Here is a 72089-nt window from a genome sequence, read left to right as displayed (position 1 = left end):
CGACAAAAAAAATCCATCGCAAAGTGCCGACGGATTAGCGAGAGAAAGATATTTGTCGCTAAAATATCGGTTATTTACGATTTTAACGATGAAAAGTATTCTGTCGATAATCCATGGCAAAGTAGCAGCAGATTAGCAATGAATTTTATTATGTCGCCATATTCGTTGCAACTTAGCGACAAATCAATGGCATAACTATTTCGTCGCTAAGTCATTGCCCATTAGCGACGAAATTTGGCCGTCGTGAATCTGTCGCTAATTTTCCCGTAAATCCCTATTTTTTTCTCCTTTCTTTCTCTTTTCTGTTTCGTCTACGCCACATTTTCCCGGCCCGTTGCCCACTGAGCTCGCCTCCCGTCGCCCCCCGGCCCTCCTCCCATTGGCCCCCGATCGGCCGCCTGTCCGCTCTCTCTCTCCGCTATATTTCCCGACCGCCACCGGCATCCCCTGTTCGACGACCCCTCAGGTGGAGACCCCCTCCCCTCTATGTTTTTCTTCTTCCTCTTCGCTCATCTGCCCTGTCGTTCGGGCTTTCCGGCAGGCAGGGGCCTTTGCCTCCTCCCGTCAGGCAGGGGCCTCGGCCCCTGCCGCTCGTGTCTTTCCAGCAAGCAGGGAGAGGCCCTGCCTCTTCCCGTCTGGTGGGGGCTTCGACCCCTGCTGTTTGGGTTTTTCGATAGGCAAGGGGTGGAGCCCCCCTACCTCTGTGTGTTTCTAACATGCAAGGGGGCTCTGCCCCCTGCCTCTTTGTTTTTCTACAGGCGGGAGCCTTTGCCTCCTCCCGTCAGGCAGGGGCCGAGGCCCCTGTCGCTCGGGTCTTTCTAGCAGACAGGGTGAGGCCCTGCGTCTTCCTGTCTGGCGGGGGCTTCGGCCTTGCCGTTCGGGCTTTCCGACAGGTAGGACAAGGCCTTGCCTCCTACCGTTTGGCAGGGGCCTCGGTCCCTGCCGCTTGGGTTTTTCGACAAACAAGGGGCAAAGCCCCCCTGCCTTTATGATTTTCTGACAGGCAGGGGGGGCTCTGTCCCCTGCTTCTTTGTTTTTTGGCAGGCGGGGGGCCTTTTTCCCCCTCAGCCTTTGTGTTTTCATACAAGCTGGCAGCGGCCAAGCCCCTGTTGATTGGGCTTTTGTGGGTCGGCAGGTCCCGAGCCCCTGCTGCCTCCCGTTGTTCTTGTTGGCAAGTCGGCAAGGCCTGAGCCCCTGCCCCTGTCTGTTTTTTTTTTTTTTTCAGAAGGTCAGCAGGGGACTCAGTGGGTGGGTGCATGCTAGGGTTTTGTCAGGGTTAGGGTTTAGGCTTTGTTCGTAAGGCGTTTTTTAATAGGTATTATTATTGTTTCGATTTTTGTTTTGTTTTTTTCTAATCTGTTTTGATTTTCTACTGCGATTTTTAGCATTCAACTAAGTTTCTGGTGTGATTTTCAGCAGGTTTTACTGTTTTTCAGTACATATAAGGAGTTCTGAGCATTGTGCTTGTAAAGGATTTTCGGTGAAAAGCAATTCAAATCGGGTAAATACCCGTGGTGAGTAAGTGATGCAAGTGCATCACATGTTATTCAATTTATTGGATGCAATACTTTTTTGTTCACACACTCACTTAGTTGTGGATATCTAGGACTGCTTTGATGGAGTTTGAAGATCATGCTGAGAATGATTTTAATGTATGAGAATAAAAGTATTCTTATTTTTGGAGTACGGATTTCATGTTAGGCATGATAGTAGTTAGCGAGATATTAGAGTGTGTTTGTTGCATGTACATGTTTGACATTTTTTTGATATGAATGATTTGGATGTATTGTAATATTTGATGTGATTATATCCATGCTTGCATGTAGTTACTTTCAATTTGATTATGACTTTCATGTGAAATTGTATAATGAAAGCATGCTTCAAATGAATATATCGTGTTATGAATAGTTTGCACATGAAAATACTAAGTTATCAATGCATGTATCATAGTTCTTGTGATTGTATGACATTATATATATATATATATATATATATATATTTATATTATATATATATATATATATATATGTGTGTGTGTATGTGTGTGTGTGTGTGATATATATCAAATATATAGCATGCATCATATATTGCATAATAAATTTAATATTTTCTTTATCATAACATTCTGATGATTTTCTTTTAACTGGTTAGGATACTATTCGTAACATCATACGACAAAATGACTGCAAACCGTGAATGTATGTACCGTAGGATAGTTGACAATGAGGTATCGCATGAATATATGGATGGTGTTGAAAGTTTTATTGAATTTGCAATGGCAAGTGTCAGTACAGTGGATCTCACAGGTCGGATTAGGTGTCTCTGCAAGATTTGTAAGAATAATCGATTTGTAGAACCACATGACGTTAGACATCACCTATACATAAAGGGTTTTATGAGTGATTAGCAGAATTGGACGTTTCATGGTGAAGAATTTAGAAATAATTTTGATGCACGGGTGGATGTGGTGCACGATAATTCATATATGGATTTGATATTTGATGCCGCAAGAACAAAACTGGGTTCTGCTATGGGTCCTAGTGATGTAACAACTGTGGTAGATAAAGAATCATCAAACGATGCAGCTAGTAGATTTTATGATTTACTTATAGATGCTGATGAGCCACTTTAGAATGGTTGCGAGAGTCGCACTATCTTGTCTACAGTTCTTCAACTACTGAATTTGAAGTCCGAGTATAATTTGAGTCAATCATGTTTTGACCGTTTGTGCATAATTGTGAAGAGTATGTTTCCCAAAGATGAGAAATTGTCACAAAATTTCTATCGTGCGAAGGTTATGGTCAACGCTCTAGGTATGGAGTATCAAAAGATAGATGCTTGTCCAAATCACTGCATGTTGTATTTTGAGGATCAGAAAAACAACATATCATGCCCATCATATGGGCATCCTTGGTTCAAGCCAAAGACAAGAGGCAATGGTAGCACGAGATCAAAAGAAGTTTCATACAAGTCACTCTGCTACTTTTCTATCACCCTTAGATTGCAACGATTGTATATGTCTTCAAGGATAGTTAAATACATGAGATGACATGCAAATAAAGTTTGACATGATGAAGACAAGATCACGCATCCTGTTGACGTGGTAGCTTAGAAGCACTTTGATCGTACTCATCAGAACTTTGCAATGAAAGTGAGAAATGTTAGACTCGGTGTATGTATAGATGAATTTAATCTATTTGGGGGTAGATCAACTTCATACTCATGTTGGTTAGTATTTGTAACTCCATACAACCTTCCACCAAGCTTATGTATGAAGCGTCAAAATCTTGTTTTGTCTCTATTGATCCCTGGTTCGACCTCACCTGGCCAAAATCTTGATGTATATTTAAGGCCATTGATTGATGAACTAAAAGTATTGTGGGATGACGGCATTATCACGTACGATGCCCACAAAAAACAAAATTTTAATATGAAGGTCGTTGTTCTATAGACAATCAGTGACTTCTCTGCATATGGTATATTATCTGGTTGGAGCACACATGGAAGGTTGGCATGTCCGTACTGCATGGAGGATATAAAAACTTTTAGATTGACACATGAAAGGAAGCCGTGTTGGTTTGACTGTCATCATCGATTTCTACCTAGCAACCATCTGTTCCGACGACAAAAAAATATGTTTTGAGTAGACACAACTGAAATAGAAGGTTCACCCACAAGATTGTCTGGCATAGAGATTTTAAGAAGATTGCGATACTTTCCAGATATATTAACAAATGCCCGTAGTTCGACGCCCTTCAGTGGATTTGGGAAGGATCACAATTGGACAAAGAAATCTATATATTGAGAACTACCATATTGGTCGACCTTATTGATACGACATAATTTGGATGTGATGCATGTGAAGAAAAATGTATTTGATAATGTGTTCAATACAATAATGAATGTTAAAGAAAAAATGAAGGATAATTCAAAGACCCATATGGATTTAAAAGTAATATGTAAAAGACCAGAATTAGAACTCAAAGAGTATAATGGAAAAGTACTGAAACCAAAGGCAAGGTACGTGCTTGAATCTGATCAAATAAAGCAGGTATGCAATGGTTGAGACAATTGAGATTTTCAGATGGATATATCTCTAACATTGCTCGGGCTGTGAAGATTGACGATGGACAGTTATATGGATTCAAGAGCCATGATTGTCATATCTTTATGCAACGATTGATACCCCTAGCATTCCATGATATGTTAGACAAACCTATATGGGGGGTATTATTTGAGTTGAGTAAATTTTTTAGAACATTATGCACATCGAAAGTCATAGTATCTGAGGTAAAGAATCTCAAGGATTCTGTCATCACTACTATTTGTCAGCTAGAGAAGATATTTCCATCAGCATTTTTCGATGTTATAGAACATTTGATCATACATTTGCCATATGAACTAAGGGTTGGTGGTCCTGTGCAATATCGGTGGATGTACCCATTTGAAAGGTATATGTTTTCTTATATTTGTCTCTTCAATGACAGATATTTCAAATTTGAGATGTATATTTTTGACAGATGCATGTTTGACCTCAAAAAAAAAGGTTCGGAATAAAGCAAGAGTAGAAGACTCTATTTGTGAGGCGTACACTTTAGAAGAGATTTCAAATTTCTCATCTATGTACTTTGAACCTCACATTCCAACATGTTACACATGCCCGCCTTGTAACGATGATGAAGAACAATTTACTGTAGCTGACAAACTGTCGATATTTCAACCACTTTGGCATGCATTTGGTAGTTGTCGATCAAGACTCTTGGCAGATCGAGAATAAGACGTAGCATAAATCTATATTCTTTTAAATTGCACAGCGATCGATCCATACATCGAGTAAGTATATATAGGCACAACACAAATCTAAATTCTTTTATGTTCTATACGTGCATACATGGTTCAGTAATATAAGTATTTGTTCAGTGCAGACTATTTGATTTAGAGTTGCGAAGAGAAATTTCACATCTCACTGATGCAGAAGTACAAAAAGAACGTGAAACTAAGTTTGTGGAGTGGTTGAAAGAGTTGGTAAGGATGATGACATAAATTGTCTACATGTAAATAACACTAAATTACTTAATTGGTCGTGATCACAATCATTGTTTATGTTTGTAGGTCCGCCTTGGTGATGTTAAAGATCAAAGAATATGTGATTTACAAAATGGTCCAACCAAAGTTGTGCAATATTACAACGGGTACATCGTAAATGGTTATCGATTCCATACAAAAGACTACGATATAAACAAATCAATGATGAATAGTGGCGTGTGTGTCAAGGGTAGCAACTACGGTGAAAATGAACATGATTACTATGGTGTTATAGAGGAAATAATGGAGTTGACTTAGGCATAAATAATAGGGTAACTTTATGCAAGTGTCATTGGTTTGATCCAACTGCAACAAGAGTCGACAAAGCCTCAGGCATTGTGGAGGTGAATCATAAATCAAGGTTTGAAACATATGAACCATTCATATTAGCCTCGCAAGCTCAACAAGTTTACTATACTTCATATCCGAGTACAAAGAAGTCAGATAGAAATGAATGATGGACAAATTGTAAGGTGAAGTCCAAACTATACCCTGAGTATGATCAGTTACAGGAAGACAAGTTAACTGAACAGAGTGATTACTATCAATCAGATGATATCTAAGACTTCTCTTATGGTTATGATGTCGCACATGATATGCATGTCATATCTTCATTGGTTTATGAAACATTCATGGAAGAATGTGATCCAAATGATATACCAAGTGGAAAGGCAAACAATGAAGAAGAAGAAGATGAAGAAGAGGAGGAAGAAGAAGAATATAATAGTCAAACAAGTGATGAGGAAGAATTCTCGAGCTAGTGAGCAAAATCTTGTAATACAAACCTCTATTGAATGTATTGTAACATGTTTGAATGATTTGAATGTATTGCAATACTTGATGTGAATAATTTAAATTATTTAAATGTATTGAAATGTATTGCAATGATTTAAAGGTATTCCAATATTTGAATATATTGCAGGACATTTTTTTTCTTTGATTATGTATCTTCGATACGTATAGAGTTATGATTTGAATGTATTATAATGTGTTTGAATGATTTGAATGTATTGCAATACTTGATGTGAATGATTTGAATTATTTGAATGTATTGAAATGTATTGCAATGATTTGAATGATTTGAAGGTATTCCAATGTTTGAATGTATTGCATGATATTTTTTATTCTTTGATTATGTATCTTTGATACGTATAGAGTTATGATTTGAATGTATTGTAACATGTTTGAATGATTTGAATGTATTGCAATACTTGATGTGAATGATTTGAATTATTTGAATGTATTGGAATGTATTACAATGATTTGAATGATTTGAATGATTTGAAGGTATTCCAATGTTTGAATGTATTGCATGATATTTTTTATTCTTTGATTATGTATCTTCGATACGTATAGAGTTATGATTTGAATGTATTGTAACATGTTTGAATGATTTGAATGTATTGCAATACTTGATGTGAATGATTTGAATTATTTTAATATATCGCATGACCTTTTTTTTTGTTAGAATATGGTTCGTGGAGGTTACAGTGGTCGTTCACCTAGTGGTAGTCAGTCTCAACCTTCATCTTCACGGACTGCTTTGATAGGTATATCATTTAACTAATTATATACTTGATTAGTTTAAATGCGCATTCTGAGAATTTCTAACGCATTTTTTTGCAGATGATGTTTCACCTGTACATGACACACCTACACCAGTTGTTCATACAAGTCATGAGCCAACGCAGGATGCAGGCTCTTCTTAGTCTGATACAAGAAGACTCATTCAAATAGTGTATATCGATAATCAACCGTAAGTATTTCATTTTCACTTATTACATATCTTATAACTATTGTATATTGATAGTTGATGTGTACCAATTCATGTGCAGCGCGAGGTTCAAGCCACAAGAAGTAATACGAGATATTAAGAATTCACTACTTCAACATCTACCAGGACCGGTCATTCAATGGAAAGAGTACCCGAAGGAGGTGTTGGACAGATTGTGGTCCTCATTCATGGTATACAATCATTTCTCATAGTTAATATGTTTCATATTTAATTTTTTATTATAGTCATGTCTACTAACTTTCTGAAAATATTTGTAGGCTTCGAATCGCTTCGCGACATGATAGAGGAACATGATGCAAGGAAGGTATGGCAGAAGGTGGTTGTCAATCGATTTGCAGACATGCTACACAATATGAAGACTGCAGCAAGAAAAGCATCTGGCAAGATAAATGATCCACTGCAGTGGAAGGGCCATGAACCTCCTACTATCAGGTCAGATGTTTGGAATGCAATGTGTGACAAGTGGGCGGGGCATGAATTTTAAAACCGCTCAGCGAAGGCTGCACAAAACCGAGCGAAAATGCACGATGCACATCTACACTTAAATGGATCTAGGACTTTTGGGAGCCACCTGAAGAAAATTGTAACTCATCAATATATATATATATTGTCAATTTTATAAGTATTGTTGCAAACCTGTTAAATAATTCTTTTATCATTTAACTTCGTAGGAAGCAGAAAAAGGAGGTATTATGCCATACAAGAATGTGTTTGTTGAAACACATAAACGTAAGACCTTGAGAGAGTTCGTATCAGAGAAGGCAAGAACGACAACGGTATGTATTTATTGTATTAATAATCACTGCAATATATAAGTTATCATAAACATTGTAATTCTTAATTATTAATTCATACTGTAATCATTATTTTGTAGGAGTCATATGAGCAGCAGATGATAGAGCGATATGACGATGACTCTACTCAGCATCCATCATTTGATCCTGCAGCAGGGGTGATTGCAACAGGTGAACCCAAAAAGGGTTGTGTGTTCGGGTTTGAGAGTAATATGAACACCTCACCAGTCGTTGCTTCCTCCAGTCACGGCTCACAGAGTTCTCCCGTCAGCATTAGCTCCAAGCATCCGACTGGCCCGCCTAATTCTTGGGATGGTGTACGCCAGCTCGTTAAGGACACAATGTGTGACTACTTACACGAAGCAATTTTCGACATTGTCCATAATGAGTTGAGCAATTTTTTTCAGAACAGGGAAACTTCACTTGCAGGTGCCTCTCAGGTATGAAAGTTTCATGCGATGTATTACATGTCGTTAGATTTCATGTTACTTTGATTGCCTTAACTTAGGTGCATTGCATATAATTTATTTCAGTATATTTTGTTTATCAATACTAACCTTTTTTTCTCGTGTAGGTTGTTGGCGATAATCAACATAGTGGAGCTGAAGGGGCAGATCGAGACAATAAAGAAAAGGACGCACAAAATCTTGGTGATGATTAGATTCATATGTTGAATTTGTTGTACCTTCTTTTTGTTTTAGAAATATAAATGTTCAATTGTAAATAATTAAAACTTACAAATTTTATAGTGGATCGATTAATTGTTTTAGTTTCCTTATATATATATATTGACGTGTACTTTGTTTTTTATTCACAGAAAATATAAATTGTATCACGAGAAATTTTTCTCGATATTTATGTTTTAAATAAAGTTTTTTTATTTTTTTTTCCTTGTTTGCAATGGACTAGCGATGGATATATCCATCACTATTTACTACCGATATCCAATTTAGCGACAGATTAGGGACGAATTTTAATTCGTCGCTATTTACTAGTTGGTTAATGTTTTTACGACGGATCTTAATTCGTTGCTGGATTCATTGCTATAGTATTGACGACATTAGTGACGGATATTAATCCGTCGCAAAACCAAAATCTTTGTATAGTAACAACGGCCTTGTGACAGATCTTGGCATTCGTTAATTCGTCGCAAATTAGTGACAAAACTGGTGACATATAGTTTCCATCGTGAATTAGCAACTATAATTTTGCGATGGAAGCTATCTGTCGTGACTCTGATGCTAATCCGTCGCTAAACTGTTTAGCGACGGATTAGCACTGGAGTAGCGACGGATTTAGGTCATCGCTAATCCACAAATTTCTTGTAGTGCCAGTGTTTAACTTTGTACACTCATTTACACCTTATGGGTTGTTTATGAGGAGGTAATGGGACGATAGTCCAAGTACTGTTTTCTTCCAAAGCCTAGAGCTTAGCAGACATGGCATCGCGCCAATGTGAATGCTTAAGCACTTCATTGAAATTGCTTGGTTCAATGTCAAATAAAATAGCAGACAGAAAAGCAGTATATGCAGAAGTAAATTGTGAAAGAGGTATGAAATTTGAGATGGGATAAAGTATACCTGAATTCAACTGATTGGTAGTAGACGGTGAGGCTTGGGCGGGCATGGCGGAGATCGAAGAATAAACATAGTCAGTTAAGTAAGTGGGTTTATAGTGGGTTCTAGTGGACCGACAAGTGGTATGAGGGGTGGGTTTTGGATCAAAGTGCATGTCTTGAGGTGGGTCTAGATTGTTGGGATCAGGGGTGCTAGCCAATGCATCAAAATCAGTATTAGGCGGGTTTGATAGTGTAGATTTGGTGGTTCAAGGTGGTACAACTCATCATAAAGCCTACTCGCTCTAATCAGCTTCTTCATTAGAAGGTCCTAAAAAACATAAGAATTTGAAAAAAAAGTCTGACATGATTCAAGGTTTGGGTTAGTTTTCCAATGGATAACAAATTATATTGGGAAAATGGGACATAGAGAACATGGAGGACGATTTCTAGTGATATTTGATTTTTTCTTATATGGGTAACCAAAACCTCTTGACTGTTTGGTAGTTTTATCGGTTTGGGTTTGTCAATGGTGGTAATATCAAATAATGAGTCTAAACAAGGGGTCATGTGGTCTAACAACCCCATGTCAACAATCCAAGAGTTTATGAAATAAGAGAGGTTATTTGACACATTACCTACAAAATTTGAAGCCGATTTAGCATCCACATTGATCAACGAAGCGAGTTGTTTGAGTTGGTCTCTCGTTAGTTGCAAGATGATTGACTCTCCAAGGGTGGTGGTCAGATTCACATTAGATTCCATATTAGCAGAAGAATTTTCTCAATCCGACGTCGGTTGTGGCCCATACTTTAGATAATGGGGTGGGTACCCATGTAAGGCATATCATTTTGTCTTCACGTGTCCAAGCGTACCACAATGATCACATTTGGGTTGAACACGTCCCTTTCCAACATTATGATTGTACCCAAGTTTAGTGTTGTTGGATGACATTCTCATGTTCATCTTGGTTGTTGCCTCGGTGGTGGTACCGATGGACGACATTAAGAGACGTTGAGTCTCTTCTTGGAGTACCAGTTAAACAAGAGATATTTTACCAAAATTTATGACAAGGTGCTCTTCGAGCTAAAAAAATGTAACATTTTCTCTGTTAAACAGGAGAAATGTCAATTTTTTTGGCAAAATACTCACATACGCTAGTGTGGATGATACGATGATGCCCTTGTTGTTGAAACTCTTCCAAGATGACTCATTTTATTTTTGCCTTCAAAGGCATCATACTCGTAAGATCCATTGCACCAAAGTAGTTATTGTGCTTTGTTAGGTTAGTGCTTATTGTAACTAAATAAGCTTGAACAATCGATCAAAAGTGATATTTGATTATGCATGCATCTCTAAACTACTATACAAGAATAATACTTATAAGCGTCATTGTGTTAGAGTTGGTTATCCACTCGCAAGGGATAAAAAGTTCATGAAGGTTGTAGATGCCAAGAGCGATGTTTGCATGCATATAAACAAAACATAACGATAGTCTCTGTCCACACAGGAACCGGCCTATGCTTCAGAAAACTTATCGAGGTTGTGTTCATATTTTTCTTCATGTCGAATGCACTAAATTGCCTATGTAGCACTCAATATTCTAATAATAAAGATTATATTATCGAACCCCTTCAAGACTTACACACATCCAGGCAAACGATGATGATACCACATCGAGTGACATACTTTATCTAAGAACTAAATAGTTCATGTAGTCTTCAAGTCATTTAGAGGTTATGAAGCTGAGTTATCCCTAAGACCTAGGGGTTGACCCCGCTACTGCAGTAGTAGGATGCATCAAATCAAGCCTGACGGGGTTTATCTCAACAAATAACTGTCGCCGCACTATGGTCAGGGTCACTCAGGCTTTTGAGCACATAAAAATATATAGCATAATAAACACCCAAATGACTTCGTTTGATATCAAAGTTAAGTTCTTCTGTATACCAATAAGTGAACTCATAATTATTGAAATAATACATTAATTATAGGCACACTGACAAACGATTGAATGAATGAATGAATGAATGTTAATGCTACTCATGCATCACCTTGTATAAGGTATTGATCTCGGTACATTGTTGAATCGATCGAATGAAGGATCCAAATTGTACCACATGGCTAAACTAGGTTCTAAGAGCTACTGCTTCAGTCCATGGGATACCCATACGCTAAGTCGTGAAGACTTTAGCTACAATGTTTTCAACTGCGACCCTTGAGTGACTTTTATGTCTTCAACGTATTATACTTTTAGAATTTGAATGCTTTTCTACTAGACCAGGAATGGTTCTGACCCTGTTTTATGGAAGATATAGGTATTGAACTTGCAGTGTGATATGTGGAGTAGGGCCGCATCAAGATTCAGGGTTTCTCCAGACTTTACATTTCATTTACAAATCCAATGAATTGCACTGCTTTACTAAGCAATACTATTTATAATAAATAACTTGTTTTAGTTTGCTTAAATGAAATATTTTGGTAGACACTGAGTGATTGGCCACATACCTTTGACTTGCCTGACATTTTTCTAAAATTGATGACTAACTATCGTCTATTTTCGTTGTTAAAGCCTTTTTCTAAATTTAGCTGTAACGAAAAAAAAATCATGAAATTTGAACAAAGTGTTGTTTTTGAAAATTCGGGACATTACACTATATATATATATATATAACTAAATATCAAAGTTTTTTTTTTCAATTAGCCAGTAAAGAGTATTCTAATTAGCCATTCTAAGATTAGTAGACTTGGTGCCCATTGTGTTTAGAGCCAAATAATGAAATCCATGTGCAAATTGTCATTTCTTTTCTTTATGAAATGAAGAGGCAAAATCAGGATGGCATGTTCCTGCTTCATTCAAAATTAAATAGAGAGAAAATAAACAAAACCTTGGCCCCAAGGAGGGTTGGCATAGTAGGGGTGGTGCCTTGGCAGTTAAACAGGCAGTCAAGGTTCGATTCTCATAGATGCTGCCCCTTTGTGCAAGCCAATGCTAGCATAGGTCCCAGGGGCAGGGGTCCTAGCCTCAGAGTTTTACGTTGCTGGCACGATGACCGTAGGTATGGCAAGCTGAGCCAGTGCGATCAAGTATTCGTGTTGGATGCGGTTTCTTCGGGTTATAAATTAAAAAAAAAAACTTGAAAAGATTATGCTAACAAAATGGTGCATTTTTTTAAAAATAAAATCCCCAGTTATGTGTTTTTTTCTCAATAATGAAAAGAAACTACCATTATGGTTAAGATGTCTGGTTACAAGCCAAGAGGTGCAACACTAATTATGCTACCCAACCAAGAATTTGCAATCAACAAGAGGTTTGTCCCTTGCCTCATGGATCACTAGAATATGAGAACTATCATGTGAACCACGATTTTCATAGGTTTTTGTTCTCTTCTTTTAAATCCAACTATATGGATTTGATCTACAAGCTTGCTTTTATAGAGATCAACTCTTGGATTATCCGTTTATGATGTATAAGCAAGATTTTTTTAAGACTTTAAAATCAATTGCTCATAATCTTTATAAATATTCAAGCATCTAAAAATCTTACCTATTTTTTTTATCAAAAATAGACAATCCAACAGTCGATTCCTAGTAAATTCACCATTCTGAACACGTCTGGATGGTCGAATTTGCAAAAAAAATAAATAAATTATTGGAAATACCTAGTTTGCACGGTTGTTCTCATACTCTAGTGACCCTTTTATCCCATTATTCTTATGGTAAAAGGTTGGCTATTGAGCACATGATCCCTTGGCTAAATCTGGGAACTTTAGTGATTCCTCCTTGAACTCCGAGTGCTATAGTGTTCCATTATTTGATGAAAGTTATTGATCTGCCCTTTACTCCTCTTAGGCAGATGTTGACAATTGCCTTATCTCTTACGCAGTGTTGCTATGATTAGAGTTGGTACATGATCCCCCATAATCAGATGGCCAACTACAACCTCTTTTTAAGGTTCTTCTGGTGCTCTGGCCTACCTAAAGTGGAAGTTGGTACTACAAAATTTCCAACAGTATAGATTTAAATTTAGGTTAACTACAGACATTGGCTCTTTCTCCTTTCAATCTTGTTTTTTCTCTTTTTTCTCCTTTTTTTATACAACTAATCCCTCTTTTAGTTTAAAATCCGTTGGTGAAAGTAGGGTGCTTACACCACTTGCACATACCCAGTATATTACTAGATAAAGTTAAACCACTATTATATATATATAGCAAGTATGCCAACATATTAAACTATTATTGCTTTTTTGGAGTTACCATCATTCCAATTAATTGTATAATACGTAGAGTAGATATGCCGAAGCATGTATATCATTATTAGGATTAGTCACGTATGAGAGAGGGAGTGTGGGTGTGGGGGGGGGGGGGCACGGGTTATCTGTCTGTTAAGATAACTTAAAAAAGAAAGGCCTGCTAGTCGTGCAGGAAACAGAGGACATTTATTTATTTTGCTTGATTTTTTACCGGGAGATGGAAGGCAACCATTGCCTCAAAAGGAAAAAGAAAGGCAGCCAGACTTGACCCATGAGAGAGAGAGAGAGAGAGAGAGAGAGAGAGAGAGAGAGAGAGATGAAATTAGGAGCAATAGGTTAGCCCCTAAATGTAACTTTCCCTTGATTTTTTTTGACAGAGAAAGACGGGGTTAGGCATACTCCTACCAGTTGTACAACCATACTTAGATGGTTTCGGCAGGTATTCGCTCCTCACTTGGCTACTCAGTGTAGGCACAATAACTGGTATACTAGAGGTGCATTCTTCCCGGTCCTCTCGTACTAGGGAAAGGTCATCTCAATGGTCTAATGCCCACACTGGATATGGACCGAACTGTCTCATGATGTTCTGAACTCGGCTTCCGTACCGCTTTAATAGATGAACAACCCAACCCTTGAGACATGCTACCACCACCGATGGCGAAGGGCCGACATTGAGGTGCCAAACCTTCCCATCGATGTGAACTCTTGGGGAAGATCAGCCTGTTATCCCCGTTACAACCATAACATTTGGGGTTCAAACTTGAAACATCCCAACACAAGGTGACATATAATAACTGCTCCTACCAGACAAGCGGACCCGTTGGTCTTGATTTTTTTTTTTTGATGATCAACTTTCCTTTGATTTTTAATCCATTCAGTTGAATGCAATTGTGTCCTGTGCTTGGAATGGTTTAACTTTATTTCAGGAAAAGTGACCATGCTAGTTATTAGACATGACTAGATCATGAATTGATTCAAAGCCAGAAAAAAATAATTGTTGGGGAGTAATGTTTGCTAGCCTCGTAAGGAAACCTTTAGTGTAAAAATGTAATATTTCTATATTTTCTTTTGCACATCTGATCCTCCAGATGTGAACTATATACTAAGTTTATAAATTGAGCTTTTGGATAATTTTTTTCTTGTATATATGCCAAAGTTTGTAAGGGTTGAAAAATCAATGGCTTACAAATGTACCAAATTTTCAAACCTCAAAAAAACATATTTTTACATTGAAAAACTATCATCTAAGGATCGATTCCAACCATTGTGACCATGCTGAACACATCCATGAGGTCATATTTGGTCAAAACAATATTCCTTTATCAGTTCCAATTAAAGGGTTTCTAGGAATGTCATCGGGTCAGGTTCGGGTCCAATATCTGACCAACCCGAACCCAATTAATCCAGAAGAATTCAAAACTTAATTTTCATTTTTTGTAGATCAAATGTTACGAATGTGATCTACATGGTTTTTTTAGTAAGAAACTTGTTTTGAATCATGTGATTATGACAAGTAATTAGTTTTTTAAAGAGTTCAAAAATCAATAGACTACAATGTGCCAAAATTTTATAACTCCCAATTAGAGGGTTTCTACGAATGACATCGGGTCCAGTTGGGGTCCAATATCTGACCGACCCGATTAATCCGAAAGAAATCAAAACTTAATTTTTATTTTTTGTAGATCAAATGTTAGGAATGTGATCTACATGGTTTGTTTAGTAAGAAACTTGTTTTCAATCATGTGATTATGACAAGTAATTAGGTTTTTAAAGAGTCCAAAAATCAATAGACCAAAATGTGCCAAAAGTTTATAACTCGCAATTAGAGGGTTTCTAGGAATGTCATCGGGTCTGGTTCGGGTCCAACACTTGACCAACCCGAACCTGATCAATCTGAAAGAAATCAAAACTTAATTTTCATTTTTTGTAGATCAAATGTTACGAATGTGATCTACATGGTGTGTTTAGTAAGAAACTTGTTTTGAATCATGTGATTATAACAAGTAATTAGGTTTTTAAAGAGTCCAAAAATCAATAGACCAAAATGTGCCAAAATTTTATAACTCACAATTAGAGGGTTTCTAGGAATGTCATCGGGTCCGGTTCGGGTCCAACATTTGACCAACTAGTAAGAAACTTGTTTTGAATCATGTGATTATAACAAGTAATTAGGTTTTTAAAGAGTCCAAAAATCAATAGACCAAAATGTGCCAAAATTTTATAACTCGCAATTAGAGGGTTTCTAGGAATGTCATCGGGTCCGGTTCGGGTCCAACATTAGACCAACCCGAACCTGATCAATCTGAAAGAAATCAAAACTTAATTTTCATTTTTTGTAGATCAAATGTTACGAATGTGATCTACATGGTTTGTTTAGTAAGAAACTTGTTTTGAATCATGCGATTATAACAAGTAATTAGGTTTTTAAAGAGTCCAAAAATCAATAGACCAAAATGTGCCAAAATTTTATAACTCACAATTAGAGGGTTTCTAGGAATGTCATCGGGTCCGGTTCGGGTCCAACATTTGACCAACCCGAACCTGATCAATCCGAAAGAAATCAAAACTTAATTTTCATTTTTTGTAGATCAAATGTAACGAATGTGATCTACATGGTTTGTTTAGTAAGAAACTTGTTTTGAATCACGTGATTATAACAAGTAATTAGGTTTTTAAAGAGTCCAAAAATCAATAGACCAAAATGTGCCAAAATTTTATAACTCACAATTAGAGGGTTTCTAGGAATGTCATCGGGTCCGGTTCGGGTCCAACATTTGACCAACTAGTAAGAAACTTGTTTTGAATCATGTGATTATAACAAGTAATTAGGTTTTTAAAGAGTCCAAAAATCAATAGACCAAAATGTGCCAAAATTTTATAACTCGCAATTAGAGGGTTTCTAGGAATGTCATCGGGTCCGGTTCGGGTCCAACATTAGACCAACCCGAACCTGATCAATCTGAAAGAAATCAAAACTTAATTTTCATTTTTTGTAGATCAAATGTTACGAATGTGATCTACATGGTTTGTTTAGTAAGAAACTTGTTTTGAATCATGCGATTATAACAAGTAATTAGGTTTTTAAAGAGTCCAAAAATCAATAGACCAAAATGTGCCAAAATTTTATAACTCACAATTAGAGGGTTTCTAGGAATGTCATCGGGTCCGGTTCGGGTCCAACATTTGACCAACCCGAACCTGATCAATCCGAAAGAAATCAAAACTTAATTTTCATTTTTTGTAGATCAAATGTAACGAATGTGATCTACATGGTTTGTTTAGTAAGAAACTTGTTTTGAATCACGTGATTATAACAAGTAATTAGGTTTTTAAAGAGTCCAAAAATCAATAGACCAAAATGTGCCAAAATTTTATAACTCACAATTAGAGGGTTTCTAGGAATGTCATCGGCTCCGGTTCGGGTCCAACATTTGACCAACCCGAACCTGATCAATCCGAAAGAAATCAAAACTTAATTTTCATTTTTTGTAGATCAAATGTTACGAATGTGATCTACATGGTTTGTTTAGTAAGAAACTTGTTTTGAATCATGTGATTATAACAAGTAATTAGGTTTTTAAAGAGTCCAAAAATCAATAGACCACACAATTAGAACTCATAAATAAATTATGACAAGTAATTAGGTTACCAATGTGATTTACATGGTTTGTTTAGTAAGAAACTTGTTTTGAATCATGTGATTATGACAAGTAATTAGGTTTTTAAAGAGTCGAAAAATCAATAGACCACAATGTACCAAAATTTTATAACTCAAAAAATCACATTTTAGCAAACAAACTATGTTGAATACATCTATGTGATTAGATTGAGTGTACACAACTTAATTTCACCTATGATTTGTAACAATTTAGTTTTGTACCTTTATTAATAGCTAATATTAACCTAATATTACACAAAATATCAATTATTAAGTATATTACAATATTTTATATATATACACGTGTGCTCGTCCTCGCAAGTTTCTCATGATTATAAATGTTTGACCACGAACGTAAGGAACTCTTAAGGTTATCCCCGAGGTCACCTGCTACATTGGAATATTAAAATTAAATAGGTCTATAACCCAATTAAGAATGTAGCACGATAATGCCGTTTGATAACAATTATCTACCAAAACCCCTTGTTTTTTAAATTTAAAAAATGAAAAACTAGGGCATTCATCATCTATCAAATCCCATTATTGATTTCATTGTTCTTGCATATCACTTTGACCTTGTTAAAAAGGATAGAGAGTGCAACGGTTTCAAGAGAGTAATTATATCATAAATGGATCTGTTGTCATGGGAATGACGTGCATGTAGTTTTGCACCACCATTTAATAGAGATGCTGCATCTTGGGATACATGATACATGTTGCCTACAAGGGGCAACTTGTGAATGTCACCAATTTGATGGGATGTCACAAGTTCAAAACCCATGGGTGGCATCTCTTGTGTTAAGGTCGAAGCTGGGTGTACTTTCTTGTGTCAGGAGGGACCTCAAGGGTTTTACCAGCCAAAGTGTTGTCGATGATGGGTTTTTTTCCCTTGGATTATCCAAAAAAAAAAAACTCGGGTTATATGTTTGGCAAGGTCGACAGCATGTGCCATCGACCTAGCACTTTTTTCCTACTTTTCGTAAATTAGACGTGATGTACATGGTTTGTTTAATGAGATTAGCTTTTAAATCATAAACTTCTAACATATGAATGCATGATTTCCAAGCAATTCAAAAATCGATCGACAGCCATAATGCAGTAAAATGTGATTATTTAAAAAATATATTTTTGTCTTCGAAAAAATGCAATCCATGAAGCCAATCTTTAACAAATCGACAATGCTGCACACATCTACAGTGTCAAATTAAGTTAAAACAACTTGCAGCTGATGAGAACCCTTATCTTGTTGCCATGTCAATCACTTCCAGCAAAAAATAAATTGAGCATGGTAAGTTTGCCTTTCTCCAAAGAATTTAATAAGAAATTATTTAGATATAAATTCGAAATGGTTAAGTCTGTTTGTTCACAATTTTTGATAGAGAGTGACTTGAATCGAACAGCCTTAGTTCAAAACCATGCTACATTTAACAATGGTAGCTTTTGGATGTTATTATCCTCTATGTAAATTTTAGGTTTTCTCCTCTTCCTTCCAAGATGGCTGGTCCCTTGCCCCCGCCCCAAGGGGTTAGCTTAGTTGGAGCGGGCATTGGCTGGCACACCACCATTTGGGGTTCCATTTCCGCAGGTGCTACCCCTTACATAAGCCGAAGCCCAGCATAAGCCCTCGGGGCAAGGGTTCTAGCCATGGCGTTTTACGACCCCAAGGACGGCGACGAAGTCTTCGTACTCCCGGGCTGCGGATTCTGGTGTAAAACATGAAAAAAAAATGACTGGTCCCTTTCATGTGATCTGTAGAAGCAGCTTTACCTTGAAAAAATGATACAAAAATATAATTGGTTGAATGCTTCGGCTATAAGTTTTGTCTCAAAGATGCTTCCACCTGAGGATAAGTGAGGCTGAGTTCAACTCGTAAGTTCTAACATTTTTATTAAATAGGACACAAGGACACGGGATTTTTTTTAATTAATAAAAAACTATTTTTATATTTTAATAATAAAAAATACATTTGTACTAAAATAATCTTAAAAGTATTAAAATATTAAAACAATGTCAGCACATTTTAGTGTCCGTGTCATTGTGTCTGCTTCTGTCACTAAGGACATACACCCAAAATAATGTGTCCATGTGACAACAAGGTGTCCCGTGTTACCAAGCTATGTCATAGGGACATGCTATTTTGGCTGCACGTGCCTCCGACCACACGAGTGGACATGTTCGGACACAATGACATGTACAACATTATTTTAATATTTTTAAATAATATTTTAATTTTATTTCAGAAAAGGATTTTTAATGATAAACCATTCAAAAAATAATTTGTATTTATTAAAAATAAAAAACTCGTGTCCTTGTGTCCCATTTTTGAAAAAAAAAATCAAACTGTCAAGTCGAATCCCAATCCTGCGTCCTCCTCAAGTCCACGAATCATTGTGGCGAAGCCATCAAGACACGTGGTGAATATTAGAAAATCCACTATTTTTTATATTTACAAACCGACCATTAATGGCGATTTTCAAAGTCAGGTGATCTCATTCACATGTGGAGGTGGAGAAAATCTTGCTTCTCCCACGTCATGAAAACTGAGACCATGCATCTAATGTCCGAGATGGTCCATGTTAGTTGATCCATTCTGGTTGTTGTCCCAACACTACCAACTTTTTGTTGTATGACGCATGGCCTAAACTTTGGACAAGGTCATCAAGGACAAGTTCCCCAAATAAAGTACTCTTTGACTGTAAGGGGTTTTAGACCAATATGCTGCCGTCCAGAGATCTGACCATTGTTTAAAGCTTTTTGCCAAGATTAGGGGCGTCAATGGGTCGGGTTTGCCTCAGACCCGACCCATACCAAACCCTATAGGAACAGGGTACGATGATGAAAAAAGAGATCCGATTAGTACATGGGTCAAATCCAAAGAGACCAATCAGTTTATAGAGCCAGGTATGGTTTGTGAAATTTCATACCAGACTCGTGTCTGTCTCGAGTTCTGATTAAGACCTGTGATTTTTCAATGTAAAAATATATATTATTTTACTGAGTATAGACTGGGTCTGGTTCATGTAATCCTTATAAGATCCCAGTATGAGTTTTCTTAAGATGGACCCAATCAGACCTGAGTCCAGACCCAAACTGAAAATCAAAGTCAGATTCAGGTTCAGACCTCTTGGGTCCAAACCAGGTCTGACCCTTCAAAAGCTAGCTCACCCTCCTAGTGCAAGTTTGAATGTATCCAGATATCTTGAGAAGCAGATAAAAAAACCAAAAACAGGATAATTTCAAAATATCATCTATAATTAAGATATCACAAAACTAAAAATGCTAATGTTTTTCAACTTTTATGCTTTCTTATTTTTATATTTTTAAATTGTATACATGTCGATATTTTCTCTCGATATTTCCTATCGGAAACAAATCATTTAATATGTAGCAAGATTTTCCCTCGCTGATAAAATCCGCTAAATGAGATATGTGACATTGATTTAGATGGGATGTTTTGGATTATCAAATATAAAACAAACTGCTTATCCAAACAGGCTGCGACATCAAATTCGATAGAAAAAAATGAATTTCGGTTGTGCATGGAATTCCATTAAGCAATGGATTTTCGGTTGCATGAACCCGTACCTGTTGTTTTTTATATCAGGTAATTAGGTATATATAGGGGTGTCAACGGGTCAGGTTTACACGGATCCGACCCATACCAAACCCTATATGGTCTGGGTCTGGATCCAAAGATCCGATTAATATATAGATCTAGGTATAGTTTGTGAAATTGTATACCACACTCGGGCCCGAACCGAGTTCCGATTAAGACCCGCAAATTTTCAGTGTAAAAATAATAAAAAAAATATTACTTCAACGGGTCGGGTTCATGTAGTTCTTATCGGTTCCGGGTATGATTTCTCTTATGGTGGGTCCAATTAGCTAGACCCGAGTCTGAATCTGGGTCAGGTCTGGTTTCACCTGAGTCCAAACCAAACCCGACCCGTTGACACCTCTAATTAGGTAGCAGCAAGACACAAAGGGATAGCGGTCTTCCTTGGGAATTACTAATTCCAAAACCCACGTCTCCATTAAGAATAAAATATTGTAACAAACATAGCCCATTGCCCAAAATCCAAAGTCTCATGTTTGACCCAATCCATAAGCAATTTCAATACCTCTTGTGAAAATGCATTCTCACTTTAAAACATTACAACATTACCACATGCTTTTGAAAAACTCAACAATCTGACAAAAAAAAAAAAAGTGGTTGGGTGCCTCACCACTTCTATTCGGAAGCAGATCAGGTCATGCTGAACATCAGCTTTTTTTTGCTCATGCCAACATCGTGGCCATTCGTTTTGTATTTTGAAAAGTTAAAAAATCAACAGAACAGTTATATGCTTCGTGACATTCATTCAAAATGCAAACAAACGCCCACATGATCAAAAAGCTCATGTTCAGCATGACCTGATCTGCTTCTCTTTTATTCTACCACACAAACTCCTATACAATTGGGTTTTGGACCAGCAACGTCTCAACACAAGGTGACGTGCACTAGCTGCTCCTACCAGACAAGCAGAGCCCCCGTTGGTTGCCCACGATAAAAACTTTATTCGGCCTGATATGAATTGAATATAATTGTTTTGAAATTGGCTTATTTTAGAAAATGACTTTTTAATTAAAAAAAAGGAAACCAAAAACGATTCAGCCCCGGTTCAGGTTGTATGTCGGGGTGATCATTCTGCTCAAGAATGCCGAGTCACAGGCTAAAATGAATGGATTTTCAGCGCAGCCTGAATCGGTCCCAACATCGAATTTATTTGTGGGCGATTTGATTTGAATCGGCTAATTCAGTGCGATTCATTTCTATTTTAACAAGTGGTACAAACCTGAGCTGGATCTCGTGCCATGTCTGGTTAGGTGAAGCTCGAGTGGCCCTAAATCAGGCTTTATTGAAAAGGCCTGCACCAAAATACCAAAGCCCAACACCAAAGTGGGCTGGGCCCAGACCTAGTCAATTTGAGCCTAACCAGACTGGATGCCACTTGACTAACCTTAACGAGAGAGAGAGAGAGAGTACTTTTGCAAATAAAAAGCACTGTGAACCCTACACGTGGCAACCAACTATTGAGGAGGCCAAATACAGAATGAAGCTGAGGTGGCCACACTATCATCCCCACATCCAAATCTCTTCTTTATTACGATATTCATATGAATCATGGGCGGTTGGTAGTGGCTCCCCACACTTAAAACCCTTGCTGGAGCAGCAAGTAAAATTGCAATGGCTAGCTTCATTATTTCCTTGCAAATTTCCCAGTTTTTTATACACAGTTCCACCGACACATGAAACTGCACTCCACCCAATAAATTCCATATGTTTTTAACGAATTTGTACTAATTTTACCAAATATTTCCTTTTGGCAAAAATATGGTCAAAATTTGTGTTGCCCTTAACTCTGTCCCACTGATGGTGGAGTCCTCGACCTAACCATGTTCCCCTCCTCCTCCCCCCCCCCCCCCCCCCACCCCCCCAAAAAAAAAAAAAAAACTAACTGTTATTTCAGATTACATCTTAATGAATTTTTCTTCTCTCCCCAAAAAAGAAACTGTCCCACAAAGAAGGCTGCAACTTTTTTTGGAAGGCAAGTCTGAGCTTAGGCAGACCTAGGGGTGGCAAAATCTGACCCGACCCGCCAACCCACTTCTTAGCCGGATTAGGGTTTGGCTTAAACGGGTTCGTGTCGTAAATGGGTCGGCCCGCCTAACCCGTTTATTAAACGGTCCGTGTTCGTGTTAGGGGTATGCCAACCCGTTTGACCCGTTTAATAAACTGGTTAGGTGGGCAGGTCAACCCGTTTACACAAACCCGTCAACCCGCAACCCGTTTATATATATTAACTTATCTAACCCTAACTCCTAACTTTACACTTTAGTCACCCACCTAACTCCTTCCTACCCAGCCAGAGCCGAGAGCCCGAGACCTCTCCTATCCACCTCGTTGCCATCACCGCACAGGCTCACACCACCACCCTCTTATCTCCTCCCTCTTGTTCCTCCTCTTGGTTTGGCACCCAAGCAAAGCAAGCCCAACGTTTCGCCTCCCTTATTGAAGGCACCTCATTTTTTGATCTTGAAGAAGGGGTTGGAATAAGTAATAGGTACTTATTCTCGTTTTCCTATTTGTTTTTCTCACTGTGATGAGGTTTTCTTCTTTGTTTTTCTCACTATGATGAGCTCTTTTGGTGATTAGAGAAGGACCCATATTTTGGTACGAAGGAAAAGAAGAGTTTTTGGACCAGTGAGAACTGAGAAGGGGAAAAGAAAGATAAGCTCAGGTTTTTATGCTTCAACTTCTTTATATATGGCTATTAAGGTATATGGAACTTCTTGATCTGGGCTTCTAGTTTCTGTTTTCTTTTAGTTAAGTGTTTTTATTAATTGAATATTATATCATGGTTCTCTTAGACATTCTTATTCCATATCCTTTCTTGTTAATTTTTCTTGTGTAATGTTGCATTGCCTTCCAGCTGCTTGGATGTTCAAATATTATTATGGTAACTATATAAGATGTCCTAGGTGTGCTTAGTTATTTTTCTGCTGTTTGCCATCAATTTCTTGTGCTTATGGTTGAAACCTTGTTCCAATAACTTGAGTTACAGTCTGATCTTTTTCCCTGTTCTCTTTCTTTATCTGTTACTGTCATTCTTTCGGGCTATAATCTTCTGTGTTGTGCTTCTTGTTGTCTCTATATTAGATAAATTTATTTGATCCCATTGGAGCTTATAAATGTAGTTTGAAGCTTATACTAATCTTCTTTGTCCGCTGTTTATAATTTCTAATGCTTATAATTTCTAATGTTTATAATTGTTACATAATTGTAGTTCAGAGTTTATAATTGTTGTTTGAAGCTTATAATTGTAGTTTGGAGCTTATACTAATCTTTTTGGTTAGCAGTAAATCTTTTCTAATGTTTGGTAGTACTTTACACATTTTTTGTATATTTTCTACTAGGACAACGTTGTTGATATATCTGTTGAAGGTCCAAAAGAAATTAATTATGAGGATGTTTGTGTTACTCCATCTACATTATTAGGTGGAGAGAGTTCTAGTACTAAATGGAAAAGAAAACTAACCTCTAATGTTTGGAAAGTATTTAAGCAACTTCCAATTGGAGAAGATGGGATAAAGAGAGTTGTATGTAAATTATGTAACAAACCCTACCTAGCAGGTCAATTATTCCTTGCAAAATCAGAGGAAACTATGTCTTTACAAGTTTCTAAGTTTGATCAACAAAAGTATCAAGAATTGGTAACAACGATGATTCTTAAGCATGAATTGCCTTTCCAATTTGTTGATTATGATGGATTTCGTTCATTGATTACCTATGTATGTGATGAGGCCAAATACATTAGCAGAAACACAACTAAGGCAGATGTTTTAAAGATGTATAAAAAAGAGAAACACAAACTCAAAGATTTGTTGCAATCTATTCCAGGAAGGATATGTTTAACATCTGATTTATGGACATCTATAACTACTGATGGGTATATATGTCTCACTGCACACTTTGTTGATGAAAATTTAGTATTGCAAAAGAAAATTCTAAATTTTTCTGCAATGCCAACTCCACACATTGGAATAGCTATATCTGAGAAAATTTATACATTGTTGACTGAATGGGTTATAGAGAAAAAATTTTTTTTTGATTACACTGGACAATGCTTCTGCAAATGATGTATCTGTTGAGTTGTTGATGAGTCAACTTACATTGAAGGATGTATTATTATGTGATGGTGAATTCTTCCATATTCGTTGTTGTGCTCATATCCTGAATTTGATAGTTCAAGAAGGACTGAAAGAGATGGATGATTCTGTTAAAAAAAATCTGAGAGAGCATAAAATATGTGAAAGGGTCACAAGGCAGAAAACAAAAGTTTTTGGAGTGTGTTAAGCAAGTTTCTTTGAATAATAGTAAATGATTGAGACAAGATGTCCCTACAAGATGGAATTCAACTTATTTAATGTTTGAAGGTGCTATTATATATTGTCGTGCATTTCTTCATTTACAGTTGAGTGATTCAAATTGCAAGCATTGTCCGTCGAAAGAAGAATGGGACAAAGTTGAAAAGATTTGTGACTTCTTGAAGTTGTTCTATCATGTGACATGCGTATTTTCTGGATCTACATATTCTACATCAAATTTATATTTTTAAGAAGTGTTTTTAATCCACTTAAGCATAGTCAAGGGTATGCGAAGCTCAGATAGTTTTATTAAATGCATGGCAATACAGATGAATCTCAAATTTGAGAAGTATTGAAAACATCACAGTCTGATCTTAGCTATGGCTACTATTTTGAATCCACAATACAAACTACAGTTTGTGGAGTTCTTATATAATAAAGCAGGAGCCTCTTGTGAGGCGATACAAGTTCGTGAGAAGATATTTGCTCTTTTTGATATTTATATGTAGAACAATCCTAAAGCTTCAAATGTCAAATCTTCAATTCCTCTGGATAATGTTTTAGAACGTGGTTCAAATGATAACTCACTTTTTATGGTAATTACTTCTAATACATATATTTTCATTACTATATTTGTCAATATTTTTTTTAATAAATTTTTTTTTGTGTAGGAGTTTACTTTATTTGAGAACTCTGAGAGTGCGAATAAAGCACAAAAGTCACAATTATAATTATATCTAGAGGCACCTTGAATTGATTGAAATTCTAAATTGAATGTTCTTGATTATTGGAGAACAAATAAATTTCGATATCCAGATCTTGCTCTCATGGTGTGTGATATATTGAGTATTCCTATCTTCACAGTTGCTTCAAAATTTGCTTTTAGCATTGGTGGTAGAGTACTTGATCAATATAGAAGCTCTTTGAAACCTGATACAGTAGAAGCGTTAATTTGCACTTGAGATTGGTTGTTTCATGCTAATGGTAATCCATAATCTTATGTTTTTTTTCTTATACAAAGTATCAAATAATTTATGGAGTTTGATTAGTGGGTTCTATGTTACTAACTATTTTATGATATGTTACTAACTATTTTATGGTATAACAGAAAATTTAGTATTATTGGAGGAGCTGACAGAGGATATTACTGATTTGAACCCAACTGTGACCGCGAGTGAAGTTGTAGAATCAGTTGAATGCTCAAATACCAATATTTTGTAAGGTACTTGTAAAAATCTTGATACTTATGTTTTTTTTTTGTTTCATATGTTGTATCTTAATAATTTAACTTACTCTTTTAATTTTTTATGTAGGGTCATGATCTTTGGAGGGTTGAAACAATTGATGATTTGATCTTAATGTTGATTGTTGACACAATGTATCTGATGATTAATGTTTAATTGTTATTGTGATGTAGAAGTTTAACTATTTATGTTTATCTTGATGATTGTAAGACAACTTGGTGGATATGTTTGTAGCATGATTGTAACTTGTAAGACAATTATGTTGATGTTGTCTTTATGTTTATGACTTTATGTTGATGTTGGTAGCACAATTCTATATTGAGATTTGCAGAAAAAAAATATAATATGTATTTTTTTGTGTGCTTTTAATTGTGTTATTCGGGTTAGACAGGTTATTCGGGTTACTCGGGTCGGTTATCGTGTCTATGTTATCGGGTCGACTTGTTTAATAAACGGGTGGTCGTGTCGTGTCGATCCGGCCTGTTTATTAAACGGGTTAACCGTGTTGTGTCGGGTTACCCATTTAATAAATGGGTCGTATTCGTGTTTGCCACATTTGACCCGTTTAATAAATGGGTCATGTTCATGTTGAGGTATTCTGACCTGCCAACCCGTTAACCCGACCCACCAACCCGTCTACACGACCCAATTGCCACCCCTAGGCAGACCCCTATTAGTTAGTTATACAAGTATACCATTGGGTTTGTGAACCTGCAATCTCCCAACACAAGGTGACGTGCACTAGCTGCTCCTACCAGACAAGCGGAGCCCCATTGGTAAGATGACTGCAACTTGGTATAATGGTCCCCTAGCACAAGCTGGCTAGTGCCAATGATGATTACCTTAACTCTTAATTATCTTCATCAATTGATTTAGCATTTTTTTTTTGTTTAAGAGAAAAGCACCCATCACCGGCCCCACATTGGTAGGTCTCAAATTGGTAAAACCGTTGAGATCCCCGCTGTCCACAGAGAGCACACCCAACTTCAACCTTGCAGTAAGGGATGCCCCTATGAGTTTGAAACTATAGTCATCTCATGTCAGATGACAAATCACAATCGCTTTTAGCCAGAAATGGAGATTTTTTTCTAGGATTAATTTAGCATAGTTGGATAGCCTTGACAATTGCAGAATTTGATTAGGGGAATAGGATGGTATAAAAGCAATAAATTCATTAATTCAAAATGAGAAGGGATACATTTTACATTTGCACTAATGAGTGTGGATTAATGGTCAGAGGTGCCCTTCTATTACCATCAGGGGTCCCTTGGATGTGATGAACGGCTTCTAACCACCCATGGCTGCGTTGCTTTCCTTTCAGCCGTTCATTTTTAAGAAATGTAAATGATGTTCATCTATGGTTTGAATGGCTCTGAACAATTTTGTGGGACTTATCTAAAGCACATGAAGTACAACCATGGTGGTTGGGTACTGTTCATCACATGGATGAATGTCAACTAAGAGATAGTACCACTAATCTTTACCCCAGTGTGAATCTTCTACAAATGTGGAATTTCATATTCAAAGAATAAGATTTAAAAGTAATATGAGATTTATGAATCTCTAGCTCGACAGGAGAGGGTTGGTCCAGTCTACCATGGGTTGCCCAAGTGGTTAAGACAGATTCTTGAGAAGATGGTTGAACCTCATCTAGTCCCGGATCTATTCCTCCTGGGATCACAGTGGTGGCTTCTCATGTGGGTATTCTTTATGAGCTAGGGTTTTGACTCAGGGTTTATTATCTTAGGTAGATTCCTCATCATCCAAAAAAACAAAGGTTTGGCCAAAAGATGATTGGATATTGTACTTGTGCGTTTCTTTCTCTTTCATTTTTTTCTCTTTCTGTGTGGAAGAAACTGCACTTGCCAGGAAGACCTGATCATGTCTGTCATACCTACAGTCATCATGTCGACTGACAGCCTAAGACCCTTGCCCTAGGGCTTATACTGGGCATTAGCTTGCACAAACCGGTTGCTGTCTAGCGGCCAAAGCCCCACCCCACGATCCCACGTTTTCTATCAAATTTGAAATCAGGTATTCAAGATAGCAGGATCGGCAGTCGCATAACACAAGATCACCTCTGATTTGAGATCAGAGTTAATGCCATCCTCATGTTTTGTTTGGGAAATATTTGCTGCTAATGAAGGTAAATGAGCTAGAAATCATAGGTTCCTCTTGTATCCACTCAATTTAAGCACGTAGATGTGTTTAGCCTGATTTGTTTGCTAATGATCAAGCCTTGGATCATACTTTTTTGATGTAAAAATGCCTATTTTTGGAGTTTATGAAATTTGGCACATTGTGGGCCATTAATTTTTGAAACCCTTTACAAACTTAATTTCTAATGAAAGTAAAGAACTAATAAGCTAAAAATCATAGGCGGCAAGTTGTATTGACTCAATCTAACGACATAAATGTGTTTGACATGGTTTGTTTGCTATAGGCCAAGCCTTAGATCTTGCTTTTCTGATGTAAAAATACTATTTTTTTTATTTATAAAATTTTGCCACATTGTGTGCATTAATTTTTAAACCCTCCTTTACAACCTAATTTCTAATGAAGGTAACGAACTAATGAGCTAAAAATCGTAGGTGCAAGTTATATATACTCAATCTAACCACATAGATGTGCTTAGCATGGGTTTGTTTTTCCTAAGATTAAGCTTTGGATCATACTTTACAAGTAAAAAGGCTATTTTTTGAGTTATGAAATTTTGGTACATTGAAATGGTTAATTTTTTAACCCCTTTTACAAACCTAATTTCTCATCATAATCATATGATTCAAAACAAGTTTTCTAGTAAATAAACTATGCGGATGACATGGGTAACATTTGCGCTACAAAAACTTGACATTTTTTTGTTAAAGAAAAGAGTGATTTCTACCCATCCATTAGTAGCTCCTTACCTCCTTTCAAGATATGGGCTCAACACCATAGTCAATTCACAAACACCATATATATTCAATACATGAACCCAGGCATTCAAAGGCACCATCAGCATTCAAATGCTCAAATTTATGGGGGCACCAAAAAGCACCCATATTGGATACCATTAATCAATTTAAGAATAGAGACGTTGGATATCAAAACAGAGAATTGGGTAGTCGTTAATGGGCAGTGGATATGCACACGAAGTCCACGCCATTATCCATAAATGAGCCCATTAAAAATACGTTGTGTGGACCCGTGGTAGTCATGAAAATTGCAGGTCCAAGTAAAGGCCAATCTTGTAAAATCAGCAAATCTATACTAAAAAAAATCCACTCAGTGAAATAGTTTTGCAATTCTTGTCAAACAAAAAAAAAATCAGGTGAAAGACTTAAGAAGCAACGTCTCTCTCTCTCAAAAAAACAAAAGCAAAAAAAAACCTTTACTGCCTGCCCATCACTGCAACAGTGCGATTTTCTCGGGCGGTCGTTTTCCGGCGTGGCGCATGTCGCCGGAAGATCGCGGCTTGATCGTCCGGCCGGACGTGGTGGGTTCTCTCTTTGGAGGGGCGCCGGCGTCGGCGAGGTTGGTTGGGTGGTGGTGCTGAGTGGATTCAGAAGGATTCTGCTGGTTGGTGCCGGAGATCCGTGACGGGGTTTCCGGCGGCGGGTCAGGGGGTCGTCCGGTGGGTGGGGTTCGGAGTAGGATGCGGGAGTCCGGGGGGTTGTGATGGAGGTGAAGCTCTTCGGGTGCTTGGTGTCGGTGGAGAATAGAGTTCTCAGATCCTCCTTCTTAGTCGTCGCCGTTTTTAACGTAAGATTCGATCGGTGTTTGCGGGGTTTTTTCGGAGTTCGGGTCCGGTTTCGGTGGGTTTTGTTTCCAGTGATTCAGTGACGAGCTTTTGGGGTTCGCTTGGTTTCTTTGTGTCTTTGATCTTGTGGTGTTCTGCATTTAGTTGGTCTCGTGGGGAGGTGAGTTTTTGGGGATTTTTTTCTTTTTGTTGTAATTCGGCGGTGAGAAGGTGTGAAAATTTCGGGGTTCTTAAAGTCTAGCAAGTGGCAGCTGTTTTAGGAATGTATGTGAACTACTTTGCTTTGTTTTTTTTTTGTGATTTTGTGAGATTTGGGGTTTTTCATTAGTTGAAACTAGAGGGTTTGGCAAAATCAGGGAGCTGGGTTTTCGCTTTTTTAACTAGTTTCGATCTTGCATTTGCTGGTACTTCAGTTTTCTACTAGTTTGTGGAAATTGGTTGGTATTTGTCAGTTCCCGAAAATTATGGGATTTTTTTCTTCGAAAATGCGGTTCCTCTGGTTTGGGTTTTCAGGGTTTTGGTTTGCGGTTAGAGTGCCATGGAGTTTTTTGTCTTCTTCCCTTTCTTTCTGGGAAATTGGCTAGTTTTTCCTAATGTAAGAGATTTCTTTCTGTTGTTTAGTTTTAGTTTTTCTGCTCTCATTAACGTGGCTTGCACTTCCTGTAAACATAAATTGAGAAGCTACGGTTTTTAAGACGCTTTTAGAAATCATGGTCTGAATTAGTATCTTTAGTTGATATGTTTTAGTGCCTTGCAGTGATTTGGTCTCATTTAAATTGAGTTTTGCTTTGTTGAGGGAATTATATAGGTTGCGATCTATCTATATGGGTCACACATTCCAATTAGTGTATATTGTTTCAATTTTGATTATTTTTCTGTTGTTTGCTACAGATTTTGTTAGTTCTGATATGGATTGAAGGCGCTATTTGTAGAACAGAGGACGGCTGGACAAGCCATCTGGCCACAGAATTGGGGGCTCAAAACAGCCTCTCGCATTCTTGCATCCACGATGAGATATTGCATCAGAGGCGTCGCCCTGGACGAAAGGAATATTCTGTTACCCCACAAGTGTACCAAGAGATTGGTCATTCGAAATTTCACAGGAAAGGGAGGTCTTTGCTTGAAGCTTCTGAAACAGAAGTACAGCAAGATTTAAGGCAACCTATAAGGATATATTTGAATTATGATGCCGTCGGGCATTCTCCTGATCGAGATTGCCGTGGTGCTGGGGATATTGTGAAGGTGAGTTTGAGATTTAAAATATTTCATATTGCTGATGTATTGTTGAATGGATGTAGTATGTACCTTCATCATCTATTCTGTTAATTTGCTGTTTGTCATCCTCAGCTGGGTGAACCTCCTGTGTCTTTGGCACCTGGCGTACCAGCGTGCAATCCGCATGGAGATCCTCCAGTATCTGGGGACTGCTGGTATAACTGTACGGTTGATGATGTAACTGGAGAGGACAAGAGACGTCGACTTCACAAGGTACCATGTGTTGCCAATGTCATTTTCCCAATGCATCCTTTGTATTTTTTTTTACAGACAATCCTTGTAGAGCTTTGAATCATATCAGTTCATGTTTCACATAATGCTTGGTACGTCTCAACGTTCCTAGCGATGACAAAACTCCAACGTCTTGATTTCTACACGACGATATAGATATTACAGTTTAAATCTGCTGTTATCTACTTGGCACCACCACAGTTTCTGTGCTTATCAGACTCGATAACTCTTTTGCAACCCACCATAATTTCTGGACTATGTTCACTTCTTATATAATGGCTATAGACCATTAAGAATTCAAGATTTGAATTTTAAATTGAAAAATTTTACTCCTTTTTCATCTATTTGGTTGGCTGCTGCTTAAGCTGGTAAAGAACATAGAGAGCAATGGAGGTAGACATGTTCAGCTATCTTTATGTTATTTGGCATTGTAATGCACATATGTCCTTCAATAATAAGATTTTGCAATCTCAAACATGCTTAGGAAACAGTCCAAAATCAATTGAAATATCCTAAATTTAACTTTGGTTCGATTATATGTTCGAGTACCTTGTGGGATTTGATTTTAATGATATCTGTTTGACCAGGCATTGGGGCAGACAGCTGATTGGTTCAAACGAGCCTTGTCTGTCGAACCTGTTAAGGGAAACTTGCGTCTTAGTGGATACTCTGCATGTGGCCAAGATGGTGGGGTGCAGCTTCCACGTGAATATGTAGAAGGTGCTTAACTATATATGCTTTCTTGAATGACAGTGATCTGCTTTGCTTGGCACAAAATGGAATATTGATTTGTTATTTGTATTGCACTAGCAAAATATGGAGATTTATCATTTGTATTATTTGAAGACTTGTTTTAATCAGGTTTCTTTAGTTCAGATATGTTGAATATTTTAAATATATCTATATGCAGAACCTTCCCTTTTTTCTGATGTAACAGCGGTTGTACTGGCTTCAGTTATTATCTGGCTATAGATTGATGCTAAAAGTGAATATATTTCACCTAAATATTTAATTAGTTATCCTTGTACATTCCTCTCTTCAAAATGAATGAATTACATCAGCTGTTTAAAGATTAGTCACATTCTTCACGGAGTAGCATTGTAAACACCATTATTTCTTGATTGTCTTATGACCGGGTTTGGGTGTTTTTAGCTGTATGTTTTAACTTTGCCCATGTGTTGTATTTCCTTTTTTGAAGCTGCTTACAGCCTTAAGCTGAAGAATTGTTGTGGTGACAAAGGAAACCCTCAGACCACTTTATACATTGAAACTTACCTGTATCCTCAACTCTTGGATATGTTGGAGCTTGTCCTGTTCCACTAACTCACTTGACCATGTCTCTATGTAGATCAGATGAGAGATCTACATCTATGAGACAATGAATGCTGTAGTGTTTGGCAAGTGCAAATTCCTATAACCTTGGCTTCCATGTTCTTGAATTGATTATTTGTACTAGGGCTTAACATATCACTCAATAGGATAGAGAACTGCTGTTAAGCATGAGCTTTCCATTTCTGATTTTGATAGATGAAACTTATCCATTTGATTATCTGATCCATCCAGCCAGACCATTGCTACATATGCATTATATAGTTGCGCTTGTTTGCAGAGGGGGTTGCTGATGCTGACTTAGTTCTTCTGGTTACAACAAGACCGACTACGGGCAATACACTTGCCTGGGCTGTGGCATGTGAGCGTGATCAGTGGGGCCGTGCAATAGCTGGTAAGAATGCTTGGTGGATGCTTCCCATAGATTGTTCCCTTTCTTCTTTACTCACGTTGGTCTGGTGAGTGTATGTTACTGGTCATTACTTCACATAGTTCTGCCTTATCCAGGTCATGTAAATGTTGCTCCTCGTCACTTGACTGCTGAAGCAGAGACTTTGCTTTCAGCGACTCTGATACATGAGGTTTGTCATGCTTACTTCCGTCTGTATGTGTGCATGCTTGAAGCTGTAAACTGCATTTTGCTGTAACTTTTTCAAGGTTTGATACATTAATTTGATCCAGGTCATGCACGTTCTAGGCTTTGATCCACATGCTTTTGCGCACTTCCGGGACGAGACAAAAAGAAGACGTAGTCAGGTGCTTACCTTTTTACTTTTTTAAGCAAGTTAGCTCTAACTTTAGCTTTGATGATTTATGTGGGTTCCAACTTCCAAGTTTGTGAATCACAGGTTAATTGCAGTCCCCTTTGTGTTAGTATCGTTATTTCTTTATCACAAGTTCATAAAAGCTTTCAACCTCTTAAGCATGTTAGAATATGTTTAGCAATCACAAAGCCTCTACATTAGCAGAGTCTGTATCCGAATAACATGTGACACACAAAATTAACCATGGTTCACTTCCTGTCGTACACTTCTTGAGATTTCCTTCCTTACATTAGCTTTTGCTACTTCCTTTCTGCTTTCTGGTTTCTGGTTTTCTTCCTTACATTAGCTTATGCTACTCCCCTTTTTCATCTTATGTCATCAGTTCTGATTTCTGTCAATATTACTCCTTATGCCATTACATTTCTGCTCTCTTTTGCTGTTGAGACTTTTATTTCTTGTGTTTTTTGAAGTGGAGTTGACTATGAGCAGCCCCTAGTTGCCTTATGACAGATAATATAAACTCCTATTTCATCTCTAAAAAAAATCTTCACAATTTAGGACTGCTCATTTCTTTTAATAATCTCCAATAAATATCACTCATTTTTAAAGTGCCAAATACATCAAATAATTTGTCATAGTTGAGAATCTTTTTTATGTTTAGAGGTATACTTTTTTGGGCAGATCAAATGGGTACACCATTTCTTATCCAAAGCTTTTATTTCCCCTTAATCTTTATTCTCTTCCTATGCAGTGCATTTTTTTTCTGATGTCCTGCAGAATGCCTACTTCTGTACCACCTCAAAATCTCCATCAACAACTACTACAAGGAGATTCTAGAATCTAAACTATTTGTTTGTCATGAAACTTTTTCTATTATGTACTAGTTACTTTACTACCTTTGGTTCTCTATTTGTAAGGCCATAGTATTGACTTTCGCTGAAATTGTAATCCCCTACAATCTTTCTCATACAAAATGCTTACTTTTTTGAAGCATCCTTATATGCAGGTCACAACTCAAGTGATGGATGAAATGCTTGGGCGGATGGTAACACGGGTTGTCCTTCCACGTGTTGTAATGCACTGTAGACACCATTATGGGGTAAGTTAAGTAAGCTCGTCTCTTGGGTATTTGTTGTTTGTAGATGTCACGGTATTATTATAGTGGTCCCTTATTTTGGTGAATTTTGATGTTTACCTTATGTCTATTACTAAAAATCAAATCTGTATAGTCATTCTCCGAGAATTTTACTGGGCTGGAATTGGAAGATGGGGGAGGAAGGGGAACGTCAGGTATCCTCAATCTTCTGTTTTTTTGTGGCCACAATGTTATATAGCCTTGACCTTTTTCAATCATGTCTCAAGATTGTATGTATGAACTTTCCTACAGGGTCTCACTGGGAGAAAAGGCTTTTGATGAATGAGATCATGACTGGGTCTGTCGATACAAGATCAGTTGTATCAAAGATGACACTTGCTTTATTGGAAGATAGTGGGTGGTACCGGGCAAATTACAGTATGGCTGATCGTCTTGATTGGGGACACAACCAAGGAACTGAATTTGTCACCTCTCCTTGTAATCAGTGGAAAGGGGCTTACCGGTGTAACACCACGCAGGTGTCTGGCTGTACATATAATAGGGAAGCAGAGGGCTACTGCCCTATTGTTAGCTATGGCGGGGATTTGCCAGTCTGGGCTCGCTATTTCCCACAGCCTAACAAAGGTAGGTTAGTTTATCTGCACTGGTTAAATAGACCCAAAAAACTTGTTTTTGTGGTTGTAGTTCCTTTTCTTTTCATCTTATTGCTCCGTACCTTGTTGCATTACATTTAATTATATATTGGCACACACTAAAATGCATGGTTTAAAACTTTATTCATTTCATAATGGAGGAAAATAAAAAAGAACTGTTATTTGATATTCAATGCTAAAATTATGCTGTTTAGTTGCTTCAAGTACTTTAGTAATTTAGATTGGAATAAATTTGGAAAGGAATTTGCAGTCTGTAAACTTTCTGAACTGAAAAAGCTGCTTCATATGTTATGGAAGCATTTAATCATGATAAGAGTCTTGGAGCATGGAGAGTTCCCAGACAACCAAAACTTCCTGCTTAACCACTGGTTTCAAAAAGATTGGTCTGAGCTAGGTTACAAGTGAGTACCCTCATCAAGGGCCAGTGCTTATGGGTTGCCATTATCAGCTAAAAAAGGGTCACTTCATGAGTCTCATGACTGTTGGAATTTGTCTGACATTTAGAAGGCTTTTGTTTCAGACATGAGAATGAGAAATCTCCTGTATGAAACTGACTTCTTAACAAGAAATAAGTTTTTGTTGTTTGTTTCAAATGGGGAAGGTGAGTGAGAATCTTACAAGATTAGCATTCATTACAGCAAAAATCCTCCAAAAAAATGTAAAACATATGTGATAAATGAGAACATGCTTTCAATGAAACAATCATTGTCTTGTATGAGATAGAAATAAATTGAAAACAAATTGAAATGAATGCTGAAATTGCAGCGATTATTCAAAATGAATGCTGAAATTGCAGAGATTATTACAAAGGAATTTGGAATTTTCTTGGAATGAAAACAAAAAAAGAGGCAAAATTCATTTCTCCATTGAGTATGGCTATATTGGAATGAAAATGGGATTGAAGTTATAGATTAATCAATAGACTGCTGGTATCTACTTACATTGAAGTGTTAGATTAATAGGAGTTAAAGTTTGTTTAGCGTTGTTTTTTGCTTGTACTTTAGAAACTATTGATTATTTTGCAGGCAGTGCTGTATCCAAAAATGTATGGCATGTTTGAACCTTTTGAAAAGAATTATTAAACATCTAGAGGAGCTAGCACAATAAAAATATCTCAGTAACAAAATTTGCTATTTTTGGGTTAACCCTTCATACCACAGCAATTGCGGTGTATTCATCTTTTAGATAATCACTACGAGAACCAAGCATAATATTTTTCTTATGCTTGGTCTTTTGGTTTCATAACTTTGAAATTATTTTCTTTCTGTTTTCTTACATTGGCTGATGTACTTTTATCTCACTTTGCAGTGAAAAACTCATGAATGATTTCATTGCTTGGCACTGATATTCACGATCACCACAACAATTACTGGTTGTGTGCCAGATTATTTAGAACTGCAGATTGGATCCCCGTAGTTCTACCTAGATTTGTTAATGTGGTCCACATCTGTTGAACACTTAAACTATGAGTTTGGTGTTCACTTGCTGGCACTTTAAAACTGTTTCATGTGTTACTATATGGAGTTACGCTGATATTCATTCAGGATTTCAGTCACTGTTTTTTGGTAGCTTTCAGAGGAGAAGTGCAAATTGAAGTCAGTTTTACCAGGATTTATTGAAACTGTCCACAATCCTTATGATTTTGTTCTCTAAGAATCCATTATTTATATACATCATGAGAGCATGTGGTTACTGATGCTCTAGAACTGTTTTATGTATTCTTACTTAAGAACTATGTCTTCTTGCTTCATGCAGGTGGTCAGTCGTCATTGGCTGACTACTGCACCTATTTTGTAGCGTACTCTGATGGATCATGTATAGACACAAACAGCGCAAGAGCACCTGACAGGATGTTGGGTGAAGTACGGGGACCTAACTCTAGGTATGTAATGTTTGAGAAATCTCCTTAATGGATAAGATGAGAATATTTCTTAGATTAATAAAATTTAACATGATGTGTTTCTTTCCAGATGCATGTCATCATCTTTGGTGCGGACTGGGTTTGTTCGAGGTTCCATGACCCAAGGGAATGGTTGTTATCAGCATCGATGCACGAAAAATTCTCTTGAGGTGATTTTGTTTTGCCCACAAGGGTTGCATCTTCACATCTGAAGTATCAATATATTGGGTGCAGAGTGTTCTTTCACATTCTTTTGGTCATTCAAAATTTTTTATTTATCTTTTTCATGAGGAATGGGGAAACCAACCCCGGGATCAGGGACCTAGTTGTGCTGGCTAAGCATGCCATACTTACGGTCGCTTTCCTGATGGCATAACCCTGTGGCGCACCCCTTGCCCCCAAGGAGTCGCCTTGCTTTGGCATGAGCAAGGGGCATAATGCCCTTGCCCTTTTTTTATATGCAAGGGGCTGACGGCCGTGAGGATGAAACCCTGACCACCTGCCTAGCTGCCAAGGCCCCCTCCCACTACGCCAACCCCCTTGGGGCTGGATCATTTGAAGTTGAATCTTCTGAAATTAGTATTGTTATGTTTCTAAGGTCTAGATCCTGATCAATTTTACATGTGCAGTTTTGCTTGTAAATATTTCACTCTTGATTGTTCGGGTCTTTTGTTTAGGTTTCTGTTGATGGGATCTGGAAGGTATGCCCTAAAGCTGGTGGGCCAGTTCAGTTCCCTGGTTTTAATGGTAAGACGACTATTATTTTGACATTGTCATTGTGTTCTCATTTTCTCTTGGAGATATTTATGGTAATTGGTGTTGTATCCTTGGTAATGCAGGTGAACTGATCTGCCCTGCTTATCATGAATTATGTAACACTGTGCCGTTGCCCATCCCTGGCCAGTGTCCCAGCTCATGTTCTTTCAATGGAGACTGTATTGATGGGAAATGTCATTGCTTCCTTGGTTTTCACGGTCATGACTGCAGTAAAAGTAAGTCCATGAAAAGTGTGTTTTTCTGCAGCTTTCATCGTATGGGAATGCTTCTGATTTTCTAAGTGTTCAATTCCATAATGATCAGTTTGTTATGAAGATTTTTTATATTTTGAAGAGGTGATTGCTGTTAACCTTGTAATTACTTCTCTAAATCAAATCAAAGATGTCCTGATGACAAGTATGATGTACTTCTAAATATCTGTTTTCAGATTTAACAACCAGCTTCATCTCTTTACAGGGACTTGTCCAAACAACTGCAGTGGCCATGGCAAGTGTAACTCCCATGGTATCTGTGAGTGCAAAATGGGACATACGGGTGTTGATTGCTCAACCGGTACTTTTTCCATCTCATTCTCTTAAATAAGAACTTTATAATTCTTCTTCACCTTCATGGTAGAAAAGGGTTCATTAGGGTTTTGTTGCCACTGATTCTTGCAAACGCTTGTTTTTAATATGCTTATGATGTTCAATATGCAGTTGTTTGTGATGAGCAGTGCAGCCTTCATGGTGGTGTCTGTGATAATGGAGTTTGTGAGTTTCGATGCTCGGATTATGCTGGCTACACCTGCCAGAACAGCTCTGCCCTTCTTCCTAGCCTTTCAGTGTGTGGGGATGTGCTTGCGCGAGATGCCATTGGCCAACATTGTGCTCCTAGCGAGTCAAGTATCCTGCTACAGCTAGAAGCAGCAGTGGTTATCCCAAACTACAACAGATTGATTCCAAGTGGTCGCACAATATTTAGCATACTTGATGATGGGTACTGTGCAGCTGCAGCAAAGCGGCTAGCCTGTTGGGTGAGTGCCTCCTGTTAGAAGTAATGGAGATGTCATCAAGGGAGAAACTTAAAGTATTGGTTTTTGCTAGTTATTTTTTGGAATCATCTTATATTCCAAATAAAAAGCTACTTTATTCTGCCCTTCTTTTAAATGGCCTGACAAACTTGAGATTTGAATCTCTTTAGGTAACGCATGCCCAAACTCACTGCTTAATCATTACATTCACCCAAGAATAATTATCCTCCTTTTGAGCAAAGCTAAGCATGCAATTTCTTTCAACAGTTTTTCTTTTCTTCTCTCCTGATATATGTTGGCATGCACACTTGTGTTTCTAATGATTTGTTTGGTAATGTGTACCCAATTTAAATGTCTTCTGTTCATGAGTACAATTGAACTAAGAGCTAGTTAATATGTTTGATTCTTCAGAGTGAGTTACTTGCTGCCACTGGATGAAATAACTGGGTGGAATAAGATTATTAACTCTAACCTGTTATCTTGTAGATATCGATCCAAAAGTGTGACAAAGATGGTGACAATCGCCTCCGAGTGTGCCACTCAGCTTGCCAGTCCTATAATGCAGCATGCAGTGCCTTCCTAGATTGCTCAGATCAGACCCTGTTCAGCAGTGAGGAGGAAGGTGAAGGACAGTGCACTGGATTTGGAGAGATGCGGCCATGGTGGCTCCGACGATTCAAGCACTTCTATTCGTGACAGCCTGCCAGTGGCTCTATGTTCAGCTACACCTTGCAAGCGTCTGTAAATTATGTCTGTAGGTTTTCATTTTGTTTGTAGGCATAGTTGCGCTCTGTGATGCTCATTCCCATCAATCCCTCAAAAATTGAGGATTGCCTGTTTTCTAATTTGATTTGGGCTTTTTAAGAACAGTCCAAATTGAGGAAAATCTTTATCAAGAATTGCTGTTGTTTTGTCCCCAGGCCGATTAAGAAGCATGCTGGGGCCATTGCCTGGTTGTCTGATGTTGAGCTTAATGTATGAATTATATAATTGAAGCAATGAAATTTGTTATTGAGAAACATTGGTCTATCCAATATTGAGCTTAAATACAAAATCAGATGCCCGAGTGGTAGCGGACTTGGGGATGAGGTGCTGATCCCTTCGGCCCAGGTTTGACTCCCACCAGGTGTGCAGATGCCTTTCACCGGTGGGCTCTTTAAGGGCTTGGGTGTCGGTGACCTCACTCGGAGATTACCTGCTTTGGTGGAAAACTGCGTCATAAAAAAACAACAAAAGCCGATGCCACCATGAAATTTTTTATTCTTGTTAGGCCAAGGGAAACCCACACCCCCAGTTCTTCTCTGGCACCCTTTTGACAGTTCGACCATCTCCTACAAATCCTCTCCCTGACGGATTATGGCCATGGTGATTCCCCAGTTCTCTCTGGCACCCTTTGACAGTCAGTTCTCATTTCTCAAACAGAACTTTTATTTAAAGTTTAATATGTTACTAAATCATTATCTAAGACTTCAAACATGCGATATTTTGAAAATATCATAATATCATGATTTTTATGATAATATTCGCATTTTGAAAGTATAAACAGTCACTGTATTTTCAAGATATTGCTGATATTTGTTGCAGAGCTTTGGGATGATCGCTTCTACTTATTCCCATGCCGTGTTAAGTTTTGCACCTTAATCCCATTCTTTGTTTGCAGATTCTAAGACTTTGAAATTGAGAATGAAGATTATAATCCCATTCTTTGTCTCACATATGGTCTTTATGCCTCTTAGAGAATGAAGATTAGGGATGTTAATGAATCGGATTTTATCCGGTACCATTTAGTTGCATTTGGTAAGCCAAAATCATTTAGTTGGAAGGGGAGCGGTATTTAAAAAATAGAAAATCTTCGGGATTGTGTGTCCTGGACAAGAACACTGTCCTGTCTGTGCTGAAAGTGTGTTCTGTTGATGCTTGGACAAGCAGTCGAACGCCTCCTAATCAGACTCTCAAACCATAGCAGTAGTTTCACCGTGATAAATAACAAAAAACAAAATTTTAAAATAAGCTATTTTGAAAATATGGCACTGTTTTGGGATGATATCTCTTTTTTAAAATATGGCGCGCGATATTTTCAAAAAATGGCCGATATTTGCGACACTCTCTCTCTCTTCTGGGAAAAATGAATAGTCCGGTGAGGTAAATCACTCTCGATCGGTGGTCTCGCATTCGACTCATGGACGACGATTACGACAATGGCAGCAATACCGATCAATCCCACCATGACCACCATGAGGAAAACGCGGGAAACGGAAGCGAAAACCCTGCAGAAACCCCCGACCCACCGAACCCTGTCGATGGTACCACCCATCCCAACGAGGAACTCGTCCCATTAGAACCTTCTCTTCGTCCAAAGATCAAGACCCAAATCGTTTCCTACTCTGAAGAAGACGAGGAAGAGGAGGAATTCGAAGGCGACGACGAGGAAGAAGACAACGTGACGAATTCCCCTGCAGTCGAGAACGAGGAGAAGAACTCACTTCAGGTATCTCAGAACAACGAGGAACAGGGGTTGGAAACGAAGCAGCAATCGGTGGAGCAGGAGACCCCCAAGCCGGAGGAGGAAGAAGAGGAGGAGGAGGAGGAGGAGGAAGAGGAAGGAGGGAGCAAGAGCAAGAGGAGCACCCAGAAGAGGAAACCCTTGTCATCGTTCGGCGCTGGCGGCATCGAACCGCCGCTGCCCAAGAAGCCTAAGAAGAAGTACAACAATGTGTGGACGAAATCCGGGTCGAGGAAGTGGTGCAGGAGGCACAAGGCCAACGGGAACCCGGCGGAGGAGACGGTCGCGATTGCTCCGGTGCAGCGGTTACCCGACGACGCCCGCGACATGAAGATCTGCCTCTCGAAGGTCTACAAGGCGGAGAAGGTGGAGCTGAGCGAGGATAGATTGAGTGCAGGGAGTTGTAAGGGTTACAGGATGGTGAGGGCAACAAGAGGGGTGGTGGAGGGTGCTTGGTACTTCGAAATTAGAGTGGTGAAGTTGGGGCCTACCGGGCACACGAGGTTGGGGTGGACTACAGAGAAGGGGGATTTGCAGGCCCCTGTTGGGTATGATGGGAATAGCTATGGGTACAGAGACATCGATGGGACCAAGATTCACAAGGCTGTGAGGGAGAAATATGGTGATGGGGGTTATGTGGAGGGTGATGTTATCGGTTGCTATATCAATTTGCCTGAAGGCTCCCTTTACGCACCCAAGCCGCCGCGATTCGTTTGGCATAAGGGCCAGAGGTACGTCTGCGCACCGGAGAAGAACGAGGACCCTCCGAAGGTGATACCTGGTAATTTGTTTCATTGCAGAATCTTGTTTTTCATGGTGCTCTGTATTGGGTTGGGATTGAATTTGGTGGTTGTGTTTTGTCTTATGCAATTCACCAACTCGGTGCTGGTTTGTTTATACGTAACATTTGCATTTGGTGGAGTTTTTATTGGTTGTATTTGAGAAATCTAGAATATATCTGTTGTATTTTGAGATATCTTTTTGTTTTCTCAATTTTTCTTCATTAGGTTCCATTGTGTTCTTCTTAATCAAAGAATGTCTCTTAATGGGCGGGGAGATGACAGATTTATCAGTTGCTGCATCAGTCTATGTGATCTGAGAATGAGGTGTATTGGAGATCAGACTTTTTTTTGCCTGTATGATCTTTGGAAAAAGGATTTTGGATAATAGGAGTCATTTTATTGTAATTCTTTATGTTTGGAGGAGTCTGTGGAGCCTGAAATTCACAAACTGTTACATTCTTTACACAACTAAATTCAGACTTTTGCATGTTATGGCTGAGCATTTGGCATTCAGTTTCTGGTATCTAATTACATTTTTCAATTATATAACGTTTGGTGCATGCATAAAAGGATCTCTTGAACATCTTAATGGTGCCACTAGGTATTGTTGGTTTTTGCAAAGGTTGAAGCTTGTTGATTGTGCATCCAGGTGTCGTGCTGGTTATCTTATACTCTTGAATGGTTCCTGGATCTTCTCTTCATTTTTCAAATATTACTTGAAACTCTATCTGTTGATTCTCTTTTCCAAGGTCCATGGTCTGTTAGAAAAACAAGTAGGATCCAAACCTTTTGTGTTGGGTTGAATTTTTTAATATGCACATGATACACATTCTCAAGTGAGTTTGTTACTATCTGGTGTGATTGCTTTTCCCTAGTGTATCATTTGTACAATCTGCATGAGCTGTTCTTGAATTATGTAAAATTCCATCATTCTTCATGGCTCAACATGATGTATGTGTCATTTTGTTGTTTGGGGCACTAAAAACAAGAAAAAACTGTTTCATATTTTTCTCTCTGTTGCTTTTATGAAAATATTCTCTAGTCAACCAGTTTTTGGGCTTAATTTTATGTTGCTGAATATTAATGTCTATTTAGCTACATTAATTTGTGGAGCTCTCTTGGGATATGCCATGACCTTTATTGAAATGAACAAATTAAAAGTTGACAACTGCATTTATGATTGTAATAAAAAAAAAATCAAAGTTTTGGATTTTGTTGTGTTTAGGTTTCAGGAAAGTAGGATCATCTATCCATGTGGTTTGGGATCTAAGTGAGTAGATACTATTCTTGGTAGCCTTGCATATTGAGCAACGGTGTGAAAGTAATAATACCAATGAGGCAATAAGACACTAGGCTATGTGTCTACACACAATGGATTAAAATGATTTATGTTGGATTGGTTCAACTTCAACCCAGTTGTGAAGTTGTTTCTATTTCTGGTAATTAAGTACCCCAACTTTTCTTCCTAATAAACTTACCTGCAAAAGTTTTTCATCCTCAAATACTCAGATAATGTTTATTTTGAATAATCTATTCAAATTGCCCAACAGGTTAAGCACCACTAAAAACATTTGGCTAGTTATGCATTTAAAGAACCAAATTACTCATGAGACAAGTCGCTGGGCTGAATCTTTCATTCTTTCACCATGCTCACTTCCTCATCCCAACTGGCCTTCAGTTGCTTGATCTTGTGTTCTAATAAGGACAAGTGGAAAGACCTTTCCTCTAGCAGCAGTCCCAATTGAAGTGGAGAGTATCCTCAAATCCAGCTTTTTCCAACTCCCAGCATGTGACTCCTTGTTCAGATTTTCGATAATTAAAGAACTCTCTTGATGTTTTAACTTTTTTAAATCATGTAGAATTTTGCCTAAGAATTGTGATCACCAGTTCTCATGATCGTGAGCACTGGAGGTATTCTCTAGTAAGCTTTCAAGTTTAACTAATTTAAGCCTCAATCCTTTCATATGTTCCTCATAGACTCAATGTATCTTTGTAGTCCTACCACCATTTGCAAGAAGCATGTTTATTCATACTCTTTCTGCATCTTTTTTTTTTGTGTTCTCAATTATCTTGTATCATGGTTTCATTTGATACCTAAAACAGATGAAAAGAAAGTGCCACATTTAATGCGTGTTTGATGGCAGAAAAAGTTTCTCCCTGAAGGAGAAACTTTCCATTTTGCATGGACCCTGCATGCAGTATCAAACGGAGGATAAAATCCTCCTGCCACTTTCCACTTTTGGGGAAGTTGTACTCCCAAAAAGTGGAGATAAAAAGTTGTTTCGGGGACCCAGCGACTTCTTATCTCTGCTAACTTTCTCCCTAAGGGAGAAATTATCGGGCGTTGCAAACATGCTTTTAGTTGGATAAGTTAGCACCCCATTAAAATTTTGGATTGCTTAATTTCATTTAGGCCAATATAAACCCACGTGCAAGCTATGCTGGAGCTTGCATGAGGCTTGACCGGGCTTTCTCATTCCTGAACTTGGCTTAGTAAAGCTCAAGCTCTTTTTATAGTTTAGTGTCTACCCTTATCTTTTCATGTTAATGCCATGGGATGGAGTATATAGCATATCACTGCAATTCGGGTCTGCTATAAAAAAAGATGCAATGAATGAAAATCCTTCCTGAGCAATTGCCTTATATATATATCAGTGTTCAACTGATGGAAATGACCAAAGCACCCTCAAACACAGTATTTTTGTAAATATATGTTTCTTTTTAAGGGTAGATTAGGTCATCTGTTTTGGTGGGAACTAATAAAGTTTGGCACAACCAGAGATCTCATACTTTCCAAAGAAATGAAAATGAGAAAATAAAGAAACTAGGGCAGCTATCTTCTAATGAAAAAAAAATCTATTAAAAGCTTATCTTATTTATTATAACAAAACTAACTATTTACATTAACGACATAGATGATAGAGAGAAAATAATCAGGAACATTAGAAAAATTTGGGTGGCTTTTGTTTTAGCACTTACCTCAAGGATTCTGTTCAAAAGATGATTCACAGAAACAAGAGATATTTTAGCCATTTAATTTTAGTCATTAGTAGAATACAGTTGCAGTATGTAAGTGGAGTTTTATTGTGGTCCAAACTTGTACCAGCCCTTGTCAGTTTGTTTCTATCATATCTGCCCTGATTGTTATTAGTAGCATAATTATGTAGCCCTAAATTTTGGCCGTGTTACTTCTCACACCAACTGTTAAATACTCATGATATGGCACATGATTAATGACATGATTTCAATCTCTGGGGCAGCCTTTGGTTGAGTTTAGCTTGTCAATGTGCAGTTCATGATAGAGGTGGATAATAAATGGTTTAGATTGACAAGAATGCTATTTATTTTCCTCATGGAGCAAAGGTGTTGTACTTTGTGCCAAAAACATGTCAGCAAATATTGCACAAGCTTCTGGCTTTTAAAAGACGTTTCCATCTAAAGAAACTTGTTTATGTTATATTTGGCTATCAGCACGTATATTTTCATTTGCTTTTTGGTACTCAGACCTTGTTTCTGTAAGTTGTGTGCAGGTAGTGAGATATCTTTCTTCCGAAATCGAGTATGTCAAGATGTTGCGTTCACAGATTTGAATGGTGGAAGGTACTACCCTGCAGCTTCAATGTACACTCTTCCAAACCAACCCAACTGTGTGGTACGCTTCAACTTCGGTCCAGACTTTGATTGTTTTCCTCAAGACTTTGAGGGTCGTCCAGTTCCATTGCCCATGATTGACGCTCCATACCATGGGTTTGATAGTGCAGTAACGGAGAATGGAGATCCTCCTCCTGAAAATGGTCAATCAGAGAAGCAAACCTGAATGTATGCATAGCTTCTTAGTAACCAACACCTGTTTGCCAATGACAATGCATTCTTGAAAGTGATTTTGTAATCATTATCTTGAAATCAGTGTGTGTTGCTTCTTTCGTGGTGTTATAAAATAGTTCCTTGCCTCCACTTCTGTAAGTATACTATATCCAGCAGCTTGTTCCGGGAACAAATGGCGCATACTGAACCCTGTTTATGGAGTCAGAGCAGAATCTCCTAGCAAGGTATTTTTTTCCCAATATCTGCACCCTCTTTGAATATTGTTGGATATGTGCATAATCAAGCAGGAGTGGGCTCCAGGTCTCCCAAAACTTGGTGCATCTGGTGGAGCTTTCTGGACGCACGCAAGTTGGGTGTGCCTTATAATTGGACAAAACATTCAATCTGATGGAAAGCTTGTTGCATATTCCATGACCGCCTTTCACATATTATTAGAACCAAGGCTGTAAATGTGTTCTGGTTGTGAGAAAGTTTTGACAGTTCATCTTGTTGATTAATTGTCAAAACGGCAGGTGACCTTGTGCACAACACTTGGCATTCTGCTTGTTCTTTCAGATTCTTGCTATGACTGCTTAGAGTCCTATAATTTGGTTCATGGAATTGGAAGTCATTTCCATATAATTAAGAATTTTGTTTTAAGAATTACATCAAGTATGGAACCCTCATTTCACACAACATGAAAGATTTACTCGGGCATTGGCCAAGAAAGTACAAGCCGGGGATGTTACCCCTTCAACAGAAAATCTTGCGACATGTATACATGTTATGAACCCATGGCTAAGAACACTCTTTAATAGATGGGCCTGCATGAATCATAGAACGCAGCCACTATGTAATTATATCAAGATATCCATTACTATCGACCCTTGACTTTGTTAGGCACAGGTTCGGTCTGGTTATCATGTTTCTGCTGGATCCCAAGGATTTGTTGTATTGAATCTTGCATGAGCTTGCAGATCCTAAGGATTTGCTGTACTGAATCTTGTATGAGCTTGCAGATCCTAAGGATTTGCTGTACTGAATCTTGTATGAGCTTCCCGAATCTTTGTTATCGAAGGCTCAAAAGGATTGAGTTCAAACCTATCAAACAGAAAATACTGCATCAGGATGTAACCGAGTAGGCGATTCTGTCTCAACTTGATGCAAAGCCTTTGACCATGGTTCAAAGAATAAACCCAGTAAGTCAGCCTGATGGCCATTCCGAGTCAGTCTTCTTTAAACCATGCCGTTTTAAACCCAGCTGAATCTAGTTAACTAGATGCATCATGAGACTGTCTTTTATTCGTCTTCTCATATTCTAAGCAAAAGATCTAACCATGTTTTACCTACTCTCCATCCATATCACACCAAAACTCGGATGCACTTTCATAATCGGAAATCACCAGCTTAGCAAGCAACAGTATAATTCATGACCAACAATGCAATTCCATCTGATCTCTGCGAATAGAAACAATCATTTACATGTATAATCAAGAAGATTTTCCCTCAGAAGAAGGAACAAAACTATACCTGCTGGAATTATACAACTTAGGGATAGAACAACCACTGCATGTGTATGTGCTCGATGCATCGTTATAGGCATAACTGTAAGCCCGACGGCATGCATTCTTGAACATGACCGAATATTGGGTTGGTGAGCATGTTGCTGGAGTTGAGTGATCGCCTGTACAGCAATACTCTGGGCTATTGAAGGCCAAGCATGCACTCTTGCATGCCACAACCTCACCATCTTCCTTGACCTGCAGCTCTGCAGGTCTGGTATTGCGCATGTCCGCCTCACACCCAGCATACTGGCAGTCACCAGACCTGCCAACAGCTCGGACACCGATCCTAACATTGTACCCGCCCACCAGGCTAACGTCGTAGAAGTCTTTTGCCCTGCCGATCGCGAATTCTGCCAATGTGACTGGTGGGGCACCGCCACCCCTAGCACAAGCTAAGCCTTCACAGTCACCAGTGGTGCAATTCCCATTCCCAGAGGCATCAAAATTGCAGTCAGTCCGAGCCCAAAACCGGACGGACCAGCCAAAAGGTGCAGTCAGTGTGACAGACTGTCCAGAAGTTAAGATAAATCCACCAGCACCGGACGGCTCCACCATTTTCAGATAGAGTTCTTGGTCAGATGGTATAAGGACATCTGTTTGATAATGTAAACAGTTCCAGATACAGTGTTTCCTGCAAAGATCACAAACAAACAACTATGAACCATAGAACAGTAAGATAAATAGCTTAAAGAGAGAGAGAGAGAGAGAGAGAGAGAGAGAGAGAGAGAGAGAGAGAGAGAGAGAGAGAGAGAGAGAGAGAGAGAGAGAGTTCACCAACTTAGTGATACCTAATGAGAATATGAAGAGTACGTACCACCATGATTGTAAAACAGAGATTCGCCATTGAAGAAGTTGTCGCTCTTAGCTCAGAGGGAAAGGAAGGAGGGAGAGGGAAAGATTGGTTGGTGTTTGATATATTTATATGTGATACGGAGTAGTAAGTTTTGGAATTTTATTTGGAAATATAACTTGCATTCTTTGCGTTTCTTTTTCGGCTTCCTTGTTGTTGCATGGAAATTGTGAAGTGGGTTACGGTTACGAAGGAACACAGATCTCATCATTTGAAATAGGATGGGTTTCATCATACATTCAATCCTAGCCATCCAATCAATGGTTAGGATTGAATGTATGAAGTGGCTGTTGAGAAAAGCAGGTGTTTTCTCCCAAGTGTAAATTAATGGAAGCAATATAAATATAACAAAAATAAAAGAAACACGCAAGATTTACGTGGTTCCCTCAAACTGAGGTACGTCCACGACGACCGATAGGTCAGTACCTTCCACTATCTTCAAACAAAGTTTACAAAGTGGCCACAAGAGGCATAAGCCTTACAAACACACACAAGTGTAGAGAAAAACAAGAAGAATAAAGACCTCACCAAATGTTCTGAAGAACAAACCACACGAAGCAGCCCAAAAGAAATGAAGAAGCACTCCTTGCTAGCAGAACCACACGTACTGCTCTACTGCAGAAAAACACGCACACTGTTGCTATTAACAACCCACTCTCCTCTCTTCAAAAGAGATGCGAATAACAATTAATGAGAGGGGGAAAACGAATAGCCATTGAGACCTCCAAGGTTGTACTAGAGAAAACCCTCCAAATAATGACATTTTTGTTGTACCAATGACCATGACATAAATTGTCAGTCAACAGAAGCTACAATCAGTAAATAGATGGGCTTCATAGAGGAGGAAAACCCAACAATTCCCCCCCTCCCAACTTATGTGGAGGCTTCGACCATTCCTGCCTAGAGTCGACACTTCTCATGTTTGTCCTTATGTAATGCCTTAGTCAACATATCTGAAGTATTATCATCGTGAACTTTCTTAAGATGTAACAACTTATCATTCAAGACATCATGAATCCAATAGTATCTAACATCGATATGTTTCGATCTTGAATGAAATGAAGAATTTTGCTCAAGTGGATTGCACTCTGATTATCACAATGAAGAACATACCTTTCTTGTTTTAATCCCACCTCTTGTAAGAATTTTTCATCCATAATAATTCCTTGTTTGCTTCTGTGATGACAATGAACGCAACTTCTATAGTGGAGAGAGCTACACATTTTTGTAATCTCGATTGCTATGCAACTGCTCCCTTTGCAAAAGTAATCAAATATCAAGAAGTAGATTTCTTACTATCGACATCACCAGCCATATCAGAATCTATGAACCCATCAAGAACAAACTCACCTTTTCCAAAACACAAACTCATCTTTGAAGTGTCCTGAAGATACCGCAGAATCCATTTCACTGTTGCCCAGTGTTCTTTCCCCAGATTTGACAAAAATCGACTAACAACCCCAACTGCATGAACAATATATGGTCGAGTACAAACCATGACATACATCAAAGAACCAACTGTTGAAGCATAGGAAGTTTTCTACATTTCATTTTCTTCTTCATCACTTGTAGGACATTGTCTTGAGCTAAGTTTGAAATGGCCTGCAAGTAGACAATTAACAGGCTTTGCTTTGTCCATATTGAACCTCTCAAGAACCTTTTTAATATAATTCTCTTGTGATAATCATATCATCTCATGTGATCTATCACGTATAATTCTCATTCCAAGAATTTGTCTTGCTGGACCTAAGTCCTTTACGACAAAGGAATTACTCAGTTCTAACTTCAACTTGTTAATCATGCTTATGTCTTGACCCACAATTAGCATATTATCAACGTAAATGAAAAGAATAGTAAAATTATCATCTGAAAATTTCTTCACAAACACACAATGATCTGTGGTGGTTCTTGAATACTCATGCTCAGTCATGAAAGAATCAATTTTTTTGTACCACTGTCTCGGTGCTTGCTTCAGTATCCATACAAGCTCTTCTCCAGTTTGCAAATCAACTTATCCTCACCCTTCTCAATAAAACCCTCAGGTTGTTCTATATAAATTTCCTTTTCTAAGTTACCATGCAAAAATACAATTTTTACATCAAGCTGCTCAACTTCTAAGTTCATACTTGTAGCTATACTAAGTACAGTTCAGATGGAGGACATCTTCACAACTGGTGAGAAGATCTCATCAAAATCAATTCCCTTCTTCTGACCAAAACCTTTCACAACAAGTCGTGCCTTGAATCTAGGTTGAGAGTTGTTCTCATCATTCTTTTGTTTGAAGATCCATTTGTTTTTCAAAATATTCTTCCCTTTAGGTGGCTTCACCAAATCATAGGTGTGATTCTCATGCAATGATTTCATTTCCTCTTTCATCGCCTTAAACCATTCAGTTTTGTTTTCATGCTCCAAAACTTCTTGATAAGGCTCTGGCTCTCCATGATTTGTTATCATCACATACTCATGTGAAGAGTATTTTCTAGATGGTTGTTTATCTCTGGTAGATCTCCTTAACGGTGACTGTAGAGGTAGCGTTTGGGGTAATTGCTCCCCCTTAATCTCTGACTCAACATTTTTTTCCTCTACATTCTCATGAGATGCTTGCATCTCCTCAATGATATCCTGAACAACAAATTAATCAAGGAGATCTAAGTCAACAAGATCTCTAGTGCTAGACTCAGTTGTCTCAAGCTTGTTAATGTCTTCAATTGTCTGATCTTCCAAGAAAACAATATATCGGCTTCTGACAACCTTTTTATCAATTGGGTCATACAATCTGTAGCTAAATTCTTCATGCCCATAGCCAAAAAATATGCACTGCTTTGCTTTTGAATCAAACTTGAACCTCTCATCCTTTAGAATATGAACAAAAGATCTACAGCTGAATACTCTCAAGTGATCATAGGAGACTTTATTTCCTGTTCAAACTTTCTTTGGAACATCGTCATTCAACGGAATAAAAGAAGACAAATTGATAAAATAAACTGTTGTCCTCATTGCCTCACCCCAAAAAGATTTTGGTAATTTAGAATGTGACAGCAAGCATTTGACTCTCTCAAGAATGGTGCGATTCATTCTCTCTGCAACCCTATTCCGTTGAGGTGTCTTTTTTACTATTTTTTCATGCCTGATGCCATGATTGGTACAATACTAATCAAATGGTCCAATGTATTCACCATCATTATCCAAGCGAACACATTTCAACTGTCTACCAATTTCTCTTTCAACCATAGCTTGAAAGTGCTTAAATACATCTAGAACTTGATCTTTAGTTTCCAATATATAAGCTCAAACTTTTCTAGAACACTACAAGAAAAATGTGTATTAGCGACAGACGTGATCCGTCACTAATCCATCATAAAATCCGTTGCTAACGTGTTTAGCGACAGATTAGCGATGGATCACGTTCGTCACATAATTCTAGTCGCTAAACTATGACAGAATTCATCTGTCGCCAATTTGTTGTTAATTAGTGACGGATCATGTCTGTCGCTAAGCCGTCACTAAATAACGACTGGTTTGGTTTTGCAACAGCTTATATTTCGTCACTATAATAGCAGCGGCATTAGCGACAGAATATAATCTATCACAAAACATTGAAAATTCATCATTGAATATTAGCGACGGATATTATCCGTCGCCAAATTTAAAAAAAAAAAGAGCCCCGAGGCGTGCGTCTCATATGCCTTGAGGCGTGCCTCAAGCCGATGCGCCTTTAATAGGCAGGGCACTTGAAAGTTGACAACTGTAGGGCACTTGAAAGTTGAAACATTGTGTGAGCTTTAGCCTAAACTGGGTTTCCAGATGTTGAGGGTGGTTTCTGTGGTGTTTCATAAAAGGAAGTCTCATAATCTTTGCTTTATCTATAGTTGAAAAGGTGGAACAGATATAACTAGAACACTCAGAACTATGACAGAGTGGATACTAAATAGGATAACCAATACACTATAAAATCATTTAGATGATAGATTTTGCATGATTCTGTAAAACCCTATCCCTAAGCAAAAAAGGAGACACAACTAACTTAAAATAAATACGAAATTGTTGGCAGAAGTAATTTTATTAGCGTTAAAAACAAGCATAATTCAGCTAACAACAACAACTTCCACATCTCCAGTCATGTTTGGGATCAATGACTGAATATATGTATAGAGTTGAGACAGGTAAACTATGAAACCAGAATGAGCAAAGACACCAACGATAGGGACAGGAAGAGACAAAATAATAAGGAAGAGTGGAAAGAGAGGTGAAATGAGCAAAACATAGATGTCCCAACAGCAAGTCATCATATCACTGGCATTCAAGAACTTCAAAAATGAAATCTCCTTTCAATAACTTCGATGACAAAATCTGCTAATGCTGCAAGTTTCTTGCCATAGTCATTCTTTTATATTTAAAAAAGAAAAAGAAAAAAAGTAACGCATCAAGTGTCGTTCATAGTCATTTTGTTTAGAATCAGGAACAAAAGATCAATGGTATAAATCTTCTACCATATGGTTTCAAATAAAATGATAAGCATAATAACATAAATAATCAACCATGAAGCTCTCAAAATTGTAAAGACAAGGTAGCCATCAATCTAAACAAATGCAATTTCTCAACTTCTCAATCCACATAATAGCAACAACAGGTTATACAGTCAAAGAAGTAGCTAAAAGTGGACGACATTAAAAGAACTCTTTCTCCAAATTCTTAACTTAAAAAGATACAATTTGACGCAGAAACTCTGATCTCGCACCGGTTATTGATTAAAGAAATATCATTTTTCACGACCACCGATATCAGAAGAACTATCTCGAAGAAAAGAAATTCTGACAGCACGACATTTTGAGATACCAAGTATATACTTGAGAACTAATTTTCTGTATGCAGACTTGATCTCTTGATCTGACAAATCTCTCGAGACGTTCAACACCTCATAAAGATCCCTACGGAATGCAGGAATCGATGAACCCTCCTCCGTCTTCGTAGACGCCATCACCCTCCTCTGATTCTCGCGATCAATTCACGACCACCATCGCTTTCAACCGCCCAAATTAAATGCCAAACACAAACGACACCCCCAAACTCTTCATATCTATAAAAAATCATAGCGTCAATAACAAATATAAAACCCTAAAGCAAAAAGGGAAAAGATAGCAGAAGGAATCAAATAGCTCACCAACCTGCAATTTTTGAAAGCTACGTGAGGGAAGGGAGAAGGCGAACGCCCAGGAATCTGAAGCCTCACAGAAAAGGGCACTCCGCCTCTTCGTAACTCCGATCAATCGTCGACGTCGATGTAGAGAATGTCGATGATGATGTCATCATCTCCATCCCTTCCCTCGCCCTCTCACTACAACAAAGTAGTAGATTAGCGATGACCACATTCCGTCGCTAACAGGCGTAGCGCCGGATTAGCGACGACGAGGCGACGGTATGCTTACGTCGCGAATTTTTTGACGCTAACTGGCGACAGATTTATTCTGTCGCCAGGTCCGTCGCTAATTGCGACGGACTAACGAGCACTGTATTTCGTCGCCAATCTGCCGATACTAAACGACGACCACGGCTTGGCGACGGATTTACGTCTGTCGCTATGCCGCCGCTAGATTTATATGAATAGCGACGGATGGTTCCGTCGCTAATCTGTCACAAACACGAAAAAAAATTAAAAAAATTTATTTGAAAATTAAATACCGAGAACGGTACAATTTATATTTCTTGTAAATAAAAAACAAACCACACAAAAAAATTCTATATAAAAAGAATCTACAACAATTAATCGTTCTACCTTAAAATTAACAAGTTTAATTATTTACAATTCAATAATTACAATTAGGAAACATAAAAAAATAGAACTTCTTCAATACAGTTCTCTAATCATCGCCAAGATTTTATGCATCTTCTTGTTCATTGCCTTTATCTGTCCCTTCAGCTCCGCTACGCTGATTATCGCTAGCAACCTACACAAGAAAAGAACAGTCAGTATTGATAAACAAAATATAATGAAATAAATTACACACTATATGTGATTCTATCATGTGCTCATGTGTGTTCTAAGGCAATAAACAAACTCTATATGTGATTCTATCATGCTCATATGTACTCTAAGGCAGGCAAAAAGTTATATATGTGATTCTATCATGCTCATATGTGTGCTAAGGCAGTCAAAAAATTGAATATGTGATTATAGCATGTTCATATGTGTTCTAAGGCAGCTAGAAAAACTCTACATGTGATTCTACCATGCTCAGATGTGCTTTAAGGCATGCAAAAAACTATATATGTAATTCGATCATGCTCGTAAGTGTGCTAAGGCAGTCAAAAAATTGAATATGTGATTATAGCATGCTCATATGTGCTCTAAGGCAGGCAAAGCAAAAAAATTTATATGTGATTCTATCATAAATGATATATGTTCTACGGCAGTAAAAAAACTCTATATATGATTTGTGCATGCTGATATGTGTTTTAAGGTAGTCAAAAAACTGAATATGTGATTATAACATGCTCATATGTGTTCTTAGGCAGTCAAAAACCTGAATATGTGATTATAGCATGCTCATATGTGCTCTAAGGCAAACAAAAAAACTTTATATGTGATTATAGCAGGCTCATATGTGCTCTAAGGCAATAAAAAAACTCTATATGTGATTCTATCATGCTCATATGTGTGCTAAGGCAGTCAAAAAACTGAATATGTGATTATAACATGATCATATGTATTCTTAGGCAGTCAAAAAACTGAATATGTGATTATAGCATGCTCATATGTGTTCTAAGGCAGTAAAAAAAACTTTATATGTGATTCTATCATGCTCATATGTGTTCTTAGGCAGTCAAAAAACTGAATATGTGATTATAGCATGCTCATATATGCTCTAAGGCAGGCAAAAAAATTTATATGTGATTATAGCATGCTCATATGTACTCTAAGGCAATAAAAAAACTCTATATGTTATTATAGCATGCTCATATGTGCTCTAAGGCAGGCAAAAAACTCTATATGTGATTCTATCATGCTCATATGTGCTCTAAGGCAGACAAAAAGTTATATATGTGATTCGATTATGCTCATATGTGTTCTAAGGCAGACAAAAAATTGAATATTGATTATACCTGAGAGGGACCTGGAATCGAAGATCCCCTGTTCAGAACAAGATTGTTGATCTCATTTCGGAGAAAGGGGGCGACGGTGTCATGGAAGTAGTTAATCAGTGATTCTGTAACAATCTGGCGTACATCATCACCGGAAAGAATAGTTTGCTGCTTGGAGCTTATGTCGGCGCAAGAAGTTGGTGAGCCATAATTGAAAGAAGCAATAACTGGTGAAGTGTTCATATTACTCCCAAACTCGAACACGTGACCTTTTTTGGGTTCACCTGCTGCAGTCACCCATGATGTAGGATCAAATGATGGATGCTGAGTAGCGTCATCGCCATAACGCTCTACCATCTGTTGCTCATATGCCTCCTACAAAATAATGTTTAAAGTATTCATTAATAATTAATGATAACATTATGATAACTTGCATATATATTGCAATGATTATTAATAGAATAAATACATACTGTTGTCGTTCTCGCCTTCTCTGATACGAAGACTCCCATGGTCTTCCGTTTATATGTTTCAACAAACACATCCTTATATGATACACTACCTCATTTTTCTGCTTTTTGCAAAGTTAAATGACAAATGATTTAGTACACAAGTTTGTAACAATACTTATAAAATTAATATTATATATTGATGAGTTACCATTTTCTTCAGGTGTCTCCCAAATGTCTTAGATCCACCTGTGTGTAGATGGGCTTCGGGCATCTTCGATCGATTTTGTGCAGCCTTCGCAGAGCGATTTCTAAATGCATCTCCCGCCCACTTATCGCATATTTCATCCCAGTAATCTCTCCTGATAGTAATAGGGCCATGACCCTTCCACAGTAATGGATCATCTACTACACCAAATGCTTTTTTTGCTGCAGTCTTCATAGTGTGCAGCATGTCTGCAAATCGATTGGCAGCCACCTTCTACCACACCTTCCTTGCATCATTTTCTTCCACCGTAGTTGCGAAGCGATTCGAAGCCTACAAATATTTTCAAAAAGTTAGTAGACATTACTTAAATAAATTAAATGTGAAACACATTAACTATGAGGAACAACTGTATACTGTGATTGAGGACCACAATCTGTCTAACACCTCCTTTGGGTACTCTTTCCATTGAGCAACCGGTCATGGTAGATGTTGAAGAAGTGAATTCCTAATCTCCCATACTACTTCTTGTGGTTCAAATCTCGTGCTGCACATGAATTATTACATAGTAAATATCAATATAAAATATTTATAAGATATGCAATAATTGAAAACAAAATACTTACGGTCGATTATCGATATACATTATTCGAATGAGTCTTCTTGTGCCAGACTGAGAAGACTCTGCTTCCTGTGTTGGCTCCTGACTTGTGTAATCAACTGGTGTAGGTGGGTCGTCTATAGGCGAAACATCATATGAAAAAAAATACGTTAGAAGTTCTCAGAATGCGCATTTGAACTAATCAAGCATCCAATTAGTTAATCAATATACCTATCACATGAGCCCGTGAAGATGAAGATTGAGCCTGGCTACTACTGGATGAACGACCACTGTAACCTCCATGAACCATATTCTAACAAATAACATATGTCATACAATACATTCAAATAATTCACATCAAGTATTACAATACATTCAAGTCATTCGCATCAAGTATTACAATAATTCAAATCATTCATATCAGGTACTGAAATGCAATCAAGTCATTCACATCAAGCATTGCAATGCATTCAAATCATTCACATCAAGTATTACAATGCATTCAAATAATTCAAATCATTCACATCAAGTATTGCAATAATTCAAATCATTCGTTGCATAAATTATAATACATTCAAATAATTGAAATCATTCACATCAAGTATTGCAATGCATTCAAATCATTCGTATCAAGTATTACAATACATTCAAATAATTCAAATCATTCACATCAAGTATTACAATGCATTCAAATAATTTGTATCAAGTATCACAATACATTCAAATAAAATTTGTAATCATTCACATCAAGTGTTGCAATACAACTCATGCATTCGCATCAAGTATTACAATACATTCAAATAATTCAAATCATTCACATCAAGTATTGCAATGCATTCGAATCATTCGTATCAAGTATTACAATACATTCAAATAAAATTTTTAATCATTCACACCAAGTATTGCAATACAACTCACATCAAGTACTGCAATGCATTTTAATAGAGGTTTGTAGTATAAGATTTTGCTCACTAGCTTGAGAATTCTTCCTCGTCACTAGTTTGACTTTTTTCTTTTTCTTCTTTTTTTTTTTCTTCTTCATTGTTTGCCCATCCACTTGGTACATCATTTGGATCACATTCCTTTATGAATGTTTCATCGGGCAATGGAGATATGATATGCATATCATGCGCAACATCGTGACCATAAGAGAAGTCATAAACATCATCTGATTGATAGTAATCGCTGTCTTCAGCTAACTCATCTTCCTGTAACTGATCATACTTGGGGTATAGTTTGGACTTCACCTTGCAAACTGCCCACCATTCATTTCTATTTGACTTTTTTATACTCGGATATGAAGTATAATAAACTTGTTGAGCTTGCGAGGCTAATATGAATGGTTCATATGTTCCAAACCTGGATTTATGATTCACCTCCACAATGCCTGAAGCTTTGTCGAGTCTTGTTGCAGTTGGATCAAACCAATGACACTTGAATAAAGTTACCCTGTTATTCATGCCTAAGTAAGTCAACTCCATTATTTCCTCTATAACACCGTAGTAATCATGTTCATTTTCACCGTAGCTGCTACCCTTGACACACACGCCACTATTTATCGTTGATTTGTTTATACCGTAATCTTTTGTATGGAATCGATAACCATTTACGATATATCTGTTGTAGCATTGCACAACTTTGGTCGGACCATTTTCTAAATCACATATTCCTTGATCTTTAACATCACCATGGCGAACCTACGCACAAACATAAACAATGATTGTGATCACGATCAATTAAGTAACTTAGTGTTGTTTATAAGTACAAAATTTATGTTAGCTTCTTTACCAACTGTTTCAACCACTCCACAAACTTAGTTTCACGTTCTTTTTGTACTTCTGCATCAGTGAGATGTGAAACTTCGCTTTGCAACTCCAGATCAAATCGTCTGCAATCCATAAATACTTATATTACCGAGCCATGTATCCACATATAGAACATAAAATGATTTATAATTGAGTTGCATATACATATACTTACTCGATGTATGGGTCGATCACTGAGCAATTAAGAAGAATATAGATGTGTGTTGCATCTTGCTCTCGATCTGTCAATAGCCTTGATCGGCAACTACCAAATGCATGCCCAAGTGTTTGAAATATCGACAGCTTGTCAGCTACAGTTACTTGTTCTCCATCATCGTTACGGGGCGGGCATGTGTAACGTGTTGGAATATGAGGTTCGAAGTACATAGATGAGAAATTTGAAATCTCTTCGAAAGTGTACGCCTCACAAATAGAGCCTTCTACTCTTGCTTTATTATGAACTTTTTTTTTAGGTCAAACATGCATCTGACAAGAATATATATTTCAAATTTTAAATATCTGTCATTAAAGAGACAAATATAAAAAAATATATACCTTTCAAATGGGTACATCCATCGATATTGCACAGGGCCACCAACCCTTAGTTCATATGGCAGATGTATGATCAAATGTTCCATAACATCGAAAAATGCTGGCGGAAATATCTTTTCTAGCAGACAAACAATGGTGATGACAAAGTCCTCGAGATTCTTTACATCTGATACTACGACCTCCGATGCGCACAATGTTCTGAAAAATCTGCTCAACTCAGACAATACCCCCCATATAGGTTTGTCTAACATATCATGGAATGCTAGGGGTATCAATCGTTGCATAAAGATATGACAATCATGGCTCTTCAACCCATATAACTGTCCATCGTCAATCTTCACAGCCCGAGTAATGTTAGAGACATATCTATCTGGAAAACTCAATTGTCTCAACCATTGACATACATGTTTTATTTGATAAGGTTCGAGCACGTACTTTGCCTTTGGTTTTAGTACTTTGCCATTATACTCTTTGAGTTCCAATTCTGGTCTTTTACATATTAATTTTAAATCCATACGGGCCTTCGGATTATCCTTCGTTTTTCCTTTAATATTCATTACTGTATTGAATACATTATCAAACACATTTTTCTCTACATGCATCGCATCCAAATTATGTCGTATCAATAGGGTCGGCCAATACGGCGGTTCCCAAAAAATAGATTTCTTCGTCCAATTGTGATCCTTCCCAAATCCACGAAAGGGTGTAGGACTGCGGGCATCTGTTAATATATATGGAAAGTATCGCAATCTTCTTAGAATCTCTATTCTAGATAATCTTGAGGATGGACCTTCTGTTTCAGTTGTGCCTGCTTTAAACATATTTTTTGTCGTCGGAACGGATGATCGCTGGGTAGAAATCGACGATGGCACTCAAACCAGCAAGGCTTCCTTCCATGCCTCAATCTAAAAGCTTTGGAATCTTCCATGCAGTACGGACAAGCCAACCTCCTATGTGTGCTCCAACCAGATAGCATACCATATGCAGGGAAGTCACTGAGTGTCCATAGAACAACGACCTTCATGTCAAATTTTTTTTTTTGTGGGCATCATATGTGGTAACAGCGTCATCCCACAGTACTTTTAGTTCATCAATCAATGGCCTTAAATATACATCAAGATTTTGGCTAGGTGAGGTCGGACCATGGATCAACAGAGACAAGAAAAGATTTGGATGTTTCATACACAAGCTTGGTGGAAGGTTGTATGAAGTTACAAATACTGGCCAACATGAGTATGAAGTTGATCTACCCCCAAATGGATTAAATCCATCTGTACATAGACCGAGTCTAACATTTCGCACTTCCATTGCGAAGTTCTGATGAGTACGATCAAAGTGCTTCCAAGCTTCAACGTCAACAGGATGCGTGATCTTGTCTTCATCGTGTCGAACTTTATTTGCATGCCATATCATGTGTTTAGCTGTCCTTGAAGACATATACAATCGTTGCAATCTAGGAGTAATAGGAAAATAACGAAACGACTTGTATGAAACTTCCTTTGATCTCGTGCTACCATTGCCTCTTGTCTTTGGCTTGAACCGAGGATGCCCACATGACAGGCATGATATGTTGTTTTCCTGATTCTTGAAATACAACATGCAGTGATTTGGACAAGCATCTATCTTTTTATACCTCATACCTAGAGCGTTGACCATAACTTTCGCACGATAGGAATTTTGTGGCAATTTCTCATCTTTGGGCAACAAACTCTTCACAATCATGCACAAACGGTCAAAACATGATTCACTCAAATTATACTCGGACTTCAAATTCATTAGTTGAAGAACTGCAGACAATATAGTGTGACTCTCACAACCGTTTCAAAGTGGCTCATCAGCATCTCTAAGTAAATCATAAAATCTACTAGCTGCATCGTTTGGTGATTCTTCATCTACTGCAGTTCTTACATCACTAAGACTCATAGCAGAACCCAGTTCTGTTCCTGCGGCATCAAATATCAAATTCATATATGGATTATCATGCTCCACATTCACCCGTGCATCAAAATTGTTTCTAAATTCTTCTCCATGAAACGTCCAATTTTGATAATCACTCACAAAACTCTTCCTGTATAGGTGATGTCTAACGCCATGAGGTTCTACAAATCGATTATTCTTACAAAACTTGCAGAGACACTTAATCTGACCTGTGGGATCCACTGTACTGACACTTGCCGTTGCAAATTCAATAAAACGGTCAACACCATCCATATATTCATGCGATAACTCATTGTTCACTATCCTACGGTACATCCATTCACGGTTTGCAGTCATTTTGTCGTATGATGTTACGAATAGTATCCTAACCAGTTAAAAGAGAACCATCAGAATGCTATGATGAAAAAAATATCAAATTTATCATGCAATATATGATGTCATACAATCACAAGAATTATGATGCATGCATTGATAACTTAATATTTTCATGTGCAAACTATTCATGACACGATACATTCATTTGAAGCATGCTTTCATTATACAATTTCACATGGAAGACATAATCAAATTGAAAGTAACTACATGCAAGCATGGATACAATCACATCAAATATTGCAATACATCGAAATCATTCATATCAAACAAATGTCAAACATATACCTGCAACAAACACACTTCAATATCCCGCTAACTACTACCATGCCTAGCATGAAATCCGTAGTCCAAAAATAAGAACACTTCTATTCTCATACATTAAAATCATGCTCAGCATGATCTCCGAACTCCAACAAAGCAGTCCTAGATATCAACAACTAAGTGAGTGTGTGAATAATAAAGTGTTACATCCAATAAATTAAATAACATATGATGCACTTGCATCACTTACTCACCACGAGTATTTACCTGATTTGCATTATTTTTGTCACTTACATACCACGGGTGGCGGGGCACGATCGAGTTTCGTTGAGAAATCTGCAAAAAACATTATGTTAAAATGAAGTCACCACCTGCCGAAAAAAAACCTCGAGGCAGATGCAGTTTCACAGAACGCAGGGGGCGACCCCTTTGCCAAAAACGCAGGGGGGCAACCCCCTGCCTGCCGGAAACGCAGGGGGGGCGACCCCCTGCCGGAAACGCAGGGGGCGACCCCCTGCCGGAAATGCAGGGGGGCAACCCCCTGCTTGCCGGAAATGCAGGAGGGCAACCCCCTGCTGTCGGAAATGCAGGGGGTCGACCCCCTGTCGAAAATGCAGGGGGTCGACCCCCTACCGAAAACACAAAGGGGGCGACCCCCTGCCTGGCGGAAACGTAGGGGGGTGACCCCCTGCCTGCCGGAAATGTAGGGGGGTCGACCCCCTGTCGGAAACGCAGGGGGTTGGCCCCTTGCCAGAAACGCAGAGGGGCGACCCCCTGCCTGCCGGAAACGCAAGGGGGGCGACCCTATGTCTGCCGGAAATGCAGGGGGGGGGGGCGATCCCCTGCTGCCAGAAACACAGAGAGGTGACCCCCTTCCGGAAACGCGGGGGGGTCGACCCCTGCCTACGGAAGCGCTTACCTGCGCGTCGCCGGGCAGTGGCGGGAGGCTGACGGGGAGCGGCGGCTGGCGAGCGATGGACGGTGGGGGGCGGAGAGAGGCCGACGGGCGGCGGGAGGGAGAGGGCGGGAGCAGTTGAAGAGACAGCGAAACAGGAAAAGAGAAAGAGGGATGGGATTAGGGATTTACGCAATATTTAGCGATGACTTAGCGACAGAATAATTCCGTCGCTAAGCCGTCGTAAATTAAAATACCAAAATAGCGACAGAATCTATTCTATCGCTGAATCTGTCGCTATTTAGCAACAAAACCTTACATCGCAAACTCCGTCGCTAATTAGCGATGGTGTTTGAGACAGATTCAGTTTCATCGCTATTTTCGTAAAGATTATTGATTGTAGCGACAGATTTATTTCGCTCTTTAAGCCGTCGCTAGTTAGCGACAGAATAATTCCGTCGCTAAATGCCGTCGCTAATTCCATATTTTCTTGTGGTGTATCCGCCATTGACCTAACCCTACCGGCTTCCGGCATTGGCAGTGGAGTGGGTGCTCACACAAAAGAGGAAACACAGGAGAAAGAAAGAAGAGGGGAAAAAAAGAAGGGAAGAGAAAGGAGAAAGGAAGGAGGGGAAGACAAGACACGGCCGGTGGGGGTCGGCGACGACGTGGCTCCGACCGGTCCGCAGACGACGAAGAAAAAGGAGAAGAAGAGAAGGCTTAGGGGGCGACTGCGTATAGTGAGGAAAAAGTATGAAGGGGGTGAAAAAAATTCGTGCCCAATAAATCAAAAATTAGCGATGGAACAATTTTGTCGCTAATTAGCGATGGATTTGCGACAAAATTTTTCCATCGCGAATCCGTCGCTAATTGGCGATAGAGTTTGCGACCGATATTTTCCATCGCTAATTAATATTTTCTTGTATTGAGATTTGGCGACAAAAACATATTGGCGCTAATTCGTCGCTAATTAGCGACGAATTCATGATGAATTTTTTCTGTCGCTAATTTCACAAATATTTCAAAACTTAGCGACAGATAGTTTTCTCTCGCTAATCCGTTGCAAATTTGTGACAGAAAAAATCTGTCACAAATTTTCATCGTTAATTAGCATTTTTCTTGTAGTGCACCACCAATTGCTTTAACCTTTAAATGACCACATACATCAGAATGTACCAAATCTAAAACATGAGATTTTCTAGATGCAATATTTCTATAGAATGATACTCTATTTTATTTACCATGAAAGCAATGAACACATGTTTTCAAAGATGTACCTTTTATCCCCGCTAGAAGCTCTTTTTTTAACAAAGCTTGAAATCCTCTCTCACTCATATGCCCGAACCTTCTATGCCATAGATCGGTGGATGAGTCATTCTCCACAGCATTCACAACACCCTTGCAAATCTTTGCTTGCATAGTGTAAAGAGAACAAGTCTTCTTTTCTTTTGCTAACATCAAAGAACCTTTGGATAACTTCTACCTTCCATCACTGAAATTATTGTTGTAGCCTTCATCATCCAACTTGCCAATGAAGATTAAATTTAGTCAAATATCCGGTACATGCCTCACATCTTTAAGCAACAATTTGCAGCAAATATTTGTTTTCAAGAAAATGTCACCTATACCAATAATTTTTTACACATCTTCATTTCTCATTCGAGCATTTCTGAAATCACCTTGCGAGTAAGAAGTAAAGAAATCCGCCCGTGAGGTAACATGAAATGAAGCTCCAGAATCAATTACACAATATGTCTCTTGTCCAATCAAATTAATGCTAGTATCATCACAGATAATGAGTTCACCATCTCTGACTACAGTTGTATCATTTTGCTTTTCTTTTGAATTTTTCTCTTTATTCTGCTCTTTGAACTTGAGTTTTCTGCACTCCCATTTCATGTGCCCTTTCTTGTGATAATAATAGCATTCAACGTCTTTCTTTGAACTCGAGCTTGAACGACCTCTAGATTTGTCACGATTGTGCGGATCCCTACTCTTACTCCTATCTCTCCCTCAAATTTCCATCATAAGTGCCTCAGAGAGAGAAGAACCTGATGATTTCCTTCTTGTCTCTTCATTTAACAGATTGCTGGTAACTTGGCTCATTGTTATCATTCCATCAAGTGCAGAGTTGCTAACTGTGACCACCAAGGTTTTCCAACTTTCAGGAAGTGAACTAAGAAGCAACAAGGCTTGAACTCATCATCAAAGGTAATTTTCATGGTGGCCAACTGATTCACAATGCTCTTAATCTCATTCAAATGTTCTGCAATAGAAGTACATTCTTTATATTTGAGATTCACAAGCTTTTGAAATAAGAAAGCTTTATTTACTGTCGTCTTTCTATCATAAAGACTCTCCAATTTGGTCCAAAGACCATGTGTTGAATTTTCTGTAGAGACGTGATGAAAAACACTATCATCAATCCATTGTCGAATGAAACAGACAACTTTTCGGTCTAGCTTTTTTCACTCATCTTCTTTTATCTCTTCTGATTTGCTGCTATCACCCTCTATGGGTCCATCCAAATCTTTACAAACCAAAAGATCTTTCATTTTTGTTTTCTAAGTCATCCAATTTGTGCTATTCAAGCTAATCATACGCCCAACGTTGCTTTACATAATTTTCACACACAAAAATATAATGAATCGAAACTGGATTAATTACCCTGACTCTTATACCAGATGTTGAGAAAAATAGACATTTTCTCTTAAGTGTAAATTAATGGAAGCAATATAAATCTAACAATAGAAATAAAAGAAACACACAAGATTTACGTGGTTCCCTCAAACTGAGGTATGTCCATGACGACCGATAGGTCAACACCTTCCACTATCTTCAAACAGAGTTTACAAAGTGGCCACAAGAAGCATAAGCCTTACAAACACACACAGGTGTAGAAAAAAACAAGAAGAGAAAAGATCTCACCAAACATTCTGAAGGACAAACCACACAAAGCAACCCAAAAGAAATGAAGAAGCACTCCTTGCTAGCAAAACCACATGTACTGCTCTACTTCATAAACACACACACACACTGCTGCTATTAACAACCCACTCTCCTCTCTTCAAAAGAGATGAGAATAACAATTAATGAGGGGGGGGGGGAATGAATAGTCATTGAGACCTCCAAAGTCGTACTAGGAAAAACCCTCCAAATAATGACATTTTTACTGTACCAATGACCATGCCATAAATTGTCAATCAATAGAAGCTATAATCAACAAATAGATGGGTCCCACAAAGGAGGGAAACCCAACAGGGGGTTCATGGTGATGGGCTTGTTCATGCAAATTTGACTCACTCCTGATGATTGATCTTGCATATCGGCCATCCACCTGGCATGATGGATGTTAGGGATCAAAGATGAACTGTCAGATAGTTTGTTGAGGAGGACATCACCGGGAGACGTGGGCCCACCAGTGCCTCAGATGTTTGATTGCATGAACCTGTGGGGTATGGTTGACCAGGTCCATGGGTCTGGTTAAGACTCACCATCAATAGGGGTCAGGGTGGGCCTTGGTGATTTGGTGTTGGGCATAAGACCCTTTAGTATTTTACTATTGGTTGGTAAATGTAGCTAGGAGTGTCAATGGGTCGGGTTTACCTAGTCCCGACCCAGGCCCGATTAGGACCCAGGTTCGGACCCAAAGGTCCGATTAATATATGAATCCGGGTATAGTTTGTGAAATTTTATACCAGACCCGAGCCCGACCTGAGTTCCATTTAAGACCCGTAATTTTTTAATGTAAAATTTATAAAAAAAATATTATTTTACCATGTTCTGGGTCTGGTTCATGTAGTTCTTATCGGGTCTGGGTATGGTTTCTCTTATAATGGACCTGATTAGACTCGGGTCTGGACCTGATACCATACCCAAAAATCTGGTCCAAGTCTGGTTCCATCTGGGTCTGAAACAAACCTAACCCGCTGATACCCCTAAATGTAGCCCTTTGGCCAGTGTTTGACACACTGTAAGGCCAAGCTATGAAATCGATCCTGAGTGGGAGCAAAAAAGGATCAGATATGAGCTGGATAGTGTTTGATCCAAGTATAAATCCAAATTATATGCAACATATCCGAATCTGTGTCAGAATGAACGCAATCCGATGAAGTAGGGGTCAATTCGGATCCAGAATTTATATGGCATGTTTTTCACACCTAAAAAGTACAAAATGGATCGAATTTGATTGAAATAGGAAGATAAAATATTCAACTGATTCTGATTTTGATAAAACAAATAATCCCATTTGGCTGATGATCCAAGTTAAAATGCAGATTGTGTGTTGATGAGCTAAAAGTGTTGAATTCAGAGCCTTTCTCCAACCAGACCCAATCCATTTGCATTCGTACCCGAGACCCCAAATTTTGATGGGGGACTCTAGAAGTGAAATGACTAATTTTACTCTTGCGCATATAAGAAAAACTGTTAACCTGGTGGATTTGGGTTGGAAGTGGATTCAATTGTTGAACCCAAAATAGTTGAGTGAGCAAGATCTGATCTGGATTTCAGACTGTATGAGAATTGGATCCGAGTTCAGCTCTGAACTGGGCATGGTAGATCCAAACATAGTAAAGGGAGTGAACTCCTTGCGAAGTTCTCGACGATTATTTTGGATTGACATGGACATGAAAATGAGTGAATTCCTTGGGAAGGCCTAAAGGGCAAGAAGGAGAAAAAGGTAAAGCCATCGCGGAGACAATGGAGGGGTCCCGTCTAGTCTGATAGAAGAACGGATGATGAAAGCCAAGAAGTTGGCAAAGTTATCAGTAGATGTTCGAGCAAGCTCGTGCTGTCGAAAGGGCACAAGATGATTTTGCTAAGCTGGAGGGTGAAGTAAAGACGAAGGTCAAGGTATTGAGTTGAGGGCCAGCGGACAAGTTGGTTATACAAGAGACAAAGTTGCATGAACTCCCAGAAAGATACAATCTTAGAAAGACTACTAGGGAACAGGATTTACGGTATTGGCAACACTGAAATGCTAAGAATGACAGTAACTCTATGATAGTTCGACGCAGAAAAACAAAGTTAAAACTGGTAGATTTGATGAAGTTCAAAGGAGAAAAATAGGCAAGGGCCTTAGAGAACTGAATTTGGGATGTGGAACAGTTCTTCACCAAGTTGAAATTGAAGATGTAGATGATGTTGAACGAATACACACTCTAGCTAGGTATTTGATCGATGATGCTTCAGTATGGTAGAGTGCAAGAACACTGAAAGAAGTAGGTTGATGATTGACTCGTGGCATGACTTTAAGAGAGAATATTTCTTGCAGAATGCCGAGAAAATAGTTATATTCAACTTAAGCAAGTTTATACTTAAAGGAGGTTTGCATACCATGAACGTGTGAAGGTCCTCAGTTTTGCAAATATGTGACGTGAACACGAAGACTTCATAATTACAATAGAGTTGCAAAAGTCAAGACGTTCCCAACAAATATTTATAAACTTTAGCATATATTTGCGAACATCAATGGAGGTGTGCATGCAATGAACATGTTGGAATTATAAGCTAGACTCTTCGTATTCCTCCCTCATTTTTGGGAAACTCATTTTACTTTAAGGCTTGTTGGAATTATAAGCTAGACTCTTCGTATTCCTCCCTCATTTTGGGAACTCGTTTTATATTAAGGCTATTTGCAGTTTTCTATGCAACTCTTTGGGTTCCTCTCCCATTTATTTCTTTTCCTTGAAAATGTAATAGTCTTTTAGTTTTCCTATGGTAGGAATAGTCTTTTCCTTGAAAATGTAATAGTCTTTTAGTTTTTCTATGGTAGGAATTTATTATGTAATTAAATTCTGGTTGGGTCTGAATGCTATATATATAGCAGTCATGTATCCTCATTTGGACAAGTCATTGGAATGTATTGAAGCATTTTGTAGCCTTCTCCTGCACCATTTCTGTGTGTTTTTCATTCTAGAGAACAATCTTCTTCTCTAGTTTGTTGTTTTATTTCCAACATAGTGGTATCAGAGCTAGGATAACTTAAAATAATATGGTGCAACCACAAGTTCCTTGCTTTGCTGGAAAAAATTACAACAAGTGGAGTATTCAAATGAAGGCATTCTTTGATTCTCAAGATCTATGGGACATCGTTGAAAGTGGCTTCGATGAGATGGACAATGTGGAGGGCATCACTCAACGACAACAAACTGAGTTGAAGGAAAATCGGAAGAAGAACAATAAGGCTTTGTTCTATATTTATCAAGCTGTTGATGAAGCCATTTTTGAAAGGATATCCTCGGCGAAGTCGGCAAAGGTAGCATGGGATACTCTCTATACAACATACAAAGGAGAAGACAAAGTAAAAATGGTGAGACTACAAACTCTAAGAAGTGAATTTGATTCTTTAAGAATGAAGAAATCTGAAACGATTGAAGCTTTTTTCAATCAAGTCTTCTCCATTGTTAATCAAATGCGAGTAAATGGTGAAAAACTTGAAGATCAAAAAGTTGTTGAAAAAATATTGAGGAGCTTAACTCGCAAGTTTGAACATATTGTTGTTGCTATAGAAGAATCCAAAGACTTATCCACCTTGACCATTGATAGTTTAATGGGATCACTTCAATCTCATGAACTTCGTATAAAGCAATTTGATTCTCCTCCAATCGAACAAGCTTTTCAGACACAACTCTCTATTCGTGGTGGTGCTCGAGGACGAAGAGGAAGAGGAAGAGGATATGGAGGTGGTAGAAATCAAGAAACGAAAGAAGATGCTTGTGATTCATCTTATTCTATGCGAGGAAGAGGTCAAGGTAGAGGTCGAGGTTGTGGTCGCTCTCTCTCACAAGTTCAATGCTTTCATTGTCAGAAGTATGGTCACACCATAAAGTTCTGTAGAAAAAGATTGGCAGAAGAAAACCAAAAGGAGGTAACTTTCATGCATGAGAAAAATGGAATTCTTGATGATGATATTCTCTTTCTTGCTTGTGATACCAAAGAAGAAACACATGATGAAGTATAGTATATTGATAGTGGTTGTAGTAACCACATGATTGGAAACAAAAAATTATTTGTGGACTTAAATAAAATGGTTCAAATTGAAGTTAGAACAGGTGATGATAATAGGCTTGCTGTCAAGGGACGTGGTGATATTCTTGTTAAAACTAACCATGGCAGCAAGCACGTCACCGATGTTTTCTATGTTCCAGGCCTCAAACACAATCTTTTGAGTGTTGGGCAACTTATTCTAAAAGGATATGATCTTTATTTCAAAGGAGAAATATGTGAAATTAAGGACAAGAAGAATGCTCTCATAGCCAAGGTGAAAATGACTCAAAACAAAATGTTTCCATTTATATTTCAAAATGCTGCTCTTCCTTGCTTCAATACTATTATTAAATATCCATCATGGTTATGGCATCTTCGATATGGACATTTGAACTTCAGTTCTTTATCTCTTATGTGCAAAAAACATATGGTCAGAGGCATGCCTAACATTCATCAACAAGACAGAATTTGTGAAGGTTGTGTTCTTGAAAAACATCACAGAGACTCTTTTCCTAGAGGCAAATCTTGGCGAGCATCAAAACCACTTGAGTTGGTTCATTCTGATCTATGCGGCCCTATGCGCACCACATCTATTGGAGGTAATCGTTATTTTTTAACATTCATTGATGACTTCAGTCGAAAAACATGGGTTTATTTTCTAAAAGAAAAATCTGAGGTATTCAAATATTTTAAGCAATTTATGACATTTGTTGAAAAGCAAAGTGATCTTTCTATTAAAACCTTGCGTATTGATCGTGGGGCTGAATATATGTCAAATGAGTTTGAGGAATTCTTGAAAAAGAAGGGCATCCGTCATCAGTTGACTACTCGGTACACACCTCAACAAAACGGCGTTGCGGAAAGGAAGAATCACACGATCATGGAGATGGCAAGAAGTATGTTGAAATCTAAAGGTATGCCTAACATATTCTGGGCTGAATCAGTGGCATGTGCTATCTATCTTCTTAATCGTGCCCCCACTAAAAGTGTTCAAGACCTAACTCCTCAAGAAGCTTGGAGTGGGCAAAAACCATGTGTTGCTCATTTGAAAGTATTTGGCAGCATATGTTATTCTCATATTCCCGATGAACGAAGGAGCAAGCTTGAAGATAAATCTGAAAAATGTATCCTTGTTGGGTACAGTGAATGCTCAAAGGCTTATAAGCTTTACAATCCAATCACCAAGAAAATTATCATAAGCAGAGATGTAAAATTCAATGAAGAAGAATCTTGGAATTGGGATGGAGAGAATGAAAATAAAAATTCACATTTCATTAATAAGGAGGAGAGTCATGAACCAAGTGGTGATGGAGATACTTCACTTTCCTCTCCATCTACACATTTATCACCATCTTCCTCATCTTCAAGGAGTTCTGAATCTCCTCCTATGAAGACAAGAAGTCTTCAAGAAACTTATGAAACAACAAGAAGAAATCTTGAGGAAGACTTGGTGAATTTTGCTTTATTTGCGGACGCCAATCCAATTACTTATGAAGAAGCATCTCAAGAAGAGAAGTGGAGAATTGCTATGAATCAAGAAATGGACTCCATTGAAAGAAATCATACTTGGGAGTTGATTGAGCTCCCAAATGGACACAAATCTATTGGCGTCAAGTGGGTATATAAAACAAAATTCAACTCAAATGGAGAAGTTGAAAAATGCAAAGCTCGGCTGGTGGTAAAAGGTTACAAGCAAAGGTATGGCATTGATTTTAATGAAGTTTTTGCTCCTGTGGCTCGCCTTGAAACAATTCGCATGGTGTTAGCTTTGGCTGCTCAAAGAAAATGGAAGGTCTTTCAAATGGATGTAAAATCAGCATTCTTGAATGGTCTTCTTGAAGAAGAAGTGTATATTGATCAACCTCCGGGTTATGTAAAGAAGGGTGAAGAAAACAAAGTGTGTCGATTAAAGAAGGCTTTATATGGGCTAAAACAAGCGCCAAGAGCTTGGTATAGTCGCATTGATGGATACTTCTTGAGGAATGGATTCAAACGATGTCCTTTTGAGCATACTTTGTTCATCAAAGAAGGCAATCAAGGAGAATTCTTAGTCATATGTTTATATGTTGATGATTTAATAATTACTGGCACTAATGCAACCATGTGTGAAAATTTTAAGAAGGATATGATGCACGAATTCGAAATGACTGACATGGGGATTCTCCATTTTTTTCTGGGCATTGAGGTAAAGCAAGCCGAAGATGAAATATTCATATCTCAAAAAAGGTATGCTGAAAATATATTAAAGAAGTTCAGAATGGAGGGTGCTACACCTCTTAATACTCCCATGGAAGTTGGCTTGAAACTTAGCAAAAATGATGGTGAGAGAAAAATCGATGCAACTCTCTATAGAAGCCTTGTTGGTAGTC

General features: G+C 38.1%; 2 protein-coding genes across 3 annotated transcripts; both read left to right on the top strand.

Moving 5' to 3' along the window:
* Nucleotides 1-29823: 29823 nt before the first annotated feature.
* Nucleotides 29824-40084, top strand: LOC149847943 (uncharacterized). Of its 2 annotated transcripts, none has more exons than XM_090009870.1 (17): nucleotides 29824-30033; nucleotides 30923-31273; nucleotides 31379-31519; nucleotides 32125-32257; nucleotides 33147-33260; nucleotides 33374-33447; nucleotides 33548-33622; nucleotides 34637-34729; nucleotides 34860-34920; nucleotides 35018-35350; nucleotides 37177-37261; nucleotides 37350-37449; nucleotides 37957-38026; nucleotides 38119-38271; nucleotides 38513-38608; nucleotides 38752-39068; nucleotides 39552-40084. In XM_090009870.1, exons 1-17 carry the CDS (start codon nucleotides 29950-29952, stop codon nucleotides 39759-39761), a joined length of 2490 nt encoding a protein of 829 aa, XP_089865996.1. In that variant the 5' UTR covers nucleotides 29824-29949; the 3' UTR covers nucleotides 39762-40084. The 2 variants fall into 2 exon arrangements, with proteins under 2 accessions (XP_089865996.1, XP_089865924.1); XM_090009798.1 differs by having other exon boundaries at nucleotides 37135-37261.
* A 1037-nt stretch (nucleotides 40085-41121) lies between these two features.
* LOC149847942 (protein TRAUCO-like) lies at nucleotides 41122-46251 on the top strand. Its single transcript, XM_090009811.1, has 2 exons — nucleotides 41122-42349; nucleotides 45881-46251. Exons 1-2 carry the CDS (start codon nucleotides 41245-41247, stop codon nucleotides 46165-46167), a joined length of 1392 nt encoding a protein of 463 aa, XP_089865937.1. The 5' UTR covers nucleotides 41122-41244; the 3' UTR covers nucleotides 46168-46251.
* The last annotated feature ends 25838 nt before the right edge of the window (nucleotides 46252-72089 follow it).

The sequence above is a fragment of the Nuphar pumila genome, chromosome 1, assembly GCF_984573655.1.
Source record: "Nuphar pumila chromosome 1, dmNupPumi1.hap1.1, whole genome shotgun sequence".
NCBI classification, from domain to species: Eukaryota; Viridiplantae; Streptophyta; class Magnoliopsida; order Nymphaeales; family Nymphaeaceae; genus Nuphar; species Nuphar pumila.
The sequence above is the reverse complement of the archived record's forward strand: the minus strand, read 5'-3'. Positions and strand labels throughout refer to the sequence as shown.

Bases quoted from the DNA above. Each gene is read 5' to 3' on its own strand.
- LOC149847943 (XM_090009798.1), top strand. From the start codon at position 29,950: ATGGAGGTGAAGCTCTTCGGGTGCTTGGTGTCGGTGGAGAATAGAGTT. The intron at 33,623-34,636 runs GTGCTTACCTTT...CCTTATATGCAG, and splicing joins CAAAAAGAAGACGTAGTCAG to GTCACAACTCAAGTGATGGA. The intron at 38,609-38,751 runs GTACTTTTTCCA...TTCAATATGCAG, and splicing joins GGGTGTTGATTGCTCAACCG to TTGTTTGTGATGAGCAGTGC.
- LOC149847942 (XM_090009811.1), top strand. From the start codon at position 41,245: ATGGACGACGATTACGACAATGGCAGCAATACCGATCAATCCCACCAT. The intron at 42,350-45,880 runs GTAATTTGTTTC...AGTTGTGTGCAG, and splicing joins CCCTCCGAAGGTGATACCTG to GTAGTGAGATATCTTTCTTC.